This window comes from Lynx canadensis, chromosome B4 (assembly GCF_007474595.2).
Source record: "Lynx canadensis isolate LIC74 chromosome B4, mLynCan4.pri.v2, whole genome shotgun sequence".
Lineage (NCBI taxonomy): Eukaryota > Metazoa > Chordata > Mammalia > Carnivora > Felidae > Lynx > Lynx canadensis.
In genome coordinates this window covers 81,209,796-81,281,884 of record NC_044309.1, presented here as the reverse complement: position 1 = coordinate 81,281,884, position 72,089 = coordinate 81,209,796, and the positions used below count along the sequence as shown (strand labels likewise).

General features: G+C 35.5%; 7 protein-coding genes and 3 pseudogenes across 7 annotated transcripts; all 10 read right to left on the bottom strand.

Annotated features, from left to right (window-relative positions):
* Window positions 1–2,997: 2,997 nt before the first annotated feature.
* LOC115518917 (olfactory receptor 6C3-like) lies at window positions 2,998–3,926 on the bottom strand. Its single transcript, XM_030322508.1, is given in 4 exon segments — window positions 2,998–3,662; window positions 3,665–3,803; window positions 3,806–3,860; window positions 3,862–3,926. Coding segments are annotated over 4 exon segments (924 nt in total).
* An 11,105-nt stretch (window positions 3,927–15,031) lies between these two features.
* On the bottom strand, window positions 15,032–15,970 carry LOC115518295 (olfactory receptor 6C3-like). The gene has a single exon (XM_030321721.1). The coding sequence runs from the start codon at window positions 15,968–15,970 to the stop codon at window positions 15,032–15,034; it is 939 nt and encodes a 312-aa protein (XP_030177581.1).
* Window positions 15,971–21,385: 5,415 nt separating this feature from the next.
* On the bottom strand, window positions 21,386–22,333 carry LOC115518291 (olfactory receptor 6C1-like). Its single transcript, XM_030321717.1, has one exon. The coding sequence runs from the start codon at window positions 22,331–22,333 to the stop codon at window positions 21,386–21,388; it is 948 nt and encodes a 315-aa protein (XP_030177577.1).
* Window positions 22,334–27,040: 4,707 nt separating this feature from the next.
* Window positions 27,041–28,014, bottom strand: LOC115518725 (olfactory receptor 6C3-like). Its single transcript, XM_030322276.1, is given in 2 exon segments — window positions 27,041–27,330; window positions 27,333–28,014. Coding segments are annotated over 2 exon segments (972 nt in total).
* A 9,421-nt stretch (window positions 28,015–37,435) lies between these two features.
* LOC115518724 lies at window positions 37,436–39,058 on the bottom strand (annotated as a pseudogene).
* Window positions 39,059–40,790: 1,732 nt separating this feature from the next.
* On the bottom strand, window positions 40,791–41,726 carry LOC115518288 (olfactory receptor 6C1-like). The gene has a single exon (XM_030321714.1). It carries the CDS (start codon window positions 41,724–41,726, stop codon window positions 40,791–40,793), a length of 936 nt encoding a protein of 311 aa, XP_030177574.1.
* Window positions 41,727–47,765: 6,039 nt separating this feature from the next.
* Window positions 47,766–48,704, bottom strand: LOC115518301 (olfactory receptor 6C3-like). The gene has a single exon (XM_030321726.1). It carries the CDS (start codon window positions 48,702–48,704, stop codon window positions 47,766–47,768), a length of 939 nt encoding a protein of 312 aa, XP_030177586.1.
* Window positions 48,705–53,330: 4,626 nt separating this feature from the next.
* Window positions 53,331–55,651, bottom strand: LOC115518723 (annotated as a pseudogene).
* A 720-nt stretch (window positions 55,652–56,371) lies between these two features.
* LOC115518290 (olfactory receptor 6C1) lies at window positions 56,372–57,310 on the bottom strand. The gene has a single exon (XM_030321716.1). It carries the CDS (start codon window positions 57,308–57,310, stop codon window positions 56,372–56,374), a length of 939 nt encoding a protein of 312 aa, XP_030177576.1.
* Window positions 57,311–64,651: 7,341 nt separating this feature from the next.
* Window positions 64,652–67,836, bottom strand: LOC115518433 (annotated as a pseudogene).
* Window positions 67,837–72,089: the final 4,253 nt, after the last annotated feature.

Here is a 72,089-nt window from a genome sequence, read left to right as displayed (position 1 = left end):
TAAAGTAGTTGTTCATGTTCCACTTAATATATTATAGAAAAGGAAAAGAAATTAATTCAGCTAATTATGGGCAACATCTAGTTCAGCTTCATAGTTACACTGAAATTCACTTCTGGTACTGCTCATTCATTCTTGACAAATTAGAGTTCATGTGAAACATTCTCTCTGCCTGAATTAAACAAAATCTCTACAGTGGACTTCACTGAGTGGTTGGAAGAATTATAAGAAATGTGTTTTACTCTCTTCATAATTATTTTAAGTGACCATTTCCCTGGAGAAATCAGAATATTTTACATTTATTCATTTCATTAAAGATGAGCAGATTCAGTTTTTAGAATTCATACAGTTGTGTATAGTAAGAGATCAAGGGAAAGAGAGATCACCAAATCACATTTAATAATGTTTTCAGAAATAGTAATAATCATATCTGTAGGAGTTTATGCTGAATATCAATATATAACCTCATGCTTTTGGTTTATTTATTTATTTATTTGTTTGTTTTTCTTTTCTTTCTTTCTTTTTTTTTTATTTTCAAGTTAGTTAACATACAGTGTAGTCTTGGTTTCAGGCGTAGAACCCAGTGATGCATGTCTTACATATGACACCCAGGGCTCATGCTTTTGGTTTGTTAACTAGCTATCTAAAATATGAACAAGGAAGGAAAAGTAAATAAATTGTTAATAAAGTTATGGCATTTAAACTTACTACTAACTTGTGCTTAGGACATTATAGGGTGAGTTTATTATCATAGAACATGTATGGCTTTTGCCATTAGGAACACATGGACTGAAAAGGCAAATGAGCCACTTAATAGAATTTGTGACTTTGGATGTTACTTGATTGTTTTAGGCTTCAGTTTTCTTTGTTTGACGTGGAGTTGAAATTTCAAGTGTTTTAATTTTTAATTTTTATTTATTTTTGAGAGAGTGAGAGACAGAGTGTGAAGGGGAGAGGGGCAGAGAGAGAGGGAGACACAGAATCTGAAGCAGGCTCTGGGCTCTGAGCTGTCAGCACAGAGCCTGACATGACACTTTAACTCAGGACCTGTGAGATCATGATCTGAGCCGAAGTGGGACGCTTATCCAACTGAGCCACCCAGGCACCCCTCAACAGTGTTTTTGAGAATTAATTGAAATAATATAACTAACATGCTCTATATTTTATGTAACACTTACTAACATACATGAATAGCCTCTTTACTTATTTTATTTTTTTAGTTGGAAATATCCTTTGGGAAGGATATTCATGGTAGTTGTGATTTCACAAAGGCGTTATTTATTTCAGTGATACTTAAGGACTTTTATTATTTATTTCATTTAGTCCTTTAAACACAGCTATGAAACTTTTATTCTCTGATTCTACATTCCCACATGAAGAACTGAGGCTGATAAAGATTGTATACCTTCCACCAATTCACACAGCTAGCAAGTGTCCAATATGATCTTAGACTTCCTAAAATTAAAGTCTGTTTTCTTAAACACAATACCAAATGGACTATATCCAATTGGCAACACACGTAGATAGTAACTTCCTGTTTTTAACTGAGGATGAATTAATTGATATAATAAAACAAAATATACTATTTTGTTTTTATACTTTTTGATATTTCCAGTTGTAAATTATAACCCCAATATTTTTTTCCCTTGACATTGTTTTTTAGAGATTAGCAACCACATATCTCAATTCCTAATGCAGATCTCTACTGAATGCATCTCTACTCAATGCCATTTTTTAAACTGGTAATCTACTACATTGTACTAAGTCTATTCATTAACTCCATTATTTTTAGTCTAACTTCTAATAAGAAGTCTGGGTATCGTAATACTGCTAATACTTTAGATTTTTTCTTGATCATTCTATTTCACATTAGCAACAGCAGTTGAAGAATTTCTTATTTTGATTAATGTTCTAATTTATATGCGAAGTATAATATTAGGAGTTAGTACTGACATGGACTAGACTATAATAATATGATCATGTCCAAATGAGAAAATGTGAGTGAAAAACACCAGTAAGATTGTGTAGGTCCTTAGTAAAAGCTATGCAAAATATGGATGTCTCTACATATATATATACATATATATATATGTGTGTGTGTGTGTGTGTGTATATTAGAGCAAACAAGTTTTTGTCTGTTTTGTTTTTCAAATCAAGTTATGCTATTGGCTGTTATAGCAGAAGATCGCAGGCAACTTATATAACTTTTCTGAGCATCTATTTACTCACTTGTAAAAAAAAAAGAGATAATTAGTCTAATTTACTATCTAGCTGTGAAGATTAAATATGATATGATTGAGGACATACGTAGTTCAGCATACGGCACAATATAAATGTTTTCTATGGAAGAAATTTTCTTAAATTTTATCAAACTTCCTGGTGGCTTAAGTTTAGTGATAATTGCCTAAATATTCATGTGTTAAATATTTTTAAAAATAATACAGATAAACAAGGAAAATATGTTAAAAAAAGATACATAATGCATGCCTTAAGGATAACTGGAAAACAGAAGACATATGATGTTCAAATCATACGTAGTAAAATAAACACTCAAGTCAACTAAATGAGTTGGAAGAACTGGACAGATACTGAAGATAGTGTGCAAAAAATATGGTTGTTACAGATAATTTCATATTTTTAAACTTTACAAAAGACACTGTGATATTGTTAACAAAAAAGAGTAAGTTGATGAAAACAGTGTTTACTCCTTTAGCCATTACAATATACAAAATTATATCATTCAGAACAATCAGGAAAATGATTTATATTTTATAGCCACTGGATTTCTATTTAGAATTGTAAATCAATGAGAAAATGGAACCCACAGACAGTTTGAAAGACACACCATAGTTACTTTCAGTGTACAAGAAAGCTTAAGCAAATGAGCACAGCTTTGCAAGTATCTGTGAGATGGATATGGGAGCATATTGTAGAAGTCAAAATTTTGTTTTTCCTTTAGTGGATCTTCCCAATAACATCCTTTCTTGTTAATACATACTTTCATTTGTTTCTAGAAAACACTACTTTATGAAGCAAAGTTTTGAAAGCTTGTTTTACTTGCTGGTTCCTCAGGGTATAAATAAAAGGGTTCAACATGGGGGCAATTGAGATGTTGAGAATAGCTACCCCTTTGATCAGTGATGCTCTTTCTTTTGCTGAAGGCTTGACATACATGAATATAGAGCTCCCATAAGAGATGGAAATGACAATCAAGTGAGAGGAACATGTGGAGAAAGCCTTTTTCTTCTGAGTAGCAGACGGGATTCTCAGAATGGTGCTAAGAATGCACATGTAGGAAAGAATCACGAATGCCAACGTGAAGAGCAGAGTAACAAAAGCAAAGTAAAAGCCAATCATCTCTAAAAGCCATGTATCTGAGCACGAGAGTTGTAAAATGGGGAAATAGTCACAGGAGAAATGATCGATTACATTGGCAGCACAGAAATCTAGCTGGAGGATGAGCATGAGTGGTGGGAAAATGGTAAGGAATTCTCCCAGCCATGACCCAAAGACCAGCAGGGTGCAGATTTTCTTGTTCATGGTGGTGAAATGAAGAGGCCTGCAGATGGCAATGTAGTGATCAAAAGACGTGGCCCTGAGAAGAAAAATCTCTGACATATCCATGAAGGTGAAGTAAAATAGCTGAGCTAAACAATTGTTATAGGCAATGTCTTGACTTTAGTAATGATCGTACCCGCAAATCTGGGGATAGACACACTGGTGAATGTAATTTCTAAGAAGCAGAAATTCCTCATGAAGTAATACATAGTAATCTTGAGATGACATTTTGTCAAGGTGACATTCTGTTAATGGTGGTTAGGTTTCTGGTGACATTTAATACATAAGCCATAAATAAAGTTAACCTGAAGCTTTGGGTCATCTGAGATGCCCAAGAGAACAAACTCTGTAATCATTGTATGGTTTCTCATACAGATTTTTATTTTCTTTAAGCCAAATATATGGCTGAAAAATCCTCACAGAGTAAATTTGGAAGTTTTGTTTCCATTTCTAGTTTTTGGAATAATTTTAGAAAAATAGGTATTTACTCATCTTTAAATGTTTTGTAGAATTCATCTGTGAAGCCATTTGGCTCTGGACTTTTGTTAGTTGAGAGATAATGGAATACTGATTCAGTTTCTTTGCTGGTTATCAGTCTGGTCAACTTTTCTATTTCTTTTTGTTGAACTTTTGGTAATTTATACGTTTTTAGGAATTTATCCATTTTTTTCAAGTTGTTCATTTTGTTGGCATGTAGTTTTCATAATATTCTCTTAAAATTGTTTCTATTTCTGTTGGTAGTGATTTCTGCTCTTTCATTTGTGACTTTCTTTACTTCAGTCCTTTTTTTGGATGAATCTGGCTAAAGGTTTATCAGTTTTATTAATTTTTCAAAGAAGCAGCTCTTGGTTTCATTGATCTGTTCTATTTTTTTTCTATATAATTTTTTTCTGGTTTAATATTTATTATTTCCCTTCAGCTGCTGGCTTCAGGCTTCATTGGTTGTTTATTTTCTATCTCTCATAGGTGTAAGGTTAGGTTGCTTGTTTGAGATTTTTCTCCTTCTTGAGGAAGACCTGTATTGCCATATACTTCCCTCTTAGGACCACTTTTGCTGCATCTCAAAGGTTTTGGACTGTCATGTTTTCATTTTCATTTGTTTCCATTTATTTTTAACATTTCTTCTCTAATTTCTTGGCGGGCCCATTCATTCTTTTAAAGATTATTTATTAATTTTGAGGGAGAGAGAGAGAAGCAGAGAAAGAGGGAGAGAGAATCCCAATGAAGCTCTGCTCTGTCAGCATGGAGGCTTGATCTAATGAACTATGAAATCATGACCTGAGCCAATATTAAGAGTCAGATATAGGGCTCCTGGGTGGCTCAGCCGGTTAAGCATCAGCTTCAGCTCAGGTCATGATCTCATTGCTTATGAATTTGAGCGCTGTGTCGGGCTCTGTGCTGAAAGCTCAGCCTGGAGCCTCTTCAGATTCTGTGTCTTTCTCTCTCTCTCTGCCCCACCCCTGCTCACACTCTGTCTCTGTCTCTCAAAAGAGTCAGATATTTAAGTGACTGAGCCAGCCAGGCACCCCGACCCCTTTATTCTTTAGTAGAATGTTCTTTAACCTCCATGTATTTGTGGTCTTTCCAATTTCTTTCTTGTGGTTGACTTCAAGTTTCACAGCATTGTGGTCTGAAAATATGCATGGTATTATCTCAATCTTTTTGTACTAATTGAGACCTGATTTGCGATCCAGTATGTGATCTATTCTGGACAATGTCCCATGTGCACTTGAAGAGAATGTATATTCTGCTGCTTTAGAATGAAATGTTCTGAATATATGTGTTCAGTCCATCTGGTCTGGTGTGTCGTTCAAAGCCATTCTTTCCCTGTTGATTTTCTATCTAGATGATCTGCCCATTGATGTAATTGGGGAGTTAAAGTCCTCTACTATTATTGTATTATTATCAATTAGTTCCTTTATGTTTGTTATGAATTGGTTTATATATTCGGGTGTTCCAATTTGGGAGCATAAATATTTAAAATCGTTAGATCTTCTTGTTAGATAGACCCCTTTATTATAGTGCCCTGCGTCATCTCTTGTTAGTCTTTGGTTTATAATCTAGTTTATGTGATATACATATGACTACCCTGGTTTCCTTTTTACATCTGTTTGCATGATAAATGTTTCTCTGTCCCCTCCCTTTCAATCTGCAGGTGTCCTTAGATCTAAAATGAATCTCTTGTAGGCAGCATATAGATGGGTCTTGTTTTTTAATCTACTCTGACACCCTAAGTCTTTTGATTGGAGCAGTTAGTCCATTTGCATTCAGAGTGATTGTTCTTTTTTTTTTTTTTGAGAGAGAGAAAGAGAGCAGGGGAGAGGTAGAGAGGTGGGTAGAGGATCTGAAGCCGAAGCGGACTTTGCACAGCAGAGAGCCCAATGTGGGGCTCGAACTCAGAAACTGTTGAGATCAAGACCTCGTAGGAAGTCAGACACTTAACCAGCTGAGCCACCCAGGGCTCCCACATTCAGAGGGATTATTGATAGATATGAATTTAGTGCCATTTTGTTATTTGTTTTGTCATTGTTTCTGGAGGTTTTCTTTGTTCCTTTATAGTCCTTGTTGCTTTTGGTCTTTCTTTTTCCTCTCAGGGTCCCCTTTAATATTTCTTGCAGAACTGGTGTAGTGGTCATGAACTCCTTTAGTGTTATTTTTTTTTTTTTTTTTTTTGTCTGGGAAACTCTTTATCTCTCCTTCTATTCTGAATAATGGTCTTGCTGGATAGAGTATTCTTGGCTGTAGATTTTTTTTTCCAATTCAGCACTTTGAATATATTATGCCACTCCCTTCCAGCCTGCCATGTTTCTGTGGAGAGGTCTGCTGCTAACCTTATGGTCTTCCCTTATAAGATAGGGACTTCTGTCTTACTGTTTTTAAGACTTTTTCTTTATCTCTATATTTTGCAAATTTACAGTATGTCTTGGTGTTGGCCTGATTTGGTTGATTTTGATGGGAGTTCTCCATGCCTCCTGGATTGGGATATTTGTTATCCTCCCCAGATGAGGGAAGGTTTCAGCTATAATTTCCTCTAGTAAATGTTCTGCCCCCTTTTCCCTCTCTTATTCTTCTGGGACTGCTATAATATGAATGTTGTTACCCTTGATGGTATCACTGAGCTCCCTAAGCCTACTTTAGTTATCTAAATTTTTGTTTCCCCCTTTTGTGAAGCTCATTATTTTCTATACTTCTATCTTCTATATCACTTATTCATTTCTCTACTTCTTCCGTCCTTGTGGTCATCACGTTCAGCTGGTTTTGAATCTCAGTTATTGCATTTTTCATTTTGGCCTAATTAGTCTTTAGCTTTTTTTATCTCTGTGGTAAGGGATTCCCTGGTGTCTTCTATGCTTTTCTCAAGGACAGCTAGTACCCTTATCCTTGTTGTTGTAAATTCTGGATGTGATATATTACTTATATCTGTTTCAATTTCATCCATGGCCATGACCTTTTGTTTTTCTTTCTTTTTGGAGGAATTTGTCAGTCTTGGCATTTTCTTTAGGCACATGTCTTCTTCTATGAGTTAGAAAAGCCTTTTTATGTTTCCTGGTCCTGAGAGGAATGGTTTTATGAAGAAGATGTCATATATTGCCCAGGCCTGATCCTTCAGGAAGTGTCTCTGGTGTATGCTTCGTGCACTCTGCTGTTGTGTTATGGCTGCTCTATCCCTCAGGTCAGTTCTCTGCAGACTTTCTCCTTGCGTGAAGTGGGAAGTATTTGGACCTTGGCCAGAGTGTGGTGAGTTTTAAGTAGGTGTGCTCTGATCTGCTTGCTAAAAGAGACCTCACAGTATTTCCACTAAAGCTGAAACTTTGCACAACTCTGTGGTCAGTAGATGTGGCGTATGTGGTGGTTTGTGCCGGTTTTCTTGTGGAGGGGCCTGCTGTGCTCGTCCTAAGGCAGACGGGGCCTAGGAAAGCAGTCCTGGTGGATCACAGTGACTTGGGACTTAGTGTAAGCAGGTTGAGTTGCCAGTATTGGTGCTGTGCTGTTTACTGAAGCTGGTTTTTGCTGAGGGGTGGGGGAGGGAACTGGCACCAGCCTGCTCCTTGGTTCCTAGTGAGGGGAGTCCATGCTTGCTGCTCTCAGGGAGTGAATTATTAAGCAGTGAAACTACTTGCAGTTTCAGAGGAGTGAATTGTTTCCTCTGTGGCATCCCAGGCATTTTTTAGATCGCTGAATTCACGCTGTATCTGGGTCACTTGCCTGCCTGGAGCAATGCAGTACACCTTGAGCTCTACACTAGCTGGGCCTGCTGCCTTTTAAAACTCCAAACTTCAGGGACCTGGTGTGATGGGACCTGTGCTTCTCCTCAGGGAAAGGGTCTTTCCATTCTGGGACTGATGCTATCCTCTAAGATCATCTTAAGAAAAGTTTAACTGGGGGTGCCTGGGTGGCTCAGTTGGTTGACTTCGGCTCAGGTCATGATCTCACAGTTTGTGAGTTTGAGCCCCACGTCGGGCTCTGTGCTGACAGTTCGGAGCCTGGAGCCTGCTTCGGATTCTGTGTCTCCCTCTCTCTCTGCCCCTCCCCCACTCACGCTCTGTCTTTCTCTCTCTCAAAAATAAACAAACATTCAAAAAAAAAAAAAAAGCTTAACTGCCCAGTTTGGTTAAGTCTGTAATGTCTCCTTTGTTTTCTATATCCATCAGAGGTTTCAGAGCTGTTAAAAGGATTGATATTTACTCACGATTACCAATTAATTTAATATGTTAATGATATTACTATAGTGCTTTACCTACAAAATTGCTGGGAGGGAATTATTTCTACTTTCCATCATCTATCCTCGTTGTGGTCACAGATACGTATGTTTTTGGCTTCTGCCTTTGTATAATAGATGCTAACCTTCACTATATAAGATTCACATTGTGCAAAAGTAAAACATAAAATATATCTGTTTAGTGTTAACACATGAAATAAATTATTTTGAATCTTGTACAAAAATGATTACTTGGTGTCTGATATAGACTATATGAAAATAGTTATTAAAAGATTTCTATATAAGAACACAAAACATCATGTAGTCCTGTCAGTCACAAAATATTTATGTTATAATGAACACAATATAATGTCACACAAAACTCTCAAATTGTAGCATTTTAAAAATGTTTTTCTTTTAGGGGCACGTAGGTGGCTCAGTTGGGTGAGTGTCTGACTCTTTGTTCAGCTCAGATCATGATCTCACAGTTCCTGCGATGGAGCCCCGAGTCAGGCCCCTCCCCTGCTCATGGTCTGTTTGTCTGTCTCTCTCTTAAAATAAATAAATAACTTTTTAAAAAATGTTCTTCAGAGGAGGGGAAGATGGCGGCCTAGGAGGACGCTGGGCTCACTGCGCGTCCTGCTGATCACTTAGATTCCACCTACACCTGCCTAAATAACCCAGAAAACCGCCAGAGGATTAGCAGAACGGAGTCACCAGACCCAAGTGCAGACAAGAGGCCCACGGAAGAGGGTAGGAAGGGCAGCGAGGCGGTGTGCGCTCCACGGACTGGCGGGAGGGAGCCGGGGCGGAGGGGCGGCTCGCCAGCCAAGCAGAGCCCCCGAATCCGGCTTGCAAAAGCGGAGGGGCCTGACGGACTGTGTTCCAACAGCAAGCGCGACTTAGCGTCTGGATGGTCATAAGTTAACAGCTCTGCTCGGAAAGCAGGAAGGCTGGAGGACAAAGGGAGGGTGAGCTGCGGAGCCCCCGGACGACAGAGCTCAGTTTGGCGGGGAACAAAGGTGCTCGCCAGCGCCATCTCCCCCGCCTATCCCCCAGCCAAAATCCCAAAGGGAACCGGTTCCGGCCAGGGAAATTGCTCGCTCCGCGCAAACACCCAACTCTGTGCTTCTGCGGAGCCAAACCTCCGGCAGCGGATCTGACTCCCTCCGGCTGCCACAGGGCCCCTCCTGAAGTGGATCACCTAAGGAGAAGCGAGCTAAGCCTGCCCCCCCTGCCGCCGTGCACCTTGCCTTCCCACCCCAGCTAATACGCCAGATCCCCAGCATCACAAGCCTGGCAGTGTGCAAGTAGCCCAGACGGGCCACGCCACCCCACAGTGAATCCCGCCCCTAGGAGAGGGGAAGAGAAGGCACACACCAGTCTGACTGTGGCCCCAGCGGTGGGCTGGGGGCAGACATCAGGACTGACTGCGGCCCCGCCCACCAACTCCAGTTATACACCACAGCACAGGGGAAGTGCCCTGCAGGTCCTCACCACACCAGGGACTATCCAAAATGACCAAGCGGAAGAATTCCCCTCAGAAGAATCTCCAGGAAATAACAACAGCTAATGAGCTGGTCAAAAAGGATTTAAATAATATAACAGAAAGTGAATTTAGAATAATAGTCATAAAATTAATCGCTGGGCTGGAAAACAGTATATAGGACAGCAGAGAATCTCTTGCTACAGAGATCAAGGGACTAAGGAACAGTTGGGAGGAGCTGAAAAACGCTTTAAATGAAATGCAAAACAAAATGCAAACCACCACGGCTCGGATGGAAGAGGCAGAGGAGAGAATAGGTGAACTAGAAGATAAAGTTATGGAAAAAGAGGAAGCTGAGAAAAAGAGAGATTAAAAAATCCAGGAGTATGAGGGGAAAATTAGAGAACTAAGTGATACACTAAAAAGAAATAATATACGCATAATTGGTATCCCAGAGGAGGAAGAGAGAGGGAAAGGTGCTGAAGGGGTACTTGAAGAAATCATAGCTGAGAACTTCCCTGAACTGGGGAAGGAAAAAGGCATTGAAATCCAAGAGGCACAGAGAACTCCCTTCAGACGTAACTTGAATCGATCTTCTGCACGACATATCATAGTGAAACTGGCAAAATACAAGGATAAAGAGAAAATTCTGAAAGCAGCAAGGGGTAAACGTGCCCTCACATATAAAGGGAGACCTATAAGACTCGTGACTGATCTCTCTTTTGAAACTTGGCAGGCCAGAAAGAATTGGCACGAGATTTTCAGTGTGCTAGACAGAAAAAATATGCAGCCGAGAATCCTTTATCCAGCAAGTCTGTCATTTAGAATAGAAGGAGAGATAAAGGTCTTCCCAAACAAACAAAAACTGAAGGAATTTGTCACCACTAAACCAGCCCTACAAGAGATCCTAAGGGGGACCCTGTGAGACAAAGTACCAGAGACATCACTACAAGCATAAAACATACAGACATCACAATGACTCTAAACCCGTATCTTTCTATAATAACACTGAATGTAAATGGACTAAATGCGCCAACCAAAAGACATAGGGTATCAGAATGGATAAAAAAACAAGACCCATCTATTTGCTGTCTACAAGAGACTCATTTTAGACCTGAGGACACCTTTAGATTCAGAGTGAGGGGATGGAGAACTATTTATCATGCTACTGGAAGCCAAAAGAAAGCTGGAGTAGCCATACTTATATCAGACAAACTAGACTTTAAATTAAAGGCTGTAACAAGAGATGAAGAAGGACATTATATAATAGTTACAGGGTCTATCCATCAGGAAGAGCTAACAATTATAAATGTCTATGCGCCGAATACCGGAGCCCCCAAATATATAAAACAATTACTCATAAACATAAGCAACCTTATTGATAAGAATGTGGTAATTGCTGGGGACTTTAACACCCCACTTACAGAAATGGATAGATCATCTAGACACACGGTCAATAAAGAAACAAGGGCCCTGAATAAGACATTGGATCAGATGGACTTGACAGATATATTTAGAACTCTGCATCCCAAAGCAACAGAATATACTTTCTTCTCGAGTGCACATGGAACATTCTCCAAGATAGATCATATCCTGGGTCACAAAACAGCCCTTCATAAGTTTACAAGAATTGAAATTATACCATGCATACTTTCAGACCACAATGCTATGAAGCTTGAAATCAACCACAGGAAAAAGTCTGGAAAACCTCCAAAAGCATGGAGGTTAAAGAACACCCTACTAACGAATGAGTGGGTCAACCAGGCAATTAGAGAAGAAATCAAAAAATATATGGAAACAAACGAAAATGAAAATACAACAATCCAAACGCTTTGGGACGCAGCGAAGGCAGTCCTGAGAGGAAAATACATTGCAATCCAGGCCTATCTCAAGAAACAAGAAAAATCCCAAATACAAAATCTAACAGCACACCTAAAGGAAATAGAAGCAGAACAGCAAAGGCAGCCTAAACCCAGCAGAAGAAGAGAAATAATAAAGATCAGAGCAGAAATAAACAATATAGAATCTAAAAAAACTGTAGAGCAGATCAATGAAACCAAGAGTTGGTTTTTTGAAAAAATAAACAAAATTGACAAACCTCTAGCCAGGCTTCTCAAAAAGAAAAGGGAGATGACCCAAATAGATAAAATCATGAATGAAAATGGAATTATTACAACCAAACCCTCAGAGATACAAACAATTATCAGGGAATACTATGAAAAATTATATGCCAACACATTGGACAACCTGGAAGAAATGGACAAATTCCTGAACACCCACACTCTTCCAAAACTCAATCAGGAGGAAATAGAAAGCTTGAACAGACCCATAACCAGCGAAGAAATTGAATCGGTTATCAAAAATCTCCCAACAAATAAGAGTCCAGGACCAGATGGCTTCCCAGGGGAGTTCTACCAGACATTTAAAGCAGAGATAATACCTATCCTTCTCAAGCTATTCCAAGAAATAGAAAGGGAAGAAAACTTCCAGACTCATTCTATGAAGCCAGTATTACTTTGATTCCTAAACCGGACAGAGACCCAGTAAAAAAAGAGAACTACAGGCCAATATCCCTGAAGAATATGGATGCAAAAATTCTCAATAAGATACTAGCAAATCGAATTCAACAGCATATAAAAAGAATTATTCACCATGATCAATTGGGATTCATTCCTGGGATGCAGGGCTGGTTCAACATTCGCAAATCAATCAATGTGATACATCACATTAACAAAAAAAAAAGAGAAGAACCATATGATCCTGTCAATCGATGCAGAAAAGGCCTTTGACAAAATCCAGCACCCTTTCTTAATAAAAACCCTTGAGAAAGTCAGGATAGAAGGAACATACTTAAAGATCATAAAAGCCATTTATGAAAAGCCCACAGCTAACATCATCCTCAATGGGGAAAAACTGAGAGCTTTTTCCCTGAGATCAGGAACACGACAGGGATGCCCACTCTCACCGCTGTTGTTTAACATAGTGCTGGAAGTTCTAGCATCAGCAATCAGACAACAAAAGGAAATCAAAGGCATCAAAATTGGCAAAGATGGAGTCAAGCTTTCGCTTTTTGCAGATGACATGATACTATACATGGAAAATCCGATAGACTCCACCAAAAGTCTGCTAGAACTGATACATGAATTCAGCAAAGTTGCAGGATACAAAATCAATGTCCAGAAATCAGTTGCATTCTTATACACTAACAATGAAGCAACAGAAAGACAAATAAAGAAAATGATCCCATTCACAATTGCACCAAGAAGCATAAAATACCTAGGAATAAATCTAACCAAAGATGTAAAGGATCTGTATGCTGAAAACTATACAAAGCTTATGAAGGTAATTGAAGAAGATTTAAAGAAATGGAAAGACATTCCCTGCTCATGGATTGGAAAAATAAATATTGTCAAAATGTCAATACTACCCAAAGCTATCTACACATTCAATGCAATCCCAATCAAAATTGCACCAGCATTCTTCTCGAAATTAGAACAAGCAATCCTAAAATTCATATGGAACCACAAAAGGCCCCGAATAGCCAAAGGAATTTTGAAGAAGAAGACCAAAGCAGGAGGCATCACAATCCCAGACTTTAGCCTCTACTACAAAGCTGTCATCATCAAGACAGCATGGTATTGGCACAAAAACAGACACACAGACCAATGGAATAGAATAGAAACCCCAGAACTAGACCCACAAACGTATGGCCAACTCATCTTTGACAAAGCAGGAAAGAACATCCAATGGAAAAAAGACAGCCTCTTTAACAAATGGTGCTGGGAGAACTGGACAGCAACATGCAGAAGGTTGAAACTAGACCACTTTCTCACACCATTTACAAAAATAAACTCAAAATGGATAAAGGACCTAAATGTGAGACAGGAAACCATCAGAACCTTAGAGGAGAAAGCAGGAAAAGACCTCTCTGACCTCAGCCGTAGCAATCTCTTACTCGACACATCCCCAAAGACAAGGGAATTAAAAGCAAAAGTGAATTACTGGGACCTTATGAAGATCAAAAGCTTCTGCACAGCAAAGGAAACAACCAGCAAAACTAAAAGGCAACCAACGGAATGGGAAAAGATATTTGCAAATGACATATCGGACAAAGGGCTAGTATCTAAAATCTATAAAGAGCTCACCAAACTCCACACCCGAAAAACAAATAACCCAGTGAAGAAATGGGCAGAAAACATGAATAGACACTTCTCTAAAGAAGACATCCAGATGGCCAACAGGCACATGAAAAGATGTTCAGCGTCGCTCCTTATCAGGGAAATACAAATCAAAACCACACTCAGGTATCACCTCACGCCAGTCAGAGTGGCCAAAATGAACAAATCAGGAGACTATAGATGCTGGAGAGGATGTGGAGAAACGGGAACCCTCTTGCACTGTTGGTGGGAATGCAAATTGGTGCAGCCGCTCTGGAAAGCAGTGTGGAGGTTCCTCAGAAAATTAAAAATAGACCTACCCTATGCCCCAGCAATAGCACTGCTAGGAATTTACCCAAGGGATACAGGAGTACTGATGCATAGGGGCACTTGTACCCCAATGTTCATAGCAGCACTCTCAACAATAGCCAAATTATGGAAAGAGCCTAAATGTCCATCAACTGATGAATGGATAAAGAAATTGTGGTATATATACACAATGGAGTACTATGTGGCAATGAGAAAAAATGAAATATGGCCTTTTGTAGCAACGTGGATGGAACTGGAGAGTGTAATGCTAAGTGAAATAAGCCATACAGAGAAAGACAGATACCACATGGTTTCACTCTTATGTGGATCCTGAGAAACTTAACAGGAACCCATGGGGGAGGGGAAGGAAAAAAAAAAAAAAGAGGTTAGAGTGGGAGAGAGCCAAAGCATAAGAGACTCTTAAAAACTGAGAACAAACTGAGGGTTGATGGGGGGTGGGAGGGAGGGGAGGGTGGGTGATGGGTATTGAGGAGGGCACCTTTTGGGATGAGCACTGGGTGTTGTATGGAAACCAATTTGTCAATAAATTTCATATATATATAAAAAAAAACAAAATCATAATCATCAACCCAATTTTATTACTTCATTCAAATACATTTGAATAAAACTTTTGAGTGTACAGACAATTCTGACACTATATTCACATTATCAAATTTATTGAGTTCCATGATTGGGAAATTGTAATAGGGGGATGGAAAAAAAGGGGAAAACACATAACCCGAGTAAAAGAAAGGGAGTTTTGAGAAAGTGTGAATAAAAGAAAGTATTTCCAAGCACTTCATTCTTGTAATGCTACTAATGCCTTCAATTACTGGAGAAAAACATAACCTTTTGGACAGTATCCTTAAAGGCTTGCTTTACTTGCTGGTTCCTCAGGGTATATATAAATGGATTCATCATAGGAGCCACAGAGGTATTCAGAATAGCTACTCCTTTGGTCAGTGATGCCTTCTGTTTTGCGGAAGGGTTGGCATACATGAATATGCAGCTTCCATAAGAGATGGAAATGACAATCATGTGAGAGGAACACGTAGAAAATGCCTTTTTTCTCTGACTGGCGGAAGGCAGTTTCAGAATTGTTCTCATGATGAACATGTAGGATAGAATTATTAATGCCAAAGTGAAAAGCAGTATGACTATTGCAGAGTAAAAGCCAATCACTTCTAGGAGCCATGTGTCTGAGCAAGATAACTGCAAGAGGGGAAAATAGTCACAAGCAAAGTGATCGATGACATTGGAGCCACAGTAATCTAACTGGAGAAAAAGAATAACTGGTGGGAAGATATTTAAGAATCCTGCCAGCCAAGCACAGAAGACAAGTAAAATGCAGACTCTTTTGTTCATGATGGTTGTATAATGTAGGGGTTTACAGATGGCTACATAGCGATCATAGGACATGGCAGTGAGAAGATAAAACTCAGTTATACCCATGAAGATGAGGAAAAACAACTGAGCTGTACAATTATTGTATGAAATAGATTTGTCTCTGGTGATAATTGTGCCCAGAAACCTAGGAATACAGACAGTTGTAAAGGATATTTCTAATACAGAGAAGTTCCTGAGGAAGAAATACATAGGGGTCTGTAGATGGGAATCCACCAAGGTGAGAGTGATGATGGTCAAATTTCCAGTGACACTTAATATATATGTGATAATTAAAAAGAGAAAAATCACAGTCTGGAGCTCTGGGTCATCAGATAGCCCTAGAAGAATGAATTCTTTAGGTATTGTGTAGTTTTTCATCGCTGATCATTTTTCCCCACTTTCAAACAGAGAATGTATGGTCCCCTATAGAAAATAAAAGAGTTAAAAGAAGATTGAGGATAGAATATAAAATCTTAAAATGTCCATGATGGTGAATAATCTATGAAAGCCAAAAACACATGTTCCCCTTCAGCAACTCTGTCCAATTTCTATTGGACCTTACATTCAAGTAATAACATGATCTGAAGTTAAAGATTGATCTTTTATTGTTGAGTATACACAATCACAGGCCATGGATTATAAAAAATGTCTTTTGCTAGCATTTAAGCAGAAGCTATTTCTTCTAATGTTTCAAAATTAAACTTGTAATTATTCTCTTTTTTATAAAAACATAAAAATATTCTAATGATTTTTCCTTTACCTCAATATTATAAAAACTAGTCTGGATTATGGATAATCTAAATATAGGGTTTGAAATCTTATAGGAGTTATTTAGGCTGCCCTCACATTTTGTATTTTGAAGCTACATAGTTGAGGGAACTTTCACAAGATTAAACAACTTGTCACCATAGTAATCATCTCACTTAGAACATACATGTTTTTCCATGGGAATGTTTTGTTCACATTCTCTCATAAATCACTTTTTTAATAAAATTTTTTTAAATGTTTACTTTTAAGAGAGAGAGAGACAGAACGCGCAAGTGGGGAGGGGCAGAGAGAGAGGGAGACAGAGAATCTGAAGCAGTCTCCAGGCTCTGAGCTGTTAGCACAGAGCCCAACATGGGGCTAGGACTCAGAAGCTGTGAGATTATGAACTGAGTCAAAGTGGGAGACTTAACTGACTGAGCCACTCAGGCGCCTCATCTCATAAATTACTTTCTTAAGGGTTTGATTGATGTTATCTCTCATCATTTGTTTCCTTTTCTGATAAAAAGGCCAAACAGCCAAGAAAGTACCCTTCTATTCCTTCTATTACTAAAATAAATAATATCCTGGAAATAGTTTAATTCATATAATGCCTAATATATATATATATATATATATATATATATATATATATATATATATATATTTACAATATTGTCATGGAAGATAAACATGTAGATAATCAAAATAACAGACACTCTTTCCAGAAGGGAATTTTAAAAAATTTGTTATCATTTTTTAATGTTTATTTTTGAGAGACAGAGAGAGACAGAGTATGAGCAGAGGGGGAGGGAAGGGGCAGAGAGAGAGGGAGACACAGAATCTGAGGCAGGCTCCGGGCTCTGAGCTGTCAGCACAGAGTCTGACGCAGGACTCTATCCAACTCATGGACTATGAGATCATGACCTGAGCCCAAGATGGCTGCTTAACTGACTGAGCCACCCATGTGCCCTGGGAATTTTTTTTAAAACCCTACTTTTATAACAGAATATGATTTCAAGTTAGAAAGAAATGAACAATCCAAGATTTATTTCTATGTTCCTCCTTTAACATTGCATTAATAGTCTCTTGGTAGTAAACAGTTATTTAATTTTTAATATTGAAAAGTTTATAAATCCCCAAACATATACAAATAATATTTTTTGAAGATATTGGTATAAAATGAAGACATATATATTGAATGAAAAATTTACTTACTCTGGTTCTTCTGGATGATTTAATCTCAAATTTTGTCATCTGATTTGCTTAAATATTTACATAATTTCAGAGCTGCTAAATTGAGTTAGCAAAAGACTTGGTTTCTATTGTGCTCTCAAAAGAAGTTTGTTGTTTTAGCTTTTTCAAGTTCTTAAGGATCATAATTCTCTTTGTTGGTAGATTAATTATATGTGACTCACGATATCCTTCATTACTGATACTATGAATTTCTGAAAACATTTTATTGTAGTACAACTCATTCTGGCTTTTCATCTCTTATCAAGCTCCATGTACTAATTCAGTTACACCTGGGTTGGCTAGTAAAGTACTCTCCCATTTGCCTCTTTTCATATAGTACAACACACTGATTTATTAAATCATTTTTCTTTCTATTCATGTAAACATTTAAATCAATAATTTGTAATTCTGATTATACATCTATAAAATCTAAGTATTATTTTCCCTAGGTTCCCTGCTATATTTTGCTGCAAATGCTGCTTTGAAAAATAGAAAGTAAGGAATGTTCCTTTCAATATATGCCATACAAATGGAACTGGACCTATTTAACTATGTCTTTTTGTTGGCCCAGGGGAATTCATTAAGTAAACTGAGTGCCAAGGAGAAGAATCATTAAAGATACAGGTGAATCATTTTTATAAACATTGATTAAGAAGTATAAAAGCAAATTTATGAGGTAAATAGGCAAATACATAAACAGAGTGATAATGAGTGTGTGGGAGCTGGACTTGGAATTCACCCTTCTGATTATACAAGGAAGTCACATTTTCTCCCAGAAACTCTGGACTTTTCCTCAGTAGAATTGGTGTCCTTATATCCTTTGAATTCTGGCAACCCCGAGAAGAATTCTTTAGCAGAATGAAATGGTAGAAAATGCTGCTATGGATTTCTAGTGTGACTTGATTGCCTTCTGAAATGGACAACCAATTAAAGACATGAGAAGGTTTATCCCTGTATTGGGCCTTTGAATTTAGGGAAACCCTTCCCAAAGCTCCTGCTAACGTGGCTTTTATTGCCTTTTGACTACTTGCTTTCATTATGTTATTTACTTCCATTAAATCCTTATTTATATTTGTGCATATGACATCTTTTCATTGTGAGAATATTTATGAACCAGTAAAACAATCAGTCAGTTGAGACTCTTGATTTCGTCTGTATCCATGATCTCAGGGTAAAGAGATCTAAGCCCAGGCTCCGTGATGAGCATAGAGCCTGCTTGGGATTCTCTCCTTCTACCCTTCTCCCCCACTCATGCTCTATCTCTAAAATAAATAAAAAAATTATTAAAGACTTTCTCTGAAAACCTTAACTGACATCATATTACTAAATAATTCCAGTGCATATTACTAATTAATTTCAGTGATACATTATCATCCTTTATAGGTAAGTCCCCTCCCACCTCTCAGGATGTCTGACTGGCCTCCTACTTACTGAGCACCACCATTTAATTGAACTATTATTCTACAAATTAAATCTATAATCTCAGAAGTTTATCAATTGACAGATGATGTTGGATCTCATATATTATTAAGTGTAGCCCAAATAGTTGTAAGAATTTTTCTATGAGAAAAACAAGGGTTTGCATCCATTAGAGAATCCATTGCTACCATTAGAAAGCTCATTATGAAAACCTTAACTAGAAATGTTATAATTGATTTCATGAAAAATCAAGGAAATAGATTTTACATAGTTGTCAAGTGTCCTAATGTAAAATAAAAGAAAAAATGAGCACCAAATGCATTAGAAATATTCAGTTAATTATTTCTTTGTCATTCAAAGTTGTCTAGTTATGATGAAACACACATTTTATTTGAACATTGTTTTAAAAGCTAAATGTCATGTGCATTATTATATAAATAGTATGTGGTTCTGTTGGACAAAATATTTAGTCAGGGCTCTGATTGCTAGGACACTGGAGCCATTCTACGTTATTTAAACTTATTTATTATTCAAAAAATATTTATCGAATACCCACTACATGGCAGACATATGTTCTAAATGAGGAGGAATAGTGACTTCCAGTAAATGTTTAACAACTGCCTCTCAGTGAGTAGAGGTGAGGAGCCCATCGGTAGAGTTTATCAATTTTTAAGATGTAAAGTCTCCCACCATGGCAGGTGATGTGGCCTTTCTGAATGCAGAATTGAGGAGACACAAACACAGTTGGCTGTTGGGAAGTGTATAGGCAGGTCCCAGCACAGCACTGCTGGAACACATCACTGTGTCTACAAAGTGGACAGAGATCCCTGCTTTCATGGGGTGAGGGGTATAAGACAGACAATAAGCAATGGACACAATTGATTAGTACATTATATGATCTTTTGTAAATTAATGTTTTGTAAAGGAAGAGAAAATTTAAAAATCTTGGAAGTGGGGAGCCACTAAATTTCAAGTAGTGTCATTGGGGTGGGCCTTATTGAGGGGACATGTGGATGTCTGGCTTATCCCATGCAGATATCTGGGAGGGGAGTATGTCAGGGTTAAGAACCATTTAGTGTAAATGCAGTAAGGCCATAGGAGGAAAATAATGTTCTTTGCAAAGAAAGATTTATTTGTTTCTTCTTTTCCAGTAGTTTTAAATGTATTTAGTATTCTTGTGCTAATGCCCTGGATAGGACCTCCAGTAGAGTAATGAATAAAAGCAGTGAGAGTGGGTATGTAACTTATTTTTGTTAAAATGACTTTTTTTTTTTTTTTGGTGTGAGCACGTATGTGTGCATGAGAGAGAGAGAGAGAGAGAGAGAGAGAGAGAGAGAGAGAGAAAATATCTCAAGCAGGCTCCACGCTCAGAGCGGAGCCCGATGTGGGGCTCAATCCCACAACCTAAATCAAGAGTTGCATGTTCAACTGACTGAACCACCCAGCACCCTTAAAATGATTTTTCTATTAACAAAGTATATTATGAAACAAATAAGGTTTTGCATCTTTTGCACTTAAATGAATTGTATGTGTAAGCTTTCATATCAAAACAGCCACAAAAGGTATGAGAAACTTATAACTTAACTGATTTTCAAAAAGAGCTGTTTAACATCAAGCATTTAAATACACTACTGAAACACAGTATATGTACTCAATCTGTATCTAGGAATATTTATTTCTTTAGGCTTTTAAAAGAGCTGATATGGTGTATATGGTAATTATGGAGTTCCAAAAATAGGGACTGCTTCAAGTTTTTCCTAAGTAAGTGTATATTTATAATTGTGTTTTCAATTAATTATGGCACAGAAAAGTTAAACTCAGTACTTGAGAAATACTTTTAGAGTTCTCAAAAAAATAATTGTTATTTTTTTAATTGCACTTTTTTTGCATAGTTACTAACCGTGCTATAAAATGGAGAGGATAGTCTCTGTAACATTCTAATAAGACTAAGTTATATTTATGATACTTATATAGTAAATTAAAAAGAATGTTAAACATGACAATATTTTCTGAATTCTTTGAAAGAGTGTTTCCTGGTAAAATCATAAAACAATTTTAACTCATTGATCTTGGGTCTCTTTTTGCATTTCTTTGATTTTCTATGTATGATTTTGAAAGAATTGGTATTTAAAAATATTTATAAGAAATGAGGCCAGTCTCATGGTTACAGAGTGGGAAGACTAGCTCAAAGGAAGGGAAATGCATGAAAGATGGATTGGAATTTAAATAGAAAAAACATGTATATATATATATGTCTCCTCAGTAAACTGCTGGTAATAAAAGTTTAATTAAGAAAAAATAACTCCAGTGAGGCTGTGTAGATATTAATAAACTTTGGAAGGGCCCTACTTTTGTTTAATTGCTCATCATGTGCCTTTAATTATAATAACACTTTTATTTCTTCATTTTTTTTGAGAAAGATACAATCTTTCTTGCCCTGTCCATGAAGGCTTGCCTGACTTGTTGATTCCTTAGGCTGTAAATAAAGGGGTTCAGCATGGGGGCCACTGAGGTGTTTAGCACAGCAACTCCCTTGCTCAGAGACACTCTGTCTTTTGCTGATGGATTAATATACATGAAAATGCAGCTGCCATAGGAGATGGAGATGACGATCATGTGGGAAGAACAGGTGGAAAAGGCCTTTGTCCTCTGACTAGCAGAAGGAATCCTCAAAATTGTTCTGATGATATATATATAGGACAGAACTATTAACGCCAAAGTGAACATTAGAGTAAACACAGCGCAGGAAAAACCCACTATCTCTAGGAATTTTGTGTCTGAACAAGAAAGGTGTAGTAAGGGGAAATAATCACAGGTAAAATGGTCTATAACATTGGACTTACAGTAATCAAGTTGTATGAACAGCATAAGTGACGGGAATATGATTAAGAATGAAGCCAGCCATGAAGCAAAGACCAGGAGTATGCAGACTCTGTGATTCATGATGGTCGTGTAATGGAGAGGTTTGCAGATGGCAATGTAACGGTCATAGGACATGGCGGCCAGAAGGTAAAATTCAGTGACTCCCAAGAGAATGAAAAAAAATAACTGAATCATACAACCATTAAAGGAAATGGTTTTATCTCCTGTAATCATAGTGCCCAGGAACTTGGGTATGCTGACAGTTGTGAATGAAACCTCTAATAAGGAGAAGTTTCTGAGGAAGAAATACATGGGGGTCTGGAGGTGGGAATCCAGCAGGGTAAGGGTGATAATGGTCAGGTTGCCAGTGATGCTGAGCATGTAGGTGATGAGCAGAGAGACAAAGATCACCACCTGAAGCTGTGGGTCATCTGACAATCCCAGGAGGATAAACTCTGTTATTTCTGTGTGGTTTCTCATATTTTTCTTCTCTTGTATAATCTAGAGTAGAAAACACAAATAGAAGGATTAAAGAAAAGACGGTTACACAGGTAGATAGTGCTGAAATTTGTCTCTGCCAAGAAACAAATTTAATTTAATATAGAGGTCTTTAAGACAACTTAATAAAAATAGATAAAATGTTTTAAAGTAAGGTTTTACTACATACCACACTCTGTGTTTTACATAGAATGATTTTTCTTAAAGTCCTTATTTCACAGATTGGAAACGGAATCTAAAAAGAGTTTTAAAAATCTTGTCAAAATCATATTCCTGAATGAGAAAACAGGGATTTTAACCTAGGTTTTCCTGATAACTGGAATAGAAGTGCTACCTGTTGACTTTTTAAAAACACTTCCCTGAAGGGTTTTCTTCCCATCGGGAAACTCCTTGTCCTTTTTCAAACCCCAATAAATGTGACTCATTTCCTAATTTCTGTCACCTAATTCCCCGTATTATTACTTACTAGTATAACGTAGAAAAGATGATGTGTTGGGAGAAAGGTCACTCAAATGTGAATGCACCAAAATTTGAAAGTCATTGAAGTTCGATTTTTAACAATGTGACAAAATTCCTAAGTTTTCACTCCGGTTCACATTCTTTTGCAGCCTCCAACTCCTCATCTGAAGCCAGAGGTAATGAATTCTTTGACATGATATCCTCAGATTTTAGAGAGTACAGAGTGGAGAGAAGGCAGGATAGAAATTTAGTAGGTTGGATCCACATAGTCACAGACTAAAGAAACCGAACTGTATGAATACTAAAATTATCTTTTACAGAACTTTCTTCCTTCAGAGTTTCTTCTATTTAAATGTTGTTAGTATTATCTCTCTATATATGAATTCTGCTTTCTATTCCATATTATACTGTTTATATTTTTCATTTTATCTACATGAGCATTTATCTACATGAGCATTTCCTTTTATCTACATGAGTTATAGAAGCTTTATTTTGTCAATGCCTTGGAGTAATCTATGAAACAGCACATAAAACCTCCTTATTTTCTTTTCCTAAATAATTAATCATAATAATAGTAATAATAACAATGCACTTTAAAGTGAAGCTAAATTTTCTTCAGTAAATCAAACCAGTCTATTATCATATCTCGCATTGTGTTCATTGTCATTAAATAGTAAAGTATTCAATTCAGTGTCCTGAGATAAGTTTTATAATAGAATATTTAGTTTCAAGATATAGGATTGTTGATTTTTGGTATATAATGCATCATAATACTGTGAAATTTCTTCCTTGTTATTTCTTATGTGCCTCAGTTCTCTTTCCACTCACTTTATTGTTTAGCAAAAAATATTGCTGTTGATAATTTAAGGCAAATTCCAACTGAGATGGATAGTGGTAATGCTACTAGGAAAGCATGTGAGATTCACAGGAAATGAACATTTCTTTTGCTGTTTCTCAGGGACTGAAGAAAACAGGCTAAAGAGCACTTACAAGAGAAGCAAACATCACAATGACATATTTTGTAAACAAATGAATGGTGATTCAAGTGTATGATGGATATTTCAATCGTAAAAGTCATTGTTCTCAATGAATAATCCTCTGTAATTAACAGCTGTGTGTACAGTCTTTGATCTATAAATTATTTCTGTGATATGTATGGTAGAGTTATGAAAAATATACCCAAGGTTCCAAGACATCATTTCAAGCTTTCCTTCCTAGCTTCTCATCCATGTTTCTTTTACCCAGCTACATGTAACTTTTGTCCAAAGCTTTGTATTCCCCTTTGTTCCTTTCTTTTCAATGGATGAATTTGGCTCTGTCATAGATATGTCATTGTTGAATCAAGTGTGTCATTCATTGAAAGTGGAAATTAACCTATTCTATAAACAGCTACTTGTTATCGTGTTAAATAAATAGCTGGAAATTACTTTAAGGACACTACCATTCTATATAAATTTTGGGAAAAAAACCCCACAATAGTATTCCTCAAATTGTCCAGTTTAAAGAAACGACAATTTTTAAAGGCCTTTGAAAGATTAAGAGATTGTTTTTCTTTATTTTTGTAATATTTAGGAGATTAAATTCCACAATATAATTGGAAACTAACTTTATCATTATGCACTATCTGTGCTGAATTCTCTCTTCTTAAGTTAAAACTCCTTAAAGTTGTGACACATATATTCAAGGCAATTTGCACCCACAAGGTTAGTACAGTTTTCTAACTCTCTATCTTTCTCTCACTTGACACTGTTGGTGTTAGGTGTACATGTTGGGCCAATTTGTCAGAGAAAAGAACAAAATATTGGTTTAATGTGGTATCTTGAGTAACAGTTGGGTTTTGTAACAACCACTATTTTTTTTTTTCCTGGAATGATTTTTTCCATTCTTGTGTTTGTTGACATCTAATGTCATGCAAAAGCTTCATCGTTACTGAATGCAAAAAATCTCATAAGAAGAACCTATTTAATGTTTTTCAGATTATGACTTTAGTAATGCCTCAGAATATTCCTCAAATTAATTCAGAATCCTGTTTCCCTGAGTCCTCTGGAAAAAAAAAGAGCTTTCTTTTCTCCTAATTCTATAGAAAGGGAAAGTTTGAATCCCAAGTAAGATCAAAGCACCAACCAGTATGAATAGAATAATGAAGGAAAAATCCTTAAGTTTTCATAGAGATGTTCTACTTATAACCTGAATGTCTTAGTTTGTTAGCTATTTATATATATTTGAGGATAATTTTTAACTTAAAAAAGGAAATGAATTCTTAAAAAATGTATGGCATCGGAACTTAATATTTATTTATAATGAACGGTATTACTGGGGCAACTTGTGGGCTTTGCATTCAAAGAGAAATGGATCAATAATGCAACTCAGTCACATTATAGTATTGTGACTTTGAACAAGTTACTTAACATGAGTTGTAGTTTCCTTAATTTTAATAAATGCCAATAGTATCTCACAGAATAATTGTGAAGCCCAATTTAAATGAAAAGTAAAATTATACAAAATATACAAAATTTTAATAAAATGTACTCCCAGACAGTGGTTACTATTATCTTTATTTTCCCCAAAATAAAATCAGTAACATATTTGGGGAATATTGCCCCATTGTAAAATACCAAAAACCATGTTAGAGCACCCTCATTTAAGAGACAATGAAAAGTTTTAGGCTCTTATCTCATTTACTCAATATGATAATCTTATGTTCCTTTGAAGAATCTGACAATGAAACAGCTTAAGTAACATAAACAGGATCAGACACTTGTTCATGGTAGAATTGGAATTCCTAACTCTTTCTGCCTGAAACTGGAGCATGTACTACTTATTAAACCTGTATTCAATAAGGAAAATCAAATTCAGAGAATAATTTTCAGAAAATTAATAAAAGAATATATTATTATGACAAACAAGAAATGTAACATCCTCATTGTTCATTATCCTTGATAAATACAGATGACATAACAGCCCCAAATTATTCTATGGATTTTGATGAAAACTTAAGTATTAATGAATTGATGCGAACCAAAGGAAATTTTTCATTGTCCTCACTTTACAATCTTACCTTTGTCATACAAATGCACCACATCAACTGGCCGAAATGATTTTTTTAAGAAAGCGTATTAACAACTATTTCAGTTTTAGGTCAAGAGATTCAGTAGTTTTAAAATCAATCTTTCTCAATATATTGGAATTACTTTATAGCTAATAATCTTTTACACATTTCCCATTGTAGCCATGGGAGCAAAATTAGTGAAGAGAAGCTAGGTTTGGAGTTACTTTGGGCCTTTCTGGACAAGGATTCTATATGGATTTTCACCTGCATAAGGCACATGTTTTATCATGTATGTCCATGTCTCCCAGCAAATACTCCAGGGAATCACATGTGCCAACAAAGGCCTAGAGGAAAATACACTAAGGATTATACAAATGTTACCAACATTTGTACCACTATTGGAATAGGAAACTTTTGAGATAATGCCCAAAGAGATAGGACGGGCATAAGAAATAAGCCAGAAGCATATGGAATATTTTGCATACTATCTAAATAAGAAAATGTACAATGTACAAAGCTTTTGGAGAGGTTTCCTGAATTTCCTAAATCAGAATTTCTCTGAAAAAATATGCTCCCACTACTTTTCTTGCTGGGTGAAATGCTGAGACAACTTAATGTTACATGAAAACATTACATTTTTATCATATACTAAAATGTCTTCATAAAAGTGGCTCTCCAAGTGAGTATGTATCAAATTTATTCAGAAATAATAATTTATTTTTAATAATTAATAATTTAATAATTATTCAGAAAAAATATAGAACAATAAAAATTATAGAGCAATAAAAAGAGTGGGATATAGTTCAGTGCTCACTGGGTTCCCATTGAAAGGCATGAAAAAAGTATGGATTTAAATATTCATTGAACTCTTCAACCTTTTCAAAAAATCACTTGAAGTTACTCTCCCATAATAGTGATTAATTCTTACTATTAAGAGTTCTTAATTCTTGAGAAGGATCTACTATCCTGAAGGTCTCTTTCCATTTGAAAGATGTGCAGTGTTTAATCCAGTAATTAATAGAAGCATAAAATCCAGGAACTTGGCACCATTTTACAATTCGGATTTCTTTCAGTCTCATTTTAGAAACGACAAAAATAAAAGTCTGTTGACTCAAGCACTATTTCTTTCGTTGAACAAATATCTATCAAGGACCTGATATCTTTAAATAGTATTCAAGATTTTACCTAGTTACACTGTAGAGTGTCCTTTTTTTGCCAAATGAATATTTATTTGAAGAAAATACTGTATGGACCAAATCTTTGAAGGCTTGCTTCACTTGCTGGTTTCTCAGAGTGTAAATGATGGGGTGCAGCATGGGGGCAACAGAGGTATTGAGAATAGCTACTCCCTTGGTCAATGATGCCCTTTCTTTTGCAGAGGGATTAGCGTACATAAATATACAGCTTCCATAAGAGATGGAGATGACAATCATATGAGAGGAACATGTGGAGAAAGCCTTTTTTCTCTGATGGCAGATGGGATTCTCAAAATAGTTCTGATAATATACGTGTAAGATAAAATCACCAATGCCAGAGTGAATAGCAAAGCAACCAACGCAAAGTAAAAACCGATGACTTCTAGAAACCATGTATCTGAACAAGACAGTTGTAAAAGGGGAAAATAGTCACATGCAAAGTGATCAATGACATTGGAAGCACAGTAATCTAGCTGGAGCAGAAGGATGAGGGGTGGGAAAATTGTCAGGAACCCTCCCAGCCACGCACAGAGCACAAGCCAGGTGCAGAGTTTCCTGTTCATGATGGCGGTGTAATGCAGAGGCTTGCAGATGGCAACGTAGCGGTCATAGGACATGGCAGTGAGAATGTAAAATTCTGTCACCCCCATGAAAATAAAGAAAAAGAGTTGGGCTGCACAATTGTTAAAGGAAATAGTCTTATCCCTGGTGATAATTGCTCCTAGAAATCTAGGAATACAGACAGTTGTAAATGAGATTTCTAAGAAAGAGAAGTTTCGGAGGAAGAAATACATTGGTGTCTGTAGATGAGGGTCCACCAAGGTTAGAGTGATGATAGTCAGGTTTCCAGCGACACTTAATATGTATGTGATAAATAAGAAGAGGAAAATCACAATCTGAAGGTCAGGATCATCAGAAAGGCCAAGCGGGACAAACTCTGTGATTACTGTGTGATTCATTTCTCCTCTCTGTTTCTCCTTTTTCTTCTCTTAAAGATATTTAGGTGGCAAGAGTATTAAAGGGAGGAGATGAAAAGTATAATTCATGATGATCAATATCACCATCATTGATACAATTCTAAAATATATAATCCATGCATGATATTATTTTCTATTGAACTCTCTTGTTTGCATTTGTTTTTCATACACATTTGTGAGTTCTGCTTTATTTACTAGTTTTCTTATTTGAAATGGAGCAGGGGAAGTTTGGAAATCTTCATACAATAACTCACATCATTGAGAGATAATAAATGATATCAGTGCTCCTTGCTTTGTCCAATTTATGCAAATCATTACATTTTTGTTAAAAATTTTAAATATGAATTTTCTTTCTTTTCTGTTATGTATTTATTAGATATACCACCCCTTAAAAACGGAAATGAATGATCTTAATTCCATCACAAGGTAAAAGTGAAATTTAGAAGACTGAAATAACAACCATTATACTTTTTATGATATAAGAAATGAATTAATGACTTTCTTAGCATAAGTTATTTAATTATTAATTTTTAGATGTTAATATTTTGGGAGATAGCTGTCAAGGTAATAGGGAATGTTGTATACATATTATATAGTAGTATATTATGTATGTTTTCTATATGAGAGTAAATAGCCTATTATTTTATATAACAGAGAACATATTCACTTACTTTGGTTAGTCTTGTAATTTCATCAAAATCATCAATGTTTGACATCTTCTGCTATATGCCAATAATGTATATATTGAACTTTTTTTTTTGAGCTTAAAAGGACATACAGTATTTATCTAGTTTTTATTTTACACGGAAGCACAAATCGGGAAAGTAACTAATTGCTTCAGATCTTAAAGCTCTGTCTCTGAGATTGTTACCCAGTGCATTTTCCATTTGAACATCCTTTTTCTTAGATATTAGCTTTATGAAAAAATGTTTGATTCTTTTGTAATTCTGCCCCACATTTATCTTTTACATGAGACCATTGATCTATAAGTATATTTCAGAAAAATATAGGAAAATGTCTTTTATTCATACTAACCTATTCAGTTAATTCTCAGCTGTGCTGGATATGCTATGCTGTAGATTTTGTTTCCCCAAATTATGACAGTTACCTCCTTTAAATTTTAAACAAATTTGTGCTGTGAAGAGTAGAATGCACCTCATTGCTTCTCTGTCAGACTGTAGCAAAGTTCACTAAAATCAAATTTGATTTGCTTTGTCTCCATTTTATGATGGCTCAAAGGAAATACTTCAGGATATAAAAATGGAATGTCAGAAACCTTAAAACAATGTAGAAATAATATGACAATCCTCTTCAATAATGTTGATATAAAAACTTAAGAAAGCAATAATTAGAGAACTGAGTGGGATATAGCATCATATATGGTGGTGCTAAGGACAGATTCTTAAGATTGACTTCCCTCTAGTTTCACTTATAGCTCAAATTTTCCAAGTCTACTTGTTTTTGACCTCAGAAGAGCGTTTTGTTCATTGATCTCCTGGGAACAAGGCCAAGTCCAGGTCAGATCTGTGCTATATGGGAGACCATGAGGGATTTCTGGAAGCCTTGCATTTCTCAGTAGCCTTTTAGCTCTTCTCTATGGTGAATCTCCCTTGAGAATGGTTATGTTCACCATTGTATCCCACAGAGAACCTGAAATGTTGTCTTCTATAAAATAATTACTTCCATTAATCACAATTACCTAATATTTTGTGAGTAATAAAAACAGTTGTGAAACTGACTTTCTTACAAAAATAAAATTGAGAATCTAATTTATATTTAAGCTTCTGGAAATACAAAGTTGTTAACATATACCCTTTTTGTTATTGTTTATCCTTAGGCTTTGTTAATGGTGAGGCACTGAGAACTAAGGCCATTTCATAATTCTAAATTAAATAATAACTATTACAATGCACAGATTATGTTCACATTTTAATGTTAATTACATAGGTTAATTAATTTAATCCCAAGTACATATAGCAATATTTACTTATAATACCAATTTGCCCATCTTATTTTTCATCTTAGCCTTTATGTTTATTTATCACTTATCATACATTTAATATTCTAATGAGAAATATCACCAAGTAGTAATGTTTTGTTTATTTGAAATTCTGGGTAGTGAATTATTGTTGATTATTTTCTTTATTGTTGTTTTTATGTTTCTCTAATATTTGGTAATAAACCTTTATTATATGTAAGCAGTTAATAAGGCATATTTCTATAATTGTATAAACATATAATACATATTATATAATAACTAGTTAAAATTAAATAAGTGTCATATATCTAAATAAAATAACAAGCCATATATTTAACATAAAAAATATGATAGTTTGTATAATCAGATAATGGTAGAGTTACCATTGCAGAAGTAAATCACAGCTGGAATGAATGTTTATTTGGGAATTAGTTACTGAAAGAGCGGAGTTAGAGTGTGGAAAAAAAATGGAAGAAAAAGGTAGGCATAACTCAAATTTATGAGTGTGTATTTAACCTAGTAATGGAGCACTTAGTAAAGAAGCCTTCTTGGCAGGTGTGTCTCTGTATCATATAGAGTGATACCCTTGTTCATTTCATTTATTTTTTTCAGCTTTATTAAGGCACAGTTGACACATAACACTGTGTAAGTTTAAAGTGTACTATGTGTTGACTTTATACAGTTGTATATTGTGAAATGATTACTATGGTGGAGTTACCTAACAGATCTATCACTTATATACTTACCATTTCTTTTTTGTGGTGAGAACATTTAAGGTTTACTCAGCAACTTTCAAGTATATAATATCTTATAGATCAATTTTGTTGCAATAATGAAATGATATTATGTTTTTATCGTAAAAGCCCAGCTAATAGGCAACAAGAAAATCTATTATTATTCATGGAGGGCAATGTGCAGTCATGCTTCACTTGATTGCAAGCTCATCTTCATGACTTCCTCTAGTTGCTAGTTAGATTTAGAGGCTTAATCCAGGTTTAGGTTTGGGTTCTTTATTTGCAAGAGTAATCTAGAGATGGTATTTAAACTTTAACAGGAAATACTTGTTCAATTGTCTTATTATTATTTTTTTATTCTTAGCAGCCATTGTTGATCAATGTTTGGGCCCATTAATTCATTATGTACTGCAAGATGGTTCTGTTCTTAATCTGTCATTTTCTTTGCTCATTCATTGGTACAGTTTATACTGAAAAGCCCAGATGAATGCCTATTTTATTTCTATTGCATAGTCAGAGTTGGTTCTCTAGTATCTTTTTCAGCCAGTGAGAAAACTCTTCCTTTTGGGCAGTACACTTTTCCTCTTTGATTGCTTGCTTCCCATCTTGGATGACAAGTGTTCCCAAGCTCATGCTATACTTTTCTGTATGAGAACTGGACTGAGTCATTTCTCTAAAGAGTCCCTCTTCCATTGATTAGGAAATGGTAAATCAAGTTAAGAATCTGGACACTAGCTGTGATAATTACTATGAGTTCAATCATCCTTTCTAGGTATTTTCAGTGGACAGGACCAGCAAACACTTTTTTTTTTTTCAAATAAAAGGTCTGTGAGTGCAGTTTATTTTTATTTTCTTTAATTTTTTAAAATGTTTATTGGGGCACCTGGGTGGCGCAGTCAGTTAAGCGTCCGACTTCAGCCAGGTCACGATCTCTCGTCCGGGAGTTCGAGACCCGCGTCAGGCTCTGGGCTGATGGCTAGGAGCCTGGAGCCTGTTTCCGATTCTGTGTCTCCCTCTCTCTCTGCCCCTCCCCCGTTCATGCTCTGTCTCTCTCTGTCCCAAAAATAAATGAAAACGTTGAAAAAAAAATGTTTATTTGTCCATTTTTGAGAGAGAGGGACAGAGAGAAAGAGACACAGAATCTGAAGCAGGCTCCAGTCTCTGAGCTATCAGCACATGGGACTCAAACTCATGAACTGCGAGACCATGATCTGAGCTGAAGTTGGACACTTAACTGAGCCACACAGGCACATTTATTAGTGCAATATAAGTGTATCATTCAAACTTAGGACTACAATATTTTTAAGAACCCCCTTTTATCTTTTATAACTTTATATTTCCTTTATCTCATGATTAGAGCCCTGGCTATGAATAGCATTAGATAAAATTGTAATATCATGTTAATCTTCATTTGCTTTTCCTCACGTTGCACATACAGCATTATTAGAATAACAATGATAGCCTACCATCCACAATATTATTCCTACCTAAGAACAACTTCAGATATTTTAAGCTATTCTTTTTGTCCCTGGATTAAATCCCACTTGGATATATGGTCCAATTACAGCATTTAAAATCTCTTGGAATAATTTGGCTTCATGTGGATATCTCACCAACTAAAAATGCACTTAATTACATTTATTCCAGTTAAGTGTTAATGGCTTATGCTACTAAGATACACATTTTATTCCATTCCTTTTATCACAATTAATATTGACTTGCCTTCTAAGGATTCCTGAGACAGATTCACTGAGCCATTTGAAATTGAAATTAAAAAATAATACTGAACATTGGCTAAATAAGCAGACTGGAAAGCATCTTCAGGGCTTTTGTTCTTAAAATGTGTCGATATCCTGGCCTTCTGAAAAATGTACCATCAAGTAAACACGTAGTGACCTTCTGATAAACTAGTTAATGATATTCATGTTCAAGGTAAGAAAATGACTCTATTTAAAAACAGACATGAGTTTCAAAGTCCCAAAGAACGTCCCTTTGACAGCCTGAGAGAGGACCTTTTGAACGGTTCCACTTCATTTCAGTTGTTTTAAATTAAAAAAAAAAAAAAAAAAAGACTTTCTGTTGTGCTGGGTGATGCATTAATTTTGAAAGTGTAGGTTTTTTTCATCATCTTGTGTATCTGTTCACTGATCTCTCCTTTAGAGTTAAAGCGCATTGAAAGTCATTAGAAAAATATGTTCAGAGACTATCTCCAAAGTAATTTGCTTTATTGTATCTATTACCCTGTTTCTTTTTCTTTTCTGGAATTGTTCAATAAAGTAGTTGCTCACATTCAACCTAATATGTTAGAGAAAGAAAAAGAACGTAATTCAGTGTAATGGGCAACGTCCTGCTCAGCTTCATAATTACACTAAAATGCACTTCTGGCACTGCTCATTCACTCTTGACAAATTAATGAGAGTTCATGTGACACTTTCTCTGCCTGCATGAAACAAAATCTCCACAGTTGATCTCACTGAGTGGTTGGTAGAATTGTTTTATTGGAACTTGCTTTTATTCTTCCTTATAATAATTTTTGATGACTGTTTCCCAAAATCAATCGAATATTTTATATTTCTTCATTTCAATAAAGTTAAGCTGACTCAGTTTTGTTGAAATTCATACCATTATAAATATAAACAGTTGGTTAAGTGAGTGACTCTTCATTCTGGCTCAGTTCATGCTCTCATGGTCGTGAGACAGCCCTGTGTTAGGTTCTTTGCTGAACACGGAGTCTGTTTGAAGATTCTCTCACTCCCCCTCTCTCTCTCTGCCCCTCCCCTGCTTGAGTGTGCATGCAAGCGAGCGCGCGCGCACGCGCGCACACACACACACACACACACACACACACATACATATGTGGTTTTATTTAAATCCAAGTTAGTTAACATATAGTGTAATAAAGATTTCAGGAATAGAATTTAGTGATTCATGACTTACATATAGCAGCCAGTGCCTATCCCAACAAGTGCCCTCCTTAATGCCCATCACCCATTCAGCCCATCCCCCTACCAAACACTCCTCCAGCATTTAATAATATTTTCAGAAATAGTAACACACATATCCATAGGGGTTTATGCCTGAATATCAACTCATAACTTAATGCTCTGTAATTTATGTTGTATTTACTAGGATATATGAATAACTGCTTTATTTATTTTATTTTTCTTTTAGTTGGAATTAATTCCTAATTTTGGGAAGGATGTTCACTGAAGTTGTCATTTAGCAAAGTTATTATTTATTTCAGTAGTATTTAAGGACTTTTTAATTTATGTCATTTACTTCTTATAACACAGTTGTTAGACTTTTTAAATTTTTTTTAAACTTTTTTTTTAAGTTTATTTATTTTTAAGAGAGAGACAGAATGTGAGCTGGGGAGGGGCAGAGAGAGGGGGGGGGGACACAGAATCCGAAGCAGGCTCCAGGCTCTGAGCTGTCAGCACAGAGCCCGACGCGGGGCTTGAACTCACAAACCGCAAGATCATGACCTGAGCTGAAATCAGATGCTTAACTGACTGAGCCACTCAGGCGCCCCTGGACTTTTTAAATCTTAATTCCCAAATCAAGAACTGGCTCAGAGCAATCATGTACCTTACATAAATCCATTCAGCTAGAAAGTGTCAAATATAATGTGAAATTAAAGTCTCTTCTCCTAAACACAATACCACCAGCCTATATTTAGTTGGAAACACAAGATGGAGACATAGTGACTTCCTGTCTTTCACTAAGAATGAATACATTGTTATAATAGAAAATATATGCTATCTTGTTTTTTATACTTTTTGGTATATACAAATTGCAAAGTATAACCCCACTACATTCCATTTAATTTGATTAAAGATTGACCTAAGTAATGAACCAATGATTAGGTCTGAGAGACTTTCACTGCCTTCTAATATGCCTGACAACTCTGCTTTTCCTAAAGGTTCACAAACAGTCAGAATGGCTAGAATGGTAAAAGATAAGCAAATCTGATCATTGTCCTCTAGGAAAACCAGCATTTCTGATAGACTTCCCTTTGCCATTGAACAAGTGTATTTTCTGTTATCAACATTTTGTTTTATCGTTGCCATTTTTTCCCAGGAGGAATATACTTATTTAAGTGTGGACAGTAAGAAAGGACCAAATATACAAATGAGAAAAAAATATCAGAGTGTGTTTTAACTCTTTGACATGGTTTCTACACAGATTTAACTGGTACAGCTACTTACTATTGTATCTATTCTCTCTGCCACTGACTCAAGGGGAATAATTCAGTGAATCAAAATTGTCAGAACAGGAGTGTACATAAACTACTAACATATAAAATACTGACATGAAAAGAAATCCTGTGGGATAGTGTCCAATGAGAAATGAAAAGAAAAATCCCAAAACAAGCAAACAATCGCACTAAGTGCGATTGTTTCCTTTCCTTGACATTGTTTTTCACACAGATTAGCAACCAAATGTCTTAATTTCTAATGTAGATCTCTACTGAATGCATCTCTACACCGTGCCATTTATTTTTAAACTGGTAATCTATCACATTGTGCTAAGTCCATTCTTTGACTCCATTATTTTTAATCTGCCTCCTGGAAGAATTTTTGGTATCATAATACCTCTTATACATAATACATATGACTCTCTTTCCTGCTCACTGTATTGCTCACCAGTAATGGCAGTCGAAGTTTCCTGTTTTGATTGATTGAAGTTCTCATTTATATGCCGAGTATTAAGAGTTAGTACCTTCCCTGACTAGACTATAATAATATAAATAGAACTCTATAATAGTAATATAATTATGCACAAAGGAGATCATGTGTTAAAAGCTCCAGTAAAATTGTGCTTGTGGTAAAATCGATGCCAAATTTGCAGCTCCTTGAAGAGTTTCAAAGATGTGTAAAAGAGAGCAAACACAAGTTTTTCTTTGTTTTGTTGTTGTTATTTTCAAATTAGGCTATTATATTGGCTGTTATAGCTCAAGATCTTAGGCAAGTCACTCAAAACTTAGAAGCATCAATTTACACATTGGTAAAGAGGGATAACTATGCCTAATTTGTTATATAGCTGTGAAGATTAATTATGATATGGTGTAGAACATACCTGGCTTATATATGACACAGAATATATGATCTGTATAGAAGAGATATTGTTTATGAAATTCCTATCAAACTTTTATGTAGCATAAGAGGCAGTGGCTGCCTAAATATTTGTGTTACTTTTTTTTTTAGAAACAATAATGCAGAAAATAAGAATTCATAAAATAACACATAACACATGACTTCAGCATATACAGAAAACAGGGTACACAGGACCTTCAGATAATTTGAAAGTAAAATATACACCCAGTTTTATTAACTGAATGGGAAGAATTGGACAGACACTACAGGTAGTATGAAAAAACAACAGTGCTGTAGATATTTGTTTCATGATTCATGTAACTTTTAAAAGGAAAAATATTTTTATATCAAGAGAAAGAGATATTTAAAATCAGTTGATTAGAACAGCGTTACTTCAAGTCATTAAAGTAGAAAACATTTTTTATTGAAATGTGGCTAACACACAATGTTATATTAGTTTCAGTTGTACAACATAACATTTCAATAAGTCTATACATTATGACGTGCTCACCACAGTGTAGCTGCCACCCACAGAGCTATTAAAATAGTGTTGACTATACTCCTTATGCTGTAACTTCTGTTTCTGTGACTTATTCCACAATTGACAGTCTGTACATCCCACTCTCCTTCGCACATTTTACCTATCCCTCAATCCTCTCCTTCTGGCAACCATCAGTTTGTTCTCTATTTATGGATCTGTTTCTGCTTTATTTGTTTGTTCATTGCTTTATTTTGTTTTCGAGATTCCACATACAAGTGAAATCATATGGTATTTGCCTTTCTCTGTCTGATTTTTTACATTTAGCAAAATACCCTCTACGTCCATCCATGTTGTTGAAAAACATCCTTTTGTATGGCTGAGCAATATTCCATTGTGGATATATCACATCTTCTTTATCCTTCCGTCTATCAATGTACACTTGTGTTGCCTCCATATCTTGGCTATTGTGAATAATGTGGCAAAACCCACAGGGATTTCGTATTTTTTTTTGGAATTAGTGTTTTTGATAAAACATTTTGATTAATAAGAATAGTCATTAAAATGAGTTATGTTTCAAAACTACTGGTTTTATATTCACAATCATAAATCACAATCATAAATCACTGACATGGAACCTACAGATAGTTAAAATTTTTTTTAATGTTTATTTGTTTTTTGAGAGAGAGAGAAATAGAGCATGAGTGGGGGAGGGGAAGAGAGAGAGTGGGAGACACAGAATCCGAAGTGGGCTCCATGTTCTGAGCTGTCAGCACAAGCCCAGTGTGAGACTTGAACTCACAAGCTGTGAGATCATGACCTGAGCCGAAGTTGGATGCTTAACAAACTGAGCTACCCAGGCACCCTTACAGATAGTTTTAAGGGAAGACACAACCCATCCACATCTATGTTATGACCAATGCTTAATAAATGAGCTCAGCATTTCCTGTAGCTGTGACATAGATATAGGAAGATAGTACAAATTAGTTTAAAATTTCATTTTCCTTTATCAAATCTTTATGATAACATTCATTCATACTACCCCAAATTTGGATTTGCTTGTATGAAACATACCTTAAGGACCAAATATTTGAAGGTTTGTATATTTTCTGGCCCCTTACGGTGTAAAGGGGTTCAGCCTGAGGGAAACAGAATTATTAAGAATAGCTACTGCCTTTGTCAATGATACTTTTTATTTTTGCAGATGAATTAGCATATATGAAAATAGAAAAGGCATTCATGTAAGTAGAACAAGCAGAAAAAACTTTTTTCTCTGACTAGCAGATATGATATATATGTAGGACAAAATCACAAATGCCAAAGTGAATAGTAAAGTAATGAAAGCAAAGTGGAAACCAATTACTGCTAGGAGCTATGTATCTAAATAAGACAGTTGTAAAAGGGAAAGATAGCCACATGTAAAATGATCAGTGACAATGGAAACACAGTTATCCAGCTGGAGGAGAAGTATAAGGGGTGGGAAAATGGTCAAAAACATACCTGGCCATGCACATAGCATAAACAGGGTACAGAGTTTCCTGCTCATAATGGTTGTATAATGAAGGGGCTTGCAAATGACAGCATAGTAGCCAAAGGACATGGAAATTCAAATTGAAATTCAGTCACTCCCATGAACACAAAGAAAACTAGTTGGGCTGCACAGCTGTTATAGGAAATGATATTATCCCTGGTGATAATTGTCTCCAGATATCTAGGAATACATACAGTGTAAATGAGATTTCTAAGAGAGGTTCCAGCTTAGAAATATATAGGTATTTCTTTCTCTTTCATTTTTTTTTCATTTAAAGATATGTGACAACATTGATGAATCTGGAAGACATTAGATGAAATAAGTCAGTCACAAAAGAACAAAAAATGGATAAATCCACTTTTATGAGGTATTAAAATTAGTCTAACTCATAGAAATGGAGAATAGATGGTGGCTGCCTTGGGACAGGTTGGGGTGGGCAATGGGGAATTGATGATAGTTGCTATATGTGGGGAATAAGCTTAGGAATTCTCTGAGCCTGCACTGATGGGTTAGCAAGGCATAAAGAATTAGAAAGCCATAGGATGAACACACCCAAGTTTGGGTAAACAAGATTAGGTAAATGGGGCAAAGGCCCCCAGTTTAGGACAAAGATATGGGACAATAGCAGAAAGATGGTTTCACAGGAAGGAAGGAAGGACCAAATTAGATAAACAGGCAAATAGGGCTATAGACCACAGCAGTGCAGAGTTGCCCAGAGTGGAGCTAATTAGCAAAAGAAAGCACCTTGTTGAACCTGAGGTGGCATGCTCTGTCTTTCTTGTCCCCTAGGCCAGTTTAGGTAAACAGAGGTGAGTCCTCATGTTTGCTGTAAACAACCTTCCACCCAGCACCAGAATCTTGTTTTGTATTGACCCAAATCCCTAACACCACATATCTCCAAAACCCCCTTTTCCCCATGCCCATGACTTAATGTTCATGGTTTCATTGTCTCTCTATGCACATCATTCACTCTTGTAAGCCTTCTGATCCTAATAAAAATGGAGCAAGGACCCTTACTCAGGGCTCTTGTCTCCTCCCGGACGTTAGCTTCTCTCACATTTTCAATCCTGTGTCCTGCTCTCTTGCTAGACAAGAGAGAACTCCAGACCCAAAGTCTACGACACTACAAAGTTCAGTTCTGTAAAAGGAGCAAGTTCTGAAGATGTTGAAGATGAATATTATTGAAGAATATTGTTTGCTATAGTACATTTTTACCTACAGTTAACAATACTATATTGTGGCCTTAAAATATAAGTGGGTAGATCTCATATTAAATGTTCTCATCACTTTATAAATATAATTTGTACTGATTTTCAACTGTAGCAGTTAGATATAGAGACCAATATTAATAACAATCCCTACTTTTTCCTGATAGCTAATTATTCTCTATGACAGGTTCATTTCCATCCCTATAGTGCATTATATATACCAGATTTATTGGACACTGGCCTTATCAGTGGGGAAGTATATGTTAAGAGGTTATAGAACCCTGTTTGCCAGCTATTTGTCTTATTTAACACACAAATTATACTTCAGAGAAGATGAAATTGAGAAACCATTTATAAGTTTTCTCCTACATTTTGAATCTCTTTCAGTTTTCTATTATTTATTTTGTTTTTTGTTCTCTAACAACTCCTGATTTTGTCAATTGAATAAATTGCATAGAGATCATTAGGAATGTTGCACCACTAATTAGGATTATATTATATTTTCTATTACTAAAAAGGAATTTATATAATTTAGAATACTTTTTTTGTACCCATAATTCTTATTTACTCTCTGTCTCTCTCGCTCTGTCTTTGTCTCTCACACACACATCTCTACATCTTTCTAAAATACTTTAGTCATTTAATACCTTAAGTAGAATGAGTGGAAGAGTATTTTAACAGGTGAAATTCTAGTTTTATAGATTTTTTTTTGCTCTGCTATAAATTTATATAATATAAATATAAATTTATATAAATATAAAATTTTGCTCTGCTATAAAGCTTCTACAAAGTTTCTACAAAACCTAAAAGATTTTGTCTAGGCATTAAACAATTCAGACACATGTCTTGTTTCAAACGTGTCCGAAAGTAGAGAAATAAGTATAATTAATATTTCAGCATAGTTAGAAACTGGAGCTTACATTCTATGAAATTAGAGAAAATAAACTGATCCTACATATCTAAAACAGCTATTACTTCTTAATTTTCTACAGTATGTGCAAATGTATGCTTACTATATATAGTATACTATACTATATATATTCTATAGTATGTATGTATGCATACATGTTTGTATATATGTATCTACCTGTGTATCTACCTATATCTACTGAGTAATTATGGAATTTGTAAATATGGAGATCTATTTGGCAACATGAATACAAAAGTATATATTTTTAGAGATTGCTTTTTTTTTTAACCAATAGATAATTTGTATGGACATACCTATTAAGTGTGCAATGTTTCTTGTTTTTTAAATGTGTTTTTTAAATGAAAACTTTCACATTTTTTTCTGTAAATCGTATGGCATTTGAAGAATTTTTTTTCCTAGAAAAATGACAAGATGGTGAGGGAATTCCTGTCAATGAAAATCATATAATTATATTTTCTGTATAGATTAAATAAAATATATCAATATTTACAGAGCCTCTCCATTCCTGGTGATAATTGTTTTCCTAAACAAAACTCAAACTATGATACTGTATAAAACAATAGTTGCTCAAGAAGTTGCAACTAACAATGTGTTCAGAAGACTGGGAACTAGAAAGACATATGAAGTTATTATAATTGAATGGGAAATATATTAAAGGTGCTTCTAAATTGTTAGAAACAAACAAAGAATGAATAAGGAAACAGGAAGGCCATTGTGACTTGAAGAATTCCTTGAATTTCATGTTTGTATATTTTAAATTGCCATGTGGTATGTGGCTAATTCATGACACCACAGCCTTTCGTTATCTGGAGAAAAATACAATCTTCCTTGCCCTGTCCATGAAGGCTCGCCTGACTTGTTGATTCCTTAGGCTGTAAATAAAGGGGTTCAGCATGGGGGCCACTGAGGTGTTTAGCACAGCAACTCCCTTGCTCAGAGACACTGTGTCTTTTGCTGATGGATTAATGTACATGAAAATGCAGCTGCCATAGAAGATGGAGATGACAATCATATGGGATGAACATGTGGAAAAGGCCTTTGTCCTCTGACTAGTAGAAGGAATTCTTAAAATTGTTCTGATGATATGTGTGTAAGACAGAAATATCAAGGCCAAAGTGAACATTAAAGTGAACAAAGCACAGGAAAACCCCAGCGCCTCTAAGAATTTTGTGTCTGAACAGGAAAGTTGCAGCAGGGGAAAATAATCACAGGTAAAATGGTCAATAACATTAGACCTACAGTAATTAAGGTTTAGGAGCAACATGAGTGCGGGGAATATGATTAAGAATGACGTTAGCCACGAAGAGAAGACAAGGAGTATGCAGACTCTGTGATTCATGATGGTCATGTAATGCAGAGGTTTGCAGATGGCAATGTAACGGTCATAGGACATGGCGGCCAGAAGGTAAAATTCAGTGACTCCCAAGAGAATGAAAAAAAATAGCTGAGCAATGCAGTCATTAAAGGAAATGGTTTTATCTCCAGTCATCATGGTGCCTAGGAACTTGGGTATGCTGACAGTTGTGAATGAAACCTCTAATAAGGAGAAGTTTCTGAGGAAGAAATACATGGGGGTCTGGAGGTGGGAATCCAGCAGGGTAAGGGTGATAATGGTCAGGTTGCCAGTGATGCTGAGCATGTAGGTGATGAGCAGAGAGACAAAGATCACCACCTGAAGCTGTGGGTCATCTGACAATCCCAGGAGGATAAACTCTGTTATTTCTGTGTGGTTTCTCATTCCTCAGTTGCTTATTTGTTGTCCTCCAGCCAGATCTCTAGGAGAAAGCCCAAGGAACAAATTTTGAACGTAGATTAACAGAAGTTTAAGTGTGGAGCCAGAGTTTTGCTGAAATAGTATGTCATTTCACCTACAGGGGAAAGTTTAAGAGTCTTTGATTTATTTTTCTCAGCACACTAAACATCTGTGCTGAAAACTCTCGTGAGCTCCTCCACTACATTGTGCCTGTCTGAAAGTTAGCACAGATTCTTACCCTCAAAGCCATTGCAACCCAATCCACTGCCTAGAAGAGTCATAGAAGGCTTAAAATAAACACATGTCTCATTCATTAATTAAGTGATGTTGAGTTTGTTGTTGAATCAAACACACCCATGAGGTGAAGTTCTCTATTGTATTTCAAATTCCAGGCTGCAGATCACACAGGCTGGGTCTTAGTTTTGCAAAAGCTTTTTTTTTTTTTTTTTTAGTTTATCTACTTTTCAAAATGTATGTATCTACTAGGCCTAAATTCCCTAAATCAAGTAAATATATAACAAAGATATGTAAAAGAAACCCCAGTTTTTGGATATACAATTTAGTTTTTTAAAAGTTTTTAGTGTTTGTTTATTTATTTATTTTGTGTGAGAGAGAGACAGCACAAGTGGAAGGGGCAGAGAGAGAGTGAGAGAGAATCCCCAGTCAGGCTCCATACTGCCAGCGAGGAGGTCTATGTGGGGCTCAGACCCACGAAGCCGTAGATCATGACCTGAACCAAAACCAAAAATTGGATGCATAACCCACTCAGGTGCCCCTGAATATGCAATTTAAAAAAGAAAACTTCATAAAACATTATTTTAAAGTTACTTTCATTAAATTTCTTTAGAATTCATTCCTTCAATTAACTTTATTCCTGTTCAGTAACATCAGTCTTCCTTCATCAGGGGTTGCTTTTTTGAAAGCGCTAGTTTTTCATAACACCTAGAAATCCCCAAATGCATTCTCATCAAATAGACAATATTTGGTTTCAATCTCAAGATTGAAATTTCTGCTCTATTTAGCTGGCATTGGAGAGCCAGCTTTAAAAAATCTATTATTGCTATTCCATAGTTAATAATGTATCAGTGCACTGTATTTTTACCCTTATTTAAAATTTTTGCATAGTTTTTTTTCTCCCATGTTTCCTTTCAATTTTAAGACTTTTCTGAAAAATAATACCATGATTGACTTTCATACTCTAGCTACTGATGAAACCTTTGAGGGAATGTATGAAAAGCTATGAAGGAAGTTACAATAGGTAAGGAAGGGTTCATGTGAACATCACTGAAAATGAGTACTGATACCCCAGTTTTGTAGGGTCAGAGAACATGCTTAAAGAAACTGTAGGGAGAGATGATCAATATCACAGTCTTGGGGAAGGTATACTATACTATTTTTGTAAAGATGTTAATGAAAATTCAATGAATTGTATTCATTTACCAGCAACAACTAAGCCTGATGCATGTTATGCCTTCATTCATTCAGCAGCCTTTTGGGAGAAATAAACTTCAGTGTTTAACAAGGTGCATATGATTCCTCAAGTCTGAGACCATCCCAAGGATGTATTCATGCAGAGGATAAAGGATATCTCTAAGCATTTAACTCCTCTTTATTGTTTCTTTTTTTCCCCAATATATGAAATTTATTGTCAAATTGGTTTCCATACAACACCCAGTGCTCATCCCAAAAGATGCCCTCCTCAATACCCATCACCCACCCCCCCCCCACACCCCCATCAACCCTCAGTTTGTTCTCAGATTTTAAGAGTCTCTTATGCTTTGGCTCTCTCCCACTCTAACCTCTTTTTTCTTTTTCCTTCCCCATGGGTTTCTGTTAAGTTTCTCAGGATCCACATAAGAGTGAAACCATATGGTATCTGTCTTTCTCTGTATGGCTTATTTCACTTAGCATCACACTCTCCAGTTCCATCCACGTTGCTACAAAGGGCCATATTTCATTCTTTCTCATTGCCACGTAGTACTCCATTGTGTATATAGACCACAATTTCTGTATCCATTCATCACTTGATGGACATTTCGGCTCTTTCCATAATTTGGCTCTTGTTGAGAGTGCTGCTATAAACATTGGGGTACAAGTGCCCCTATGCATCAGTACTCCTGTATCCCTTGTGTAAATTCCTAGCAGTGCTATTGCTGGGTCATAGTGTAGGTCTATTTTTAATTTTTTGAGGAACCTCCTCTTTATTGTTTCTGAAGGCAGATCCATATTTCCCCCCGGAAGAACACGGTTTAGTTTAACCTCTATATTATCTTCCACCCTTTTAGTCAAAATCAAGAATCCCTTCAAGGACCCCTGAGACAGGCTCTTTGACATATTCAAAATGAAAGTTAACAATAATACTTCATATTTGTTGAATAAGATGGCCACAAAGTACCTTCAAGGTTTCATTCTGAAAGCACCCCTAGTTAATGCCCTTTCAAATTTTTTACCATCAATTTAGTATTAACAATAACCCTTTAGATAAAGTAGAAACTGATAACTTCTTTGATGCCCAAGATGAGAAAGGGACTCTGTATTAAAGGATATGTGAAGAACCAAAAGGATGTTCCTTTAAGAGATTAAGAGCTTTAGACTGATTCCATTTTATTTGCAGTGCATTTTGTTGTTGTTAATAATGTCCTAGTTGCACTGGGTAGACATATCCCTTAGTAATACAATAACTTTGAGAGGCTAATTGTTTCAACTTTTTCTATGTTTACTAAATTCACTCTTCAGTTAAACCTTATTAGAGATCATTAGAGAAACTTCATGAATCATGGCTTCCAAGCATTGTGCTTTATGATCACATCACTATTTTTTTTTTTTTTTTTTTACTTTATGAGTAAAGAGTTCTTCAGCATTTTGGCTGATACGTTAGAGGAAAGGAAAATTGTTTAATTCAGTGTTGTGGGTAACATCTAGGTTGGCTTCATAATTACTCTAAATTTACTTTCAATGTTCAATCTTGCTGGGCTTTGGGCCATGGCACTAGTGTTCACTAAGAACTTCTTTTGGTCTGAATAAAGCTAAGACTCCCCTGGAGAAACCAATGAGTGGCTGGAAGGATTGTACCTGTAGGAATTGTTGGCAAATACCAACTCCTAACCTCAAACTTTCAGTTCTTTATTTAGACAAAAATAAGCAAAGAGGAAGAGTACATAAAGTGATAATAATATTATGATATCAAAACTATTAATTTTTGGAGTGCCTGGGTGGCTCAGCTGGTTAAGCATCCAACTTTGGCTCAGGTTATGATCTCGTGGTTTGTGGGTTGGAGCCCTGTATTGGGCTCTGTGCTGACAGCTCAGAGCCTGGAGCCTACTTCAGATTCTGTGTGTGTGTCTCTCTCTCTGCCCCTTCCCCACTCACTCTCTCTCTTTCAAAAATAAATAAACATTAAAAAAAAACCACTTAATGTCTTATTCATGACAGTCTAGGGTAAATTACTATGACAGAAAGCATATGGGTTCTGCAATTAGAGAATGTGATTTGAAGATACAAATGGAAGTGTGACTTTGGCAGTTTCTTAAATTCCCTAAGCATCAGTTTTTTCTGTTTATCATGGAGTTAAAATTTCAAGGGCATCTTCAGAATGAATTTAATAATATATATGCAAGTGCTCTATAAACCATGTGGCACTTACTATGCTTTAAGAAGAACTGGTGTATTTATTTTCTTTTGGTTGAAATTGATTTCCAACTTTGGGCAGAATATTCATAGTTAACTGTAATTGACCAAAACCATTATTCCAATGAAATTCTAAGGACATTTATATTCTATCTCATATAGCCATTAGGACACACCTATGGAAGTTTTATCTTTATTCCCAATGAAGCATTAGGGTCAGTGTGTTTTTGTACCTTAGATATATTCGTATAGCTAACAAGTGTTTAATCAGAGAATACCTAAAATTAAACTCTGTTCTCTTAAAGAAAGTACTACATAGTCTATATTAAATTAGAAACACAGGCATAGAGTGGTAATTTCTTGCTTTTTATTTAAGAAAAGGAATAAATTTATATAATAAAATATGCTAAGATCTCTTTAATTTATAAATCTATCCAGTTGCAAAATACTACTCCAATATACCCTATTGAATCTGCTTAAACTTTGAGCTGATAAGTAATGAATCAATGATAAGGTTTGAGAGACTACCATTCCCTCCCCTATGTCCTACTTACCTTGATTTCATACAGTCTCACTGATATGCAGAATGGCTGAAATATAAAAAATATTAGTGGTTTCCATTGTTGTAATCCAGGGAAATCAGTGTCCTGAACACAGTTCCTCTCACTGAACACATTTGCTCTCTACTGTTAATGTTTTTGACTTAAATTTTCCATTTTATCTAGAGGGAATAGATTTCTTTGAGTACAGAGGGTGAGAAAGGAGCAAATATATGAAAGAGAAAAATTTCAGAAGGTGTTTTAAAACTGGTACAGTTCCTACATGGATTTTAAGTAGCATAGGCTACTTAAAGTTTTATCTATTCTCTGCCACGGGCTCGAGGGGAATAATTCAGTGAATCAAATTGCCAGGACAGGACTAGACACAAAACACCAAGGAATATAAAACATAACACATTTGTACAGAAATTTGAAAAGGAAGCTTGGGGGACAGTGTCCGATGAGACAGAAAAAAATAACAACCTCGTAGTGTGATTTGTTTCTCTTGAGAAACGGAGACCAACAAATTATTTTCCAGACAGAGATTACTATAAAATATCTTAATTCTTACGTCAGCTCTCTACCAAATGCATCTCTCCTCCATGCCATTTTTAAAAACTGAGAATCTACCACGTTGTATTAAGTCATTCATTGGCTCCATTAACTTTAATGTGCCTTCCATAGAGAATTTTGGGACTATAATACTGCTAGTACTTTATATTTTGTCCTTGTCACTCTGGTGGCACCAGCAATGGCAGTTGAAGCGTTTCTTCTTTTGATTGATTAGTGTTCCAAAGTATATGCCAACGACAATATTAGGGATGAGTACCTTCCCTGACCAGACTATAATCATATAATCATGGCCAAATGAGATAATGTGACTGCAAAACACCAATAAAATTGTACAGGTCCTTAGTAAAAGCTATGCAAAATATGCAGGTCTCTAGATTTGAAAAATGTACACAATAGAGCAAACACAAGTTTTTGTCATTTTGTTTCATTTTTCAAATCAGGTTATCACATTGACTGTGATAGCTCAACACCTTGGGCAAGTGCCTCAAGCTTAGAATTTACACATGTGTGAAAATAGATAATCACTAAAATTTGCCATATAGCTGTGACAGCTAAATATGATATGATTTAGGATATATCTAGTTGAGCAAATGGCATAGAGTAAATATTCTCTACAGAAGAGATACTATTATTTGTGAAATTCCTATCAAATTTCCAGGTGCCATGTCTTGGTGACTGCCTAATATTTATCAATCTCATATGTTTCAATATAATACAGATAAACAAGGAGAGCATATAAAATAAGACGATGTATGCCTTAAGCATAAGTAGAAAATAAAAGACATATGACTTTTGAATAGTTTATATACAGTAAAATAAACACTCAAGCCTATATCAGAGTGGAAAGAATTAGATACTGCAGGTAGTATGCAAAAAATATGGTTGTTATAGATATTGTATTTCATATATTTTATAACTTTAAGAAAGAAACTTAGATATTAGTACAAGAAAATAAAATATAAAGAGTATGTTTTTAAAACATTTTACTCCATTAGCCATTATAGTATACAATATTTTTACTATTTGGAGCAATCAGCAAAATGGTATGTTTTATATCCACTGCCTTTCTATGCAGAATTGTAAGTCAATGAGGAAATGGAACGTATACACACTTTGAAAGAAAGACACAACATAGTTACTTTCAGTGTACAAGAAAGCTTAAGCAAACGAGCACAGCCTTGCAAGTATCTGTGAGATGGATATGGGAGCATATTGTAGAAGTCAAAATTTTGTTTTTCCTTTAGTGCATCTTCCCAATAACATCCTTTCATGTTAATACATACTTTCATTTGTTTCTAGAAAACACTACTTTATGAAGCAAGTTTTGGAAAGCTTGTTTTACTTGCTGGTTCCTCAGGGTATAAATAAAAGGGTTCAACATGGGGGCAATTGAGGTGTTGAGAATAGCTACCCCTTTGGTCAGTGATGCTCTTTCTTTTGCTGAAGGCTTGACATACATGAATATACAGCTCCCATAAGAGATGGAAATGACAATCAAGTGAGAGGAACATGTGGAGAAAGCCTTTTTCCTCTGAGTAGCAGACGGGATTCTCAGAATGGTGCTAAGAATGCACATGTAGGAAAGAATCACGAATGCCAATGTGAAGAGCAGAGTAACAAAAGCAAAGTAAAAGCCAATCATCTCTAAAAGCCATGTATCTGAGCACGAGAGTTGTAAAATGGGGAAATAGTCACAGGAGAAATGATCGATTACATTGGCAGCACAGAAATCTAGCTGGAGGATGAGCATGAGTGGTGGGAAAATGGTAAGGAATCCCCCCAGCCATGACCCAAAGACCAGTAGGGTGCAGATTTTCTTGTTCATGATGGTGGTGTAGTGAAGAGGCCTGCAGATGGCAACGTAGCGATCAAAAGACATGGCAGTGAGAAGAAAAAACTCAGACACACCCATGAAGATGAAGAAAAATAGCTGAGCTAAACAATCGTTATAGGAAATGGTCTTGACTTTAGTAATGATTGTCCCCAAAAATCTGGGGATAGACACACTGGTGAATGTAATTTCTAAGAAGGAGAAATTCCTCAAGAAGTAATACATAGGAGTCTTGAGATGAAAGTCTGTTAAGGTGAGGATGATGATGGTTAGGTTTCCGGTGACACTTAATACATAAGCCATAAACAGAAAGATAAAAATTATAATCTGAAGCTTTGGGTCATCTGAGATGCCTAAGAGAACAAATTCTGTAATCACTGTATGGTTTCTCATACTGATTTTTTATTTTCTTTAAGCAAAATCTGTTGCAAAACAAAACAGAAAGAAAATGTGCATAGTAAAGGAATTGAAGATTTAAATGTTTGTATTATCAGCCCCAAGAAATGAAGCCAATGGAACTTTTTTCCTGTTTGCATTTTTGCAGTATCCACTCAGTCTCATTACAGCAGAAGCATTTTGCACATCCTGTTGAAAAGGAAAAATTTATTCACAGATCTATGTTAAAAGTCCCCTCATGAGTGTCTGTATACCACATCTATACCTGTGAGCAAATTTGTAACCCAATTTCTAATAGCGCACTACATCTTTTAATATTTAGCTATTCATTTTTATTTTATTTTAATTCCAGTATAGTTAACATACACTGTTATGTTCATTTCAGGTGTACAATATAGTGATTCCAGAGTTCCATACATCACCCAATGCTCATCCTGACAAATGAACTCCTTAAACCCCATCACCTATTTTACCCATCCCTCTGCAAACCTCCTCTCTGGTAACCATAATCTTGTTCTCTATGGCTAAGAGTGTGTTTCTTGGCTTGACAAAGCAGGAAAGAATATCTAATGGGAAAAAGAATGTCTCTTCAACAAATGGTATTGGGAAAACTGGTCAGGACATGCAAAAGAATGAAAATACACCCCTTTCTTAGACCATACACAAACTCCAAATGGATTAAAGACCTAAATGGGAGACCTGAAACCATAAAAATTCTAGAGGAGGGCACAGGCAGCAATGTCTCTGACATTAGCTTTAGCAACATTTTACTAGATATGTCTCCTGAGTCAAAGGAAATATGTTTCTGCAACAATACTTACTCTGTTTCTAATTTAGATATTGAGACATTGTTTTCCAGTTTCTAAAACTGTGTTCTTAGGACCAAAATGTCCAATTTTGAGTTTTAATTTTGATGCCATTTACAAACCTCATTGTCTTATAAAATTGGGTAGAAGCTGATGACCAAATCACAATTCCTGAGCTTAATAGTAGCTATGATTAATGTTATTCTTAATATATATTCTTTTAAATATGAGCAGAGGAAATAAATGTGTTGTCTATCAGGAAATATTAGAATTTCCTTAGTGATAGATAAGAGTAAAGTTCTCTATTTATGAGAAAGAAAACTAAAGCCGGAGATATTAGTTAATGCTCACATAGGTAGAGCTATATCAATAATATATTTTGACAGCATACTGTTTCACTTATGTCATTTTTATGTTCCTTATTTAAATTAACAACTGTTTTTTCTTTTTCCACTATTTATCTTTTAAAACTCTCAAATTTGTCTGAGGGCAAGCAGGAACTGATAAGGAAGTGTTTTTGATAACAAAACCTTTCATTGTCTTCTTTCTAGGAGACTAAATAAGTAGAATGAATAAAATTCTTTGTAAAATTTACTTTATAGAAACCACAAATTTCTAAAATGTAAACTATATGACTTTTACCTGTCTTTTTCTCTTTTTATCCTTAAAAATCAGATTTTATCTACGGTCTAAGTCCTCAATAATATTTGCTGTATTTTTTTTTCCCTATGGGGTGAACTGGGTAGGTCTGTAGGAGTAACTGTCAGGCTTGTATTGTGTCTTTTTATTTTCTTTTCTTTATTCCTGACAATCAGCATTCTCTTCCTTTAGGAACAGACACATATTTGTTGCAACATACCGGCAAAATTGGCAGATCAAAAGGCAGAGACTATTATTGTATTTTGAAACATGACTGGAATGCTAAAATATAAAATTTGTTTTAGTAAATATGCCTATGTGATAAATTGGGGATCACCCTGCTTTATTCCAACAAAGTAACCTTTGGAATGGGAGAAAGATAAACACATTTATTGACAAATCTGGAACATACTTACGTTTTGATATGTCTAATGATTCCAGTCATAAATACAACCCCAGATTTTCTTATTTACTTAATATGTGAGAGAGAATGCATTCATAAACTACTTCAGGATACTTTGTCATCAGTTCTCCCTTGCCTCTGTTATGTAAAAGCCTCTCATACTGAGAAAAAGGCAGGCTCGAGTGCATGCAAGCTTTCTATAGCCTCTGCTCTAAGTGAAGGAATTTCTCTTTATCACTTTTATCTTTCCATATAACCACAAACATTGTTCTGACCTGAACTTAATGAAGTTCTTAAGTTCTTAAGTTCTGAGAGTTCTTTAAGTGATTTCCAGGGAATACTGCCTTATGACTGGAAGTTAAAACATTTCAAAGCTCCCTGGATAAGAGGAAGATTGACTACTATCCAAAGATAAAACAATTTTACCTTCCCTGGTCACTGTATAAATCCCCCAAGAGACCTCGGTCAAGAAAGGAAAGGTGCAAGGACAGATAAACTCAGATGTGTAGTGATGCCATGACACGCGTCTTTCCAGAAAGCTAAGTGATACAGTGAGGTAAAAGCAAAAGTGTACCTGCTAGCATATACAATCACCCTGGTTTCCCTTTGGCTGTACTTACTTTTCCTAATATGCCCATGGCACTTAGTCTACATTTGGGCAGTAATTTATTCTCAGTTCCTTTGGGACTCTTTAAATACAGAGCTGAGCCACATGGTAGTGGACTCTTCATTGAAGGTGGCACCAAAGCTTTATTAATTGATACATTCCCACTTGTATAAAGTAGAATGAATACATGAACAACTTATTTCATTTATTTTTGTTGTGCATTTTTATTATTAACTTTAAAATGAAAATGTCCTCAGTGGTTACCAAATTTGTTATAAAAAATCATAAAACATAAAAACATTCTGACTTGAGTGTTAGGTTATTGCCCACGCTCTCCCAAAAACATTTGGATGGAATCCTCTGCCAGATATAAAAATCTTCCCAGAAATCCTTCATCTTGTCACCTGTCAGCCCCAACCAACTTACTACATCTGTATTCCTTGTGACCCAACTGTGGATCTCATTATGCCTTGAAAATGCCTGTTCTGTGCTCAACAAACTTACTTTTGCTCTCTTTTTCAAGTTATTATTGAGTTTTTTTTTTATTTGATTATAGTGCACACACGCTGTTACATTAGTTTCAGGTGTACAACTTAGTGTTTGGCAAGTTTATACATTACATTGTGTTCACACAAGTATAGCTACCAGCTCCCATTACTTGCTATTACAATATCTTTGACTGTAATCCTTTTGGTGTCTTTTATTTCCATGATTTATTCATTCCATAACAAAGTCTGTATCTCCCTCTCCCCTTCCCCCATTTTCCTACCCCGGCAACTATTAGTTTTTTCTCTGTATTTACAGATGTGATTGTGCTTTTGGTTTGTTTACTTTTTTTTTTTTTTTAACAAGCCACTTAGGAGAATCATATGGCATTTTTCTTTCTTGGTCTGAGTCATTTCACTTTACATGATGCCTTCTGTGTCCTTTCATGTGGTCTCATACTTCTCATTTTTCAGGAAAAAAAAGGTTTCTTAGTACCCTCAATATATATATATATATATATATATATATATATATATATATGTCTAAATTTAACAGGGCTAAGGCACAGTAATATTTGACCCCTTTCTGCCATTTCAGACTCACTTCTTACCATCCACCCTCACTTTTTCCACTCCAGAATACCTGCGGTTTTGTGTATTTGTTGTAATAATCTTACTTTTTCTTCTCCTTCAGGGCATTCACAGTCACATATGATCTTTACCCTGTTGGAAATGAGGAAAACGTTGGCACTTCAGTTCACTTCTACTCATTCATCAATGATACTTTATTTATATTTATTGCTTTGTTTTTACTTGAGTATTGATGACACACAAAGTTACACGAGTTTCAGGTTATAATACTGCAGTTCAGCAAGTGCATACACTGTGCTGTGTTCACCGTAAGAGTAGCTACCACCTGTCACAATACCACACATTTATAAAAGCATTGACTGTATTCCTTATTCTGTACCTTTTATTCTCATGATCTATTTATTCCCTAACTAGAAGCCTATACCTCCCACTCCTCTTGCCTGTTTTGCCCATCACCCCAACCCCTCCCATCTTGCAAAATCAATTAGTTGTCTGTAATAATGAGTTTGTTTCAGCTTTGGTTGTTTGTTAATTTTTTTTTTTTTTTTTTTTTTTTAGATTCTATATATAAGTGAAATCAGGTGGTATTTGTCTTTGTCTCTCTGGCATATTTTATGTAGCATAATCTCCTCTATGTCCATCGATGTTGTTTTAAATAGCAAGATCTCATCTTCTTTTATAGCTGAATAATGTTTCATTGTATATGTGTGTGTGTGTGTGTGTGTGTGTGTGTGTGTGTGTGCGTGCGTGTATAATGTCTTCTTTATCCATTCATCTATGAGTGTACACTTTGGGTTGCTTCCATATCTTGGTTTTTGTGAATAATGCTCCAAAAACTGCAGGGCTGCATATATCTTTTGGAATTGGTATTTTTAGTTGAATATTTTTATTACTTAGAATAGTAAGAAAAATGATTTGTGTTCCATAACCACTGGTTTTATGTTCACAATCATGAATCACTTACATGGGAACTTGGAATGTTTAGCTAATGAACTCAAGATTTCCTATAGCTGTATATAGCAAGATAGTGGAGATTAGAAGGTTAAAATTTCGTTTTCTCTTATTAAATATTCATGATAATATTAATTCATCTTAATCAAAATTTTGATGTATTTGTGTGAAACAGTAATTTAAGGACCATATCTTTGAAGGTTTGTGTACTTTCTGGTTCCTTAAGGGGTACGTGAAGTGTTTCAACATGGGGACAAAGGAGCTATTGAGAATAGCTACTACTTTTGTCAATGATGGCCTTTTTTCCTGCAGAATAATTAGCATATTTGGAAATGGAGGTAACAATCATGTGAGAAATACAAGAGGAGAAAAACTTTTTCTTGTCTGACTGACAGATGTGATATACATGTAGGACAAAATCACAAATGCCAAAGTGAATAGCGAAGTAATCCAAACAAAGTAAAGGCCAATTACTTCTAGGAGCCTTGCATCTGAGAATATGGTTGTACAAGGGAAAGATAGTCACATGCAAAGTGGTCAGTGATATTAGAAGCACAGTTATCCGGCTGGAGCAGAAGTATAAGGGGTAGCATAAATGACCAGAAACATGCCCAGTCATGCACAGAGCGTAAACAGGTTGCAGAGATTCCTGTCTTTGATGGTTGTGTAATGAAGGGGTTTGCAAATGGCAACATAGTGGTCAAGGGACATGGCAATTAGGATGGGAAGTTCAGCCACCTCCATGAAAAGAAAGAAAAATTCTTGGGCTATACAATTATTATGAGAAATGTTTTTGTCTTTGGTAATAATTGCCCTCAGAAATCTAGGAATATATATAGTTGTAAAGGAAAGTTCTAAGAAAGAGAAGTTCCAGGTAAGAAATACATAGGCATATGTAGATCCATAGATCATCACCAGGTTAGAGTGATGATTAGTCAGGTTTCCAGTGACACATATATGTATGTGATGAATAAAAAGATGAAAATCACAATTAGAAGATCAGGATCATCATAAAGGCCCAGCAGGACAAACTGATCATTTTGTGCTTGTTCATTTCCTTCTCTTTTCTTTCCTCTTTTTTTAGCAATATGTGACAGTGTTAATGGATCTGGAGAACATTAGATGAAATAAGTCAGTCACATGACAGAAGAACAAAAAAAGGATAAATCCACTTTTATGAAGTGTTAAAATTGGTCAAACTCATAGAAATGGAGGATAGATGGTGGCTGCCTTGGGACAGGTTGGAGTGGCCAATGGGGAATTGATGGTAGCTGCTATAAAGTTCCGTTCTGTGGGGCTCCTGGGTGGCTCAGTTGGTTAAGTGTCTGACTTTGGCTCACATCATGATATCTTGGTCCATGAGTTCAAGCCCTGTGTCAGGCTCTGTGCTGACAGCTCAGAGCCTGAAGCCTGCTTTGGATTCTTTGTCTCCCTCTCTCTCTGCCCCTCCCCCACTCATGCTCTGTCCCTCTCTCTTTCTGTCTCACTCACTCACTCAAAAATACACATTAAGAAGAAAAAGTTAAGTTCTGTTAGAGGAATAAGTTCTGAGAATGTTGAAGATGAATATTGTTGAAGAACATTGTTTGCTGTAGTACATTTGCTTATAGTTAATACTATATTGTGCTTTTAAGAAATAAGAGGGTAGATCTTGTGTTAAATATTCTCACCACTTAATAAATATAATTTGTACTGATTCCAAACTATAGAGGTTAGATATAAAGACCAATATTAACAATAACAATCACTGCTATTTATTGTTAGCTGTTTATACTATATGCCTGACAGGTTCATTTCCATCCCTAAGTACATTATATATGCCAGATTTATCCGACACCTGCCTTATCAACGGGGAAGTATATGTTGAGAGGTTATAGAAACCCTCAGTTTGCCAACTATTTGCCTTATTTAGCATACAAATTATACTTCAGAGAAGATGAAATTGAGAAACTATGCATAGGTTTTCCCTTACATTTTGAGTCTCCTTCATTTTTCTATAATTTATTTTGTTTGTTTCTCAACAACTCCTGTGATGTATTCCTCAATTGAATAAATTGCATAGTGATCATTAGGCATGTTGGGCTACTAATTAGGATTGTAGTATATTTTCTATTACTAAAAAGTAGTTCATATACTTTAGATTACATTTTAAGTTTCCACAATTCTTATTTAATGTACACACACACACACACACACACACACATACACATCTTTCCAAAATACTTTAGGCACTCAATGCCTTACATAGAGTGAGTGGAAGAATATTATCAGGTGATATTTTATTTTATATGAAATAGATAAATTTTCTTCTTATGAAGCTTTTATTTTCTATGAAACCTAAATGATTTTGTTTAGGCATTAAATAATTTAGATACATGTCCTGTTGGAAACTTGTCCAAAACTAGAGAAGAAGCTATACATATGTATTTCAGCATAGTCAGAAAATGGAGCTTACCCTCCATGGAATTAGAGAAAGTGACTTATCTTACATATCTAAAACAGATATTGCTTCACTATTGTCACACAATATGTGTACACATGTATATGCATATATATATTTACCTGTATATCTACCTATATCTACTGAGTACAGGATTTGGAAATATGAAGATGTATTTATATTGTTAAAGATCTACACTTCTTTTAGCCAATAGGTAAATTACATGCACATACTCCATTAAGTGAGCAGTATTTCTTGGTTTTTAAATGAAAGCATTCGCATGTTCCATAAATCATATGGCAGTTGAATATTTTTTTCCCTAGAGAAATGGCAAGATGTTTAAGGAAAATTCTGTCAAATATCAATGAAATAATAAAATTGTGTTTTCTGTATAGAGTAAGTAAAATATCATAACAATATTTACACAGTGTCCCCTCCATTCCTGGTGATAATGGTTTTCCTAAACAAAACTTAAAGTACAACTTTATCTTATAAAACAATTATTGCTCGAGAAGTTGCAACCAACAAAGTGTTCAGAAAATGGAACCTTTAGAAAGACGTATGAAATTACTGCAATTGAATGGGAAATATATTATAGTGCTTGTAAGCTGTTAAAAACAGAGAACAAAAGTATAAGGATGACAGGAAGGCCATTGTGATTTGAAGAAGTTCCTTGAATTTCATGTTTGTATATTTTAAATTGCTGTGCAAGTGTGTGTCTAATTTATGACACCACAGCACTTCATTTGCTTGAGAAAAATACTATCTTCCTTGCCTTGTCCATGAAGGCTTGCCTGACTTGCTGATTCCTTAGGCTGTAAATAAAGGGGTTCAGCATGGGGGCCACTGAGGTGTTTAGCACAGCAACTGCCTTGCTCAGAGACACTGTGTCTTTTGCTGATGGATTAATGTACATGAAAATGCAGCTGCCATAGGAGATGGAGATGACAATCATATGGGATGAACATGTGGAAAAGGCCTTTGTCCTCTGACTAGTAGAAGGAATTCTTAAAATTGTTCTGATGATATATGTGTAAGACAGAAATATCAAGGCCAAAGTGAACATTAAAGTGAACACAGCGCAGGAAAACCCCAGCGCCTCTAAGAATTTTGTGTCTGAACAGGAAAGTTGCAGCAGGGGAAAATAATCACAGGTAAAATGGTCAATAACATTAGACCTACAGTAATTAAGGTTTAGGAGCAACATGAGTGCGGGGAATATGATTAAGAATGACGTTAGCCACGAAGAGAAGACAAGGAGTATGCAGACTCTGTGATTCATGATGGTCATGTAATGCAGAGGTTTGCAGATGGCAATGTAACGGTCATAGGACATGGCGGCCAGAAGGTAAAATTCAGTGACTCCCAAGAGAATGTAAAAAAATAGCTGAGCAATGCAGTCATTAAAGGAAATGGTTTTATCTCCAGTCATCATGGTGCCCAGGAACTTGGGTATGCTGACAGTTGTGAATGAAACCTCTAATAAGGAGAAGTTTCTGAGGAAGAAATACATGGGGGTCTGGAGGTGGGAATCCAGCAGGGTAAGGGTGATAATGGTCAGGTTGCCAGTGATGCTGAGCATGTAGGTGACGAGCAGAGAGACAAAGATCACCACCTGAAGCTGTGGGTCATCTGACAATCCCAGGAGGATAAACTCTGTTATTTCTGTGTGGTTTCTCATTCCTCAGTTGCTTATTTATTGTTTTCTCCAAACCTCCAGAAGAAAGCCCAAGGAACAAACTCGAAGAGTGGTTAACAAAGGTCCAAGTGTGAAGCCAGAATTTTGCTTAAATAGTATGTCATTTCCTCTGCAGGGGAAATTTTAAGTGAATTGATAATAGCAATGACCTGTTAATTTCTTCTGTTTTATAGGAGAAAACTCTTGTTTAGGCAGGTTTGAAAACATTCAATATCACAAAACTTGAAGTGCTAGAGCAGGGTTTTTTCCCAGGCTTTTCTGACTCCAAATATTACCTTTTAACTTTCAGAGACATGCCCATGACGTTTCTTTCCAGTGAGAACTATCTTTGTGCTTTTGTTCCAGTTGTACACCAGTTTCTTTTTCTCTGTAACTTAAACCTTAATTACACTGAGAATCCTAAAAAATGGAAAGATACTGTATTTTTTTAATATAGAGTGTGTTTTGTCCTTCACCATTGATCAACTTTTGCTAACGCTCAGCTTTTACAATTCTCCCTAGTACCTCACAAAGTCAGATATATTACAGTCATCACTACCAGCAACCTTAGGTGTTAGAGTTACAGGCAAGAAAGAGGCAGAAAATAATTTAAGTTGGAAGAGCTTAGAACTGAGCTTGATCACATCTGAATCCCTGGCAATATTTTATAATTTTTCAGCCTATGTGTAATTATTATGACCCATGTTCCTATACAAATGATTTTTCCTTCTATTTAAAATATTATTGTTGTTGTTGTTGTTGAAGAATTTCCCTCAGTTAAAGAGTTACATAAGTGCTCTGCAAGAAGATGGGGTAAATAGTTTAATTTCTTTATTTGCATATGGTTTCAAAATAGTTTTAATTTCTTTTTTTAAAACAAAATTTAAATGATATTATCATAGTTATTTCCGTAAGGAAGAGTGACGCTATCTAGGTTTGATTCCAAGCCACTTATTAGGTATGAAGCCATGTGGTCTCTCTGTGTTACTTGTATAAATACAGTTTATTTCTCTGTATACAGGCCTATCTTACAAAGTCATCATGAGTATTAAATGAGTTAATATAGATGAAGTGTTTAGAAAAATGCTTAGTATTTTAAAAAAGCCATAATAAGATTGTTCAGTGGAGAAAATGTTCTCTAACCCCTGAGCTGAAAACCTCTGGGATTAGATGGTGTCTTTTTTTAAAAGATTTAGCTAAAATAAATAGTAATGAATAATGAACACGGAGAGAATCACATAGGAACAATAACAACAATAAAAATGAGGTGGAATCACCTGGATGTATGGTACCTGTGAAAATCTTAGCTTTGTTTTTCCACTTTATGACCATGGTGACCTCTCGCCACCATGGTGTATCTGCTTCCTGCACTCCATCACACTCTCTGCCCTCCAACAATTCACTTCTCTCAATCAGCTAAGATACAATCACCACATGTAGAAATTTGCTGCACTTCAACACTGCTACCAATGGCTGCCAATGGCCGCTTAGTTTCTCCCCCTCCTTAGTAATCTTTCTGAGAATGATTGTGAAACTTGCCTTAAATAAAATAGGTATATGTAACTAGCCTTGTGGGTAGCAGATTTCAATGACACCTCAAATCACCTTCTTCCCAACTTCACAACACTAGGTTTAATACCCTTAGTACGAGTCAGTCCCCTAAGAATCTTAGACTTATTCTTCCCAGCCCACCAAACATCTGTGCTGACATCTCCTGTGAACTCCTAACCACATTGTGCGTGTCTGAAAGTTAGGATGCAGTGTTGCCTTCAAAACCGTGTAACACAATCTAATGCCCGGAAGAGTCACAGTAGGCTTAAAATAAACACTTGTTTAATTCATTAATTAAGTGATGTTGAGTTTGTTGTTGAATCACACCAACAGGTGAGATTCTCCATTGTATGCCCAATTCCTACCTGCATTATGTAGGTTGTGTCTTTCTTTTACAAGGTGTAGTTGCCTACTTTATCTACTTTTCAGAGTGTATTTACCTACTGGACCTAAATTCCCTGTACTGAGTAAATTTATAACAAAGGACATGTAAAGGAGCCCAATATTTTTGGATATATAATTTTTAAAAACATCATAAAATATTATTTTAAAATTACTTTCCTTAAGGGCGCCTGGGTTGCTCTGTTGGTGGAGTGTCCAACTCTTGGTTTTGGCTCAGGTCATGAGATTATGGTTTGGGGTCAAGCCCCATGCTGCCAGCCCAGAGCCTGCTTGGGATTGTCTCTCTCTTCCTTTCTCTGCCCCTCCTCAACTTACACTGTCACTGTCTCTCTCTCTCTCTCTCAAAATAAATAAATAATCTTTAAATACATAAAATTACTTTCATTAAACTTCTTTAACGTTCATTCTTTTAATTAAGATCATTTCTGCTCAATAACATCACTTGTCTTTGATCAGGGTTTCCTTTTCATTGAAAGTGCTAGTTTTTCTTAACACCTGGAAGTCCCAAAAGGCATTCTTATCCAATAGAAAATATCATTCTGAAAATTGAAATTTCTGTACTATTTTACTGGCATTGGAGATCCAGGAATAAAAATAGTGTATATTACTCTTCCATAGGTCATAATGTGTCAGTGCACTGTATTTTTACCACAATTTCAAGGTTTTTTTTTTTTTTTTTTTTTTTTTTTTTTTGCTTTTTCTTTTTTCCTCTTACATTCCTATCAATTTTAAAACATTTTTGAAAAATAATACCATGACAGACTTACACATTCTGGCTACTGATTAAACCCTTTGTAGGAATGCACAAAGAGCTGTGAAGGAAGGTATTAATAGATAATGAAGACTTCATGTGAACATCTGAAAGTGAATACTGACAGGCCAATTTTGTAGGACCAGAGAACACACTTGAACTGCAAAAGAGGGGCATTTGGGTGGCTCAGTCATCTGATCGTGCCACCTTGGCTCAGATCATGATCTCACGGTTGGTGGTTTTGAGCCCTGCTTTGGGCTCTATGCTGACAGCTTAGAGCCTGGAGCCTGCTTTGTATTCTGTGTCCCTCTCTCTTTGCCCCTTCCCTGCTCGCACTCTGTCTCTCTCTCAAAAATAAACATAAAAAAAATTTTTTTTAAAAAGAACTGTAAGAAGAGATGATCCACTATCACAGACTTGGGGGAGATATGCTATACTATTTATGTAAAGATGTTAATGAAAATTCAATGAATTGTATTCATTTACCAACATCAACTAAGCCTGATACATGTTATGCCTTCATTCATTCAGCAGCCTTTTGGGAGAAATAAACTTCAGTGTTTAACAAGGTGCATATGATTCCTCAAGCCTGAGGCCATCCCAAGGATGTATTCATGCAGTGGATAAAGGATATCTCTAAGCATTTAACTCCTCTTTATTGTTTCTGAAGGCAGATCCATATTTCCCCCTGGAAGAACACGGTTTAGGTTAACCTCTATATTATCTTCCACCTGTTTAGTCAAAATCAAGAATCCCTTCAAGGACCCCTGAGACTGGCTCTTTGACATATTCAAAATGAAAGTTAACAATAATACTTCATTTTTGTTGAATAAGATGGCCACAAAGTACCTTCAAGGTTTCATTCTGAAAGCACCCCTGCATAAGCCCTTTCAAAGTTGTTAACCACCAATTTAGTATTAACAATGACCTGTTAGTATTTGTGACTAACTTGAATTTAAATAAATAAATTAAAAAAAAAAAAGACAATGGGCCTTTAGATAAACTAGATACTGATGACTTCTTTGATGCCCAAGATGAGAAAGGGAATTTGTTTTAAAGGATACATTATGGACAAAAAGGATGTTTTTTTGAGAAACTAGGAGTCTTAGACTGATTCCATTTTATTTGTGGTGAATTTTGTTGTTGTTGTTGTTAATGTCTCAGTTGCCCTGGATGGACATATCCCTTAGTAATGCAATAACTTTGAGAATCTAATTGTTTCAACATTTTCTGTTTACTAAGTTAAACTTCGTTAGAGGTCATTAGCAAAACTTCACAAATCATAGCTTCCAAGCAATGTGCTTTATGATCAAATCACTCTTTTTTTTTTTTCTTTCTTTCTTTTTTTTTTTTTTTTTACCTCATGAGTAAAGAGTTGTTCAGAGATTAGGCTCATACATTAGAGGAAAAGAAAATTGTTTAATTCAGTGTCATGGGTAACATCTAGTTCTGCTTCATAATTACTCTAAATTTACTTGCAATGTTCAGTCTTGGGCTTTGGGCCATGACACAGGTGTTCTCTAAGAACTTCTTTGGGACTGAATAAAGCAAAGTCTCCCGCGGAGAACCTAGTGAGCCACTGGAAGGATTGTACCTGTAGGAGTTGGTGGCAAATACCGGTTCCTAATCTCAAGCTTTCAGTTCTTTATTTAGACATCAATAAGCAAAGAAAAGAGGGAAAGTGCATAAACTGATAATGATTATGGTATCAAAACACTATTAATTGCTTATTCATGACACTCTAGGGTAAATTACTGTCACAGAGCGTATGTGGGCTCTGCAGTTAGAGAAACGTGAGTTAAAAATACGAATGGGCTGCTTAATGGATGTGTGACTTTGGACTTTACTCAATTTCCTTAAGCATCAGTTCTGTTTCTCATGGAGCTGAAATTTGAAGGGTGTCTTGGGAACTAACTGAAATAATATAAATGCAAGTGCTCTATAAACTATGTGGCACTTACTATGCTTTAAGAAGAGCTGGTGTATTTACTTTATTTTCTTTTAGTTGAAATTGATTTCCAAGTCTGGGAACATTATTAATACTATCTGTGATTGAGCAAAGCCATTATTGATTCCAATGAAATTCTAAGGACTTTTATATTCTATCTCATTTAGCCTTTATGACACATCTTTGGAACTTTTATCTTTATTCCCAAATGAAGCACCAGGGTCAGTGTGGTTTTGTACATGAGATATATTTATACAGCTGACAAGTGGTAAATATAATCACAGATTCTCTAAATTAAAGTCTGTTCTCTTAAAGAAAGTATGATATAACTTGTACTCAATTAGAAACACAAGCACAGAGATGGTAATTTTCTGCTTTTTATTTAATAGAGAATGAATGAATTGATATAACAAAGCAAAATATACTAACATATCTTTACATTTTAAAAAATATATCCAGTTACAAAATAAAACTCCAATGTACCCTATTTGGTCTAATTAAAAGTTGAACTGATAATTGATGAATCAATGATACGGTTTGGGAGACTTCCATTGCCTTCTATATGTCTGACTTACCTCTCATTTTCATACAGGCTCACTAGCACGCAGAATGGCTGGATACAAAAAATACTAGCAATTGCTATTGTTGTAATCCAAGGAAACCAGTGTTCCTGGACATACGTCCCCTCCGTGAACCCCTTTGCTTTCTATGTTAATATTTTGGTCTTAAGTTTTCATTTTATCTAGAGGGAATATATTTCTTTGAATGAGAAAGGAATGCATGTATAAAAGGGGAAAAAAATCAGAAGATGTTTTAAAACCATCCACTATGGCTGCTACACAGATTCTGTATAATATAAGCTACTTAGTGTTTTATATATTGTCTTCACTGCTGCCTCAAGGGGGATAATTCAGTGAATCCAAATTGCCAGAACAGAACTATACACAAAACACTAAGGAATATAAAACATAATACACATTAGTATTAAAATTAGAAAAGGAAGCTGTGGGACTGTGTCTGATGAGACAGGGAAAAAAAAAAAAAAGCAAGCAAACAACCACACTAAGGGGAAAGTTCATGTCCCCTGAAAGTATTTTTCAGAGATTAACAACCTGGCTCATAACACATAGCTGTACTGAATGCATCTCTAACCTGTGCCATCTTTAAAAAACTGATAATCTACTACCTAGTGCTAAGTCTTTTCTTTACTCCATATTTTAATCTGCATTTCAATAACTTAATCTGCCTTTCAGTAAGAATTTTTGGTGTTATAATATGGCTAATACTTTATAATTTTTTTCCTTCTCCCTCTGTTTCTCACCAGTAATGGCAGTTGAAGAGTTTCTGGTTTTGAATGATTACAGTTCCAATTTATGTGCCAAGTATAATCTTAGGAATTACTACCTTCCTACTAGACTATAATAATATAATCATGCCCAAGTAGTATAATGTGAGTATAAAACACCAATAAAATTGTGCATGTCCTAGGTAAAAGCTATAGATATTTGCAAGTTCCCACAGATTCTTAAATGTGTGTGAAATAAACACAAGTTTTTGCCTTTGTTTTGTTTTTCAAGTCAGGTTATCACACTGGCTGTTATGCCTCAAGACCTAAGGCAAATTACTCAACCCTTCTGAACATCAGTTTGCCCACTTGTAAGAAAGATATAATTAGTCTATGTTGCCATATAGCTGTGCAGATTAAATACCTAGGACATACCTAGTTGAACATATGGCACAGAATAACTGCTCTCTAAAGAAGAGATAGTATTATTCATGAAATTCCTATCAAACTTTCATGTGGCATAAATATAATAGTGACTGCCTAAATATTTGTCTTTACATATTATAAAATATAATAGAAATAAACAAGGGGGAGTATATAAAAAAATAACACATGCCCTGAGCATAACTAGAAAGCAAAAGATATATGACTTTTAAATAATTTATAAGCAGTAAAATAGACATTCAACTCTATTAGCTGAGTGAGAAGAACTAGACAGATACTATAGATATTGTGCAAAAAATATAATTGTTAGAGAATTTGTTTCATATTATTTATAGCTTTAAAAAGGAAATGTAAAAAAAAAAGAAGGAAAATGTGATATTAGTAACAGAAAATAAAATTTAAGGATAAATCAATTAAAAGAGTGTTTCCTCAAGTCTTTTTAAAACCTTTTTATTATTTGGAACAATCAGGAAAATGATTTATACTTTATAGCTACTGGCTATATTCAGAATTGTAAATCAGTGAGGAAATTGAACTTACAGACAGTTTGAAAGATAGACACAACATAGTTACTTTCAGTGTACAAGAAAGCTTAAGCAAATTAGCACAGTCTTGCTGCCGGAAGCTGAGCTATCCAACCAGCCTGATGGCAGAGCCCAGGCGGTGGACGGATCAGGACTGCAGGGCTGCCCATCAACAGTGAAACTTCTTGTACTCCCACTTTTATGTAATTTGGCCTTAATAAAAGTACCTGGGGAATTGTCTGTTGGGGAATTGTCCTCGACAGGCCCCCTGGGAAAAGAACCATTGGGGAAAGAAAATAAGGTTCCTTAAGCTGGAGTTGGACTCTGGCACCTTGCAAAAATCTGTGAGCTGGATATGGGAGCATATTGTAGAAGTCAAAATTTTGTTTTTCCTTTAGTGCATCTTCCCAATAACATCCTTTCTTGTTAATACATACTTTCATTTGTTTCTAGAAAACACTACTTTATGAAGCAAAGTTTTGAAAGCTTGTTTTACTTGCTGGTTCCTCAGGGTATAAATAAAAGGGTTCAACATAGGGCAATTGAGGTGTTGAGAATAGCTACCCCTTTGGTCAGTGATGCTCTTTCTTTTGCTGAAGGCTTGACATACATGAATATGCAGCTCCCATAAGAGATGGAAATGACAATCAAGTGAGAGGAACATGTGGAGAAAGCCTTTTTCCTCTGAGTAGCAGACGGATTCTCAGAATGGTGCTAAGAATGCACATGTAGGAAAGAATCACGAATGCCAACGTGAAGAGCAGAGTAACAAAAGCAAAGTAAAAGCCAATCATCTCTAAAAGCCATGTATCTGAGCACGAGAGTTGTAAAATGGGGAAATAGTCACAGGAGAAATGATCGATTACATTGGCAGCACAGAAATCTAGCTGGAGGATGAGCATGAGTGGTGGGAAAATGGTAAGGAATCCCCCCAGCCATGACCCAAAGACCAGTAGGGTGCAGATTTTCTTGTTCATGATGGTGGTGTAGTGAAGAGGCCTGCAGATGGCAACGTAGCGATCAAAAGACATGGCAGTGAGAAGAAAAAACTCAGACACACCCATGAAGATGAAGAAAAATAGCTGAGCTAAACAATCGTTATAGGAAATGGTCTTGACTTTAGTAATGATTGTCCCCAAAAATCTGGGGATAGACACACTGGTGAATGTAATTTCTAAGGAGAAATTCCACAGGAAGAAAATACATAGGACAGTCTGTCAAGGTGAGGATGATGATGGTTGGGTTTCCAGTGACACTTAATATATAAGCCTTAAGCAGAATGATAAAGATTATAGCCTAAAGCTTTGGGTCATCTGAGATGCCCAAGAGAACAAATCATTGTATGGTTTCGCATACTGATTTTTATCATCTTTAAGCAAAATCTGTGAAAAACAAAACAGAGTTTGTGAATGGTAAAGGAATTAAAGATCAAATGTTTGCACTATTAGTTCCAATGAAATGAAGCCAATGGAACTTTTTTCCTGTTTGCCTTTTTGCAATATCCACTCAATCCCATTAAGTAGAAATATTTTGCACATCCTCTGTTGAAAAGGAAAAATGTATTCTTAGGTCTATATTAAAAATCCACTCACGGGGCGCCTGGGTGGCGCAGTCGGTTAAGCGTCCGACTTCAGCCAGGTCACGATCTCGCGGTCCGTGAGTTCGAGCCCCGCGTCGGGCTCTGGGCTGATGGCTCAGAGCCTGGAGCCTGTTTCCGATTCTGTGTCTCCCTCTCTCTCTGCCCCTCCCCCGTTCATGCTCTGTCTCTCTCTGTCCCAAAAATAAATAAACGTTGAAAAAAAAAAAATTAAAAAAAAAAAAAAAGTCCACTCACGAGTGACTTTATATAGCATCTGTGCTTGTAACCAAATTTTCTATATGTGCAATACATCTCTTATTTATATATTTCTACAACAATATTTAGTAATTATATCTGTAATTTAGACATTGAAATATCGTTTTCAGGTTTCCAGGATTGCATGTTTTTAGGACTGAAATATCTAATTTTGAGTTTTAATTTTTATGCCATGTATAAACTTTAGTTTGTTGTAAAGCTTTGTTGGAAACTGATGACTCAAACACAATTCCTGAGCTTAATTAATAATAACTGTCATTATTTTTATTTTTAATATACATTCTTTTTAACATGCTCATTAGATAAATGTATTTCTAATCATAAAAATATAGGACTAGAATTGTCTTAGCTGTAATAAGAGTAAAGTTCTTAATTTATGGGAAAAAAAAACTTGATATCCATACTTACATAGATAGAGCTATATCAGTAATATAGTCCCTTTATATCATTTTTATGTTCCTCATTTAAATTAACAATTAACTTTGTAACTATATTCACTTTGTCTTTTCACTCTTAAACTTGTTTGAGTACAAGAAGGGACTCATAAAGGAGTTTTTTTTTTTTTTTAATCACAAAGTGTCTCATTGCCTTCTTTCTAGAAGACTAAGTAAAAAATTCTCTATAAGATTTACTTTATAGAAACCACAAATTGCTAAAATGTAGTCTATATGACTTCTGTCTATGTTGTTCTCTCTTTATCTTAGCAACCAGCTTTTATTTGTGCTATTTATTGTACTTTTTTAAAAAATGAAAATCACTGGCAATGTAATGTGAATCAAGTTAGTATCAGTAATTAATTCTCACATGTCACATTTTATACACTAGAATGAAATTCACTTATTATGCATTGTCACATTTCAAAGAGCTCCTTTTTATGTCTGTACTTCTTTTTACAGCATTAACTGGAGAAGTCAGTAGGTGGTAAGTGTCAAAGATTGTATTGTGCCTTATTTTCCTTGTTTTATGTTTTTTCCTTGACAACCAGCATTGTCTTCCTTTAGAAAAAGACACATTTTTGGGGTGCCTGGGTGGCTCAGGGTGAGCTTCCAACTTCAGCTCAGGTCATGATCTCATAGTTCATGAGTTCGAGCCCCACATCGGGCCCTGTGCTGACAGCTCAGAGCCTGGAGCCTGCTTCAGATTCTGTGTCTCCCTCTCTCTCTCTGCCCTTCCCCACTCGCATTATCTCTCTGTTTCTCAAAAATAAATAAACATTAAAAATTTTTTTAAAAAGACACATTTTTGACACATTTCAGCAAAATTGCCATATCAAAAGACAGATACTGTTAATAGTTTTTGAACAAACTGAAATATTAAAATATAAAATTAAAAATAGTAAATATGTTAAAGTAGTAATTTGGAGATCCCTGAAATGTATTCCAAAAAATAACCTTATTAATGGGAGAAAGATAAAAATACATTTATTCACAAATACAAAACATACTTTATTTTTGATATGTCTAATGATCCCAGACAAAAATATAATCCCAGATTTTCTTAATTTGCTTAAAATATGGGAGGCAGTGCATTCATAATCTACTTCAGGAGACTTTTTGTCATTCATTTACCCTTGCTCTGTCTACTGCATTTTCACACAGAGAAAATGCAGGCTTTATTGCTATATAGCCTCTGCTAAAAGGAAAGGAATTTTTCTTTATCTCTTTTATCTTTCCATATAAGCATAAACATTGTTGTGACCTAAATTTCAAGAAATTACTATTGTAACCCTGAGAGTGCTTTAAGTAAATTTCCAGGGAATACTGCTTCATGACTGTAAGGTAAAACATTTGAAAGCTCACTGGATATGATAAAGATTAATACTATCCAAAGATAAAACAAATTTACCTTCTCTAGTCACTCTATAAATGTATGAGAGACCAGAATAAAGAAAATCAGAATGCAGGCAAGATGGTCTTACGCGGTATAGTAATGTCATAACATCCATCTTTCCAGAAAGCTAAGCAATACAGTGAGACTAAAAGCAAAAATGTACCTACCAGTGTGTACAATCAACCTGGTGTCCCCTTGGCTGTATTTAATTTTTCTAGTATGCACATGGCATTCAATCTATACTCAGGAGATAATTTATTCTCAATTGCTTCGTGGTTCATTAAATATAGAGCTGAACTCCACCACAGTAAACCCTTCATTGAGGGTGGCACTCAGGTTTTATTCATTTATACATCTCTACCAGAACAAAGAAGAATGAATTAGTCAAGAAAGAATTGTACTATTAAAAATTTTTTTTAATGTTTCTTTATTTTTGAGAGAGAGAGAGAGACAGAGTGTGAGTGGGAGAGGGTCAGAGAGAGAGTGAGACACAGAATCCGAATCAGGCTGCAGGTTCTGAACTGTCAGCACAGTGCCTGATGTGGAGCTCAAACTCATGAAGGATGAGATCAGATCTGAGCCGAAGTTAGATGCTTAACCGACTGAGCCGCCTAGGCGCCCCCGTAATATTTTTAAAAATCAGAAAGGTATTTTAAACTCAGTTTTAAATTTTAAGAGTTATATAGACTTAATGCCTTGAGAAATAATGTCAGAGAATCAATTATCAAATCAATGGTATATGATGTCAGATGTCATGGCCCTTATGTTTTCTAACTCATCCTCCATTTGCCCTCACATCTTCAAATCAACCAGTATTAAATATTTATAGTATATCCTTTCAGAGATTTTTTTTCTGTATATTCACTCACAAACACAGTCATATTCACACACCCAGAGGCAATTTTTTAAATATAGTAATGCAGTTTTACTACAGAAAATATTTTTGCAATTTTTTTTTCTTTTTCAGTTAACAATATACCATGGGTATCATTCCTTATAAATTTTCTAGATGGGACTCATCCTTTTATAACGAGTTCATGGAACACCAAAGGAGACTTCTAATAATTTAATAATTACATTGTTTGTTAAGATTCAGGGGATTGACTTGCCATCGATTTTACATCATTTGCTACAATGCTAAGTCCATTTTTATGCTCATTTGCATATATACAAGTGCTACTTGAAAATATATATGAGTACCAAATCTTGATAGATACTTCAAAATTTCACTCCTACAGACAAGAATGTGTCCTTTTCATTGCATCCTAACCATCACAGGTATTAAAAATCATTTATACATTTTATAAAAGAGAGATAAAAATGGAGCCATAATTCACATAATGATATAGTATCATATAGATCAGATCACAGTTCCTAGATTTTGAGGTTAAAGTGACCCAATATCTTAGTAAAATTGCAAAATTTATTTAATTTACAAAATGTATTAATCCTTTATATCAATTTCTTTATTCATAAAATGGGAGGACTAGTAGTCTTAACTCATAGGATATTGTAAAAATTAAGTGAAATAATGAATGGAAGTCATTCACCCTCACATATGTTATTTTCCCTACTGGAACTGGTTTCTTTGGCATCTAAATTCACTTCTAATCATTCATAAATGTTAATTTATCTGTTTATTTGCTTATATTTGAGTATAGTTGACACAAAACTATTAGTTATATTAGTACATTAGTTACATTATTACATTAGCTTCAGGTGGAAAAGTAGTGATTCTACAAGTTTATACATTATGCTACTTTTACCACAAGTGTAGCTATACAATGCTGTTACCATACAATGCTATTACAATAACATTGGCTGTATTCCTCATGCAGCATGTTTTATTCCTATGACTCATTCATTCCATAATGGAAGCCTGTACCTCTCACTCCTATTTAGCCATTTTGTACCCCTGCTCCCTTCTGGCAACCATCATTTTGTTCTCTCTATTTATGGTCTTTTTGTCTGTTTGTTAATTCCTTTGTTTTGTTAATGCTAGTTTAATTTTACCCTTTATAGTAGTCTTCTTGATTCTTTGATTTTCTCAAACTTTGGTAATTCCCTGTGCTACCTCTTTGTAGTAGTAATTATATTTTGATTGTTAACAAGGTGTCATCCTTCCTAGAATAAGTTTCACAGTGTGCTACACATGTGGTTATTTAAAGTATGAATCCAACAAAGTAGGTTTAGAGGGAACATACCTCAGCATAATAAAACCCATATATGAAAAACCCACAGCTAATATCATCCTCAATGGAGAAAAATGGAGAGCTTTTCCTCTATAGTCAGGAACAAGACCGGGATGTCCATTTTCACCACTGGTATTTAACATAGTACTGGAAGTCCTCGAAATCTGCAAGGAGGAAGTAAAACTTTCACTATTTGGAGGTGACATGATACTATATATATAGGAAACCCAGAGTCACCTGTGTGGCTCTCAGTTGGTTAAACATCTGACTCTTGATTTTGGCTCAGGTCATGCATGATCTCATGGTTTGTGAGATCCAGCCCCACATTGGGATCTGTGCAGACAGCGCCCAGCCTGCTTGGGATTCCTTCTCTCCCTTTCTCTCTGTTCCTCCCCAGCTTGTTCTCTCCCTCCCTCCCTCCCCCCCCCTTTCTCTCTCTCAAAATGAAAAAATAAATTTAAAAAACAAAACCAGAAAAATGAATTCAGTAAACTCACAACATACAAAATCAATCTACAGAAATCTGTTGCATTTCTATACACCAATGATGAAGCAGCAGAAAGAAAAATTAAAACAACAATCCCATTTACAATTATACCAAAAACAATACGATACATAGGAATAACCTAACCAAAATGGTGAAAGAACTATACTGAAAACTATAAAACTATAAAACTATACTGATGAAAGAAATAGAAGATGACATAAGCAAATGGAAAAACATTCCATGTTCCTGGATTGTAAGAACAAATATTGTTAAAATGTCTATACCACACAAATGCAATCCCTATCAAAATACCAACAGCAATTTTCACAGAGTTAGAACAATCATAAAAATTTGTATGGAAACAAAAAAGACCCCAAATAGACACAGCAACCTTGAAAAAGTAAAGCAAAGCAGGAGGCATCACAATTCCAGACTTCAAGTTACATTACAAAGCTGTAGTGATCAAAACAGTATGGTATTAGCACAAAAAGAGACACATAGATCCATAGAACAGAATGGAAAACCTAGAAATGAACCCACAACTATATGGTCAATTAACCTTCAACAAAACAGGAAATAATATCCAATGGGAAAAAGACAGTCTCTTTAAAAAATGGTGTTTTTGTTGCACAGCAACATGCAAAAGAATGAAACTGGACTAGTTTCTTACACCACACACAAAAATAAATTCAAAATTGATTAAATGTGAGAGCTGAAACCATAAAAATCCTAGAAGAGAGCCCAGGTAGTAACCTTTCACATCAGCTGTAGCAATTATTTTCTAGATATGTCTCCTGAGGCAAGAGAAACAAAAGCAAAAATAAACTATTGAGACTACACCAAAATAAAAAGTTTCTACACAGCAAAGGAAGCAGTCAACAAAACTAAAAGGTGACCTATGGAATGGGAGAAGATATTTGCAAATGATACATCTGCTAAGGGGTTAGTATCCAAAAATTTTAAAGAAATTATAAAACTCAACACTCCAATAACAAATAATCCAGTTAAAAAATGGGCAGAAGACATGAATACACATTTTTTTACAAAGAAGACATCCAGATATGAAATAGACACATGAAAAGATGCTTAGCATCACTGGTCCTCAAGAAAATACAAATCAAAACTACAATAAGGTATCACCTCACACCTGTCAGAATGGTTAAAATCAACAATATAAGAAATAACAAGTTTCATAAGGATGTGGAGAAAGGGGACCCCTTTTGCACTGTTGGTGGCAATGCAAAATGGTACAGCCGCTGTGGAAAACAATATGGAGTTTCCTCAAAAAGTTAAAAATAGAACTACCCTATGATCCTGCAATTGCGTCACTAGATATTTACCTGAAAGATACAAAAATTCAAAGGGATACGTGCACCCCAATATTTGTATACATATATATGCATATATAATGGAATAATACTTAGCCATATATGATGGAATATTACTTAGCCATGAAAAATAATGAAATCTTGCTATTTGCAATGATGTGGATGGAGGTAAGAAAGTATTAAGC

Coding starts and splice junctions, on each gene's coding strand:
- LOC115518295 (XM_030321721.1), bottom strand. CDS start 15,970: ATGAAAAACTACACAATACCTAAAGAATTCATTCTTCTAGGGCTATCT.
- LOC115518291 (XM_030321717.1), bottom strand. CDS start 22,333: ATGAGAAACCACACAGAAATAACAGAGTTTATCCTCCTGGGATTGTCA.
- LOC115518288 (XM_030321714.1), bottom strand. CDS start 41,726: ATGAGAAACCACACAGAAATAACAGAGTTTATCCTCCTGGGATTGTCA.
- LOC115518301 (XM_030321726.1), bottom strand. CDS start 48,704: ATGAGAAACCATACAGTGATTACAGAATTTGTTCTCTTAGGCATCTCA.
- LOC115518290 (XM_030321716.1), bottom strand. CDS start 57,310: ATGAGAAACCACACAGAAATAACAGAGTTTATCCTCCTGGGATTGTCA.